Raw genomic sequence first — 71,841 nt, 5'->3', positions numbered from 1 at the left:
AAGAAAGTCATCCTTTAAATTGTACATTGTAAATATGACAACAGATTTTACAGTGGGCTTCACGGTGGCAGAGGGGTTAGTGCGTCTGCCTCACAATACGAAGGTCCTGCAGTCCTGGGTTCAAATCCAGGCTCGGGATCTTTCTGTGTGGAGTTTGCATGTTCTCCCCGTGAACGCGTGGGTTCCCTCCGGGTACTCCGGCTTCCTCCCACTTCCAAAGACATGCACCTGGGGATAGGTTGATTGGCAACACTAAATTGGCCCTAGTGTGTGAATGTGAGTGTGAATGTTGTCTGTCTATCTGTGTTGGCCCTGCGATGAGGTGGCGACTTGTCCAGGGTGTACCCCGCCTTCCGCCCGATTGTAGCTGAGATAGGCGCCAGCGCCCCCCGCGACCCCGAAAGGGAATAAGCGGTACAAATGGATGGATGGATTTTACAGTAAAAGAAAACCAACTGGCTGCTCATATGTCAGAAATTTTCCCAAAATGTTTTTCAAGTTATTGTTATAAGCTCTAAAAACACTGCAAATTCTAAGATACAATTCTGGGGACTGAGTTTTCCTCTACAATTGTTTTTTCCTACCGTCCCAAAAAAATATACATTGATCAAATGCATAGGGCAGTGGTTCTCAGAGAAAAAACTTAGCTCTCAAAGGACAACCATAATGACCAGCATTGACATACAGTAGCGTAATAGGCCTAAATATTAATTAAAACAAGGCACAGATTTTATTTACAAGTATATTTAAAATTCTGGCCACTGTATCATTACACACGATTTGAACTGCCACACTGTGTCTGAATATTTAATTAAGTGATTCTTTTGCATAGGAAATTTTCTAACAATATAGTGAGCTGAATCATTTTACATGTATATTGATTAATTGCAAGCGGCTGTAACCGCAATGTGGCCAACAGTGAAAAGAAGTTTGACACCCCTGGTCTCGAAGAACAGTTAAGTGCTAGTGATGCTTTTGCAGGCTCAAAAAACAAGATGGTGGATGGGCGGTCTCAACAAACCTAGTGCAGGAGTGTCTAAACTTTTTGACTTGGGCTAAAAAAGTTCATATATTTTATATATATATATATATATATATATATATATATATATATATATATTTATTTCATATATATACATATATATGAATATATATATATAATATATATACGAATACAGCTAAGATAGGCTCCAGCACTCCCCGCAACGCCGAATGGGAGAAGTAGTAGAAACTGAATGGATGGATGTACATACACGTGTACGTATAATAATTTGATAGATTAATAATTAACCTCTTAAGACCCAAGCTGTTTGTTTACATGTTTTTTTTTATTTCTCTTTGCTATTTGAGCTTATTGGACCCTAATTAGAATAAAAACTAAGAATCATCTTTTGTGTACTTAGTCCATAAGTACACAAACGTGTACTTCATGTGTAGTGACATGCTATTTTTTATTTTTACACTTTTTTTCCCCAAATTCCATTGTATGTTATACTCCTCTGACACCACCAGATAGCAGTATAAGTGTCCACATAAGCGGCCATAAGACCCCAATTCAGTAGTGTACACAATTTCGGAAATAAGAGCTAAAATGTGCTGTCCACGCATGTGGCCACTAAGGCCTTAATATAATTGGATATTAAGAGTATGTGAAAGTTTGACTCCTACCTTGTTTACTTCCCTGACAACCTTCTTAAAGTTTTGTAATAAATCCAAAATATCAAGCAGCTAAAATGCTTTAAACATGGATAAGTGTGGAAAAAGTGTTTTTCCTTTTCCCCCATCATGCATTGTAAAGGATTCAAACAGGTGTAATTTTATTTTTAATTTTTTTTATTGTGCGTTTTTTTTTTTTACAGTTCAGTGAGCAGGTTGTGTTATTGGGTTGACTTTTTGTGTTGGTTGCGTTTTTTGTTTTTTTTTGCCATGAGTAGGGAAGGTTGTTTGAGTTGTGTCATAGAAGTAAATGCTGTGTATGTGACTTCAATCCACAATTCATGGCCATTGAGCTGATTTACTCACATTCTTTGTCCATAAGATGGCCTCAAATTTCCAGCAATCAGGTCGTCAGACACTTCTGATCTAGTGTGACGTAGTCGTGTTCTTGAGCAGCTGACTGAGAACGCTCCTCTCCTTCGCACGTCTCAGCTCCATATCGTCCTCAGCGATGACAGGAACGCCGTCGTCCTGATTGTTTTCTTCACTTTGATCGCCGTCGCTGTCGCATAACGTGCACAGAAGGGCGTCGTTCTCGTAGGTGGGGAAGTAGTACCTGAGGAGGTTCAAGGTGAGGCACTTTCCAAAAGCATCAGCAAGCGCTGGACTCACTGTGGTTGGTTCCATGCCGACACGGGCGGCAGCTCCATCACGTGACCTTCGTCCACGATGTGGCGCAACACGTCGTCTCTGGACGGGAATTTGCCCTGACAGGCGTAGCAGCGGTTCTGGTGGATCTGGCGGCGGATGAAGTTGACTAGTTTGACCTGCTGGTAGAAGCCGAGGTCTGGGTAGATCGGAGGAAGACGCGGCGTTGGCGTGTGAGGAAGACAAGTGCATTGTGGGTACTTGCGTAAGTCTTACTTACTGAGCTGAGTCTTCAGCTGATGGAGATCAAAGCCGTGAACTTCCTGAGAAGAAAACAGCAGGTGAAGAACATTTTTACCAGTTCCTTGCGTTTTAGGACTTGTTGGACACGATGAATGTCCTGCTGGGTACCTTCATGTGGGCGCAGATCTGCTGCATGGTCTCCGACTGATGGGCGCAGAACAAACACACGGCCGAGACCGGATGAGACCGCCAGTCGGACCAGTCGCTGCCAGTACACGTGGACGCCGTGAGACACCGTGAAAAAACGTCAAATGAGCTCTTGGGGACTTACTCGTCTTCGTCATCCACAAGCTCACGGTCGTCCTCGCTCTGCACTTGCTCCCAGGTCTTCCCGAGTTCCTGATGGGAGGTCACATGGTTAGTGGGGATCCAGGTGTTAGTTACGTACTAACATTTAAATGTTTTCCAATCAGCATAAAGGGTTGGTCATTTCCTATAGTTTACACAAGGTAAATAAACATCTTTTAGGCGAGTTGAAGCTGGCAGCTACACAACAGCTAAGCTCACAATAGCACACAAGCCCGACATACGTAAAAAGTATCCTTTATTGAACAATACTGCAGTCTAAAAAGTAAATGTATCAATATAAACAAGTATCAAATCATTATAGGGGTTGTTCAGCATACCGGTACTAATTAAGTACCGCAATACTAATTGATTGAAATCGGTACTATACTGCCTTTGAAAAATACCGGTACCGTTCTTTCATCTGAGTGCAGCTGTGTGGCGGTGACTACAGAGCCGAGGAGCATGAGTGTGCGGTGTGTCAAAACGCACACACGCTGATTTTGTGTCAGTTCAATATCAGTGTCGGGCAATAATCAAGGCTCCACACCTGATCTCTACTTGTATGCACCATTGGTGCAGGAAGAAACCGACAATGAAACATGACACCAGCTTCCCATGTGTGGGGGGAAAAAAGGTTTGCCATCAATTCGCCGGAGATTTGGTTGTCGAGGGAAAAGGGGAAGGTAAGCCAACAGTGCCATTCAGTGGCCAACTGACACAGACAATCACATTATGGCTTTGAAATAACTGTTCTTTAGTGATGTGCGGATTGATACTGAAATATCGATACCGCCAATACCAGATCTTTATGCTCTAATATCGATTCTCAAATCAAAATATCGATACTTTTGATGCTTTAGTTCAGGAGTGTCCAAACTTTTTCCACCAAGGGCCGAGACTGAGAAGTCAAAGTATGCAGGGGCCACATTAATATTTTCATAATTTTCATATGTAAATAAAAACAGCTATTAACAGATATTGTGTTAGCTTTGTATTATTGGTGACTAAGTATGTTATTATTAATTATTACCTTTTCGTCACTACAAACCGATTTGATTTTACTTTTTTATAACATTTTTACAGTTTTTTCCCCATGTAAAAATAGAATAAAAATAATAACAATTCTATGATTACATAGCTGCATAACCTAATGTCAGAAATTCTGCCTCTATAAAAATAATATTATAGTTACATATTAGTGTTTATTTTGGTTGTTGTAATTATTCTTAATTGAATAATTCCTAAGTTGTTTTTTTTATTAACTATCTTAAATTAGTTTATATTTTAAGTATATTTAATTTTTATTTTAAGAGCTTTTAAAAATTTTAGATCAGGGGTGTCTCAACTTTTTCCACCAAGAGGCGCACACTGAAAAGTCAAGTGTGAGGGAGCCATTCTGATATTTTTTATAAAAACTAAATGTAAATGCTAAGATATAAAGTATGTATATATTTATATTGAATATATTTAAAGAAAAAACTCTGTGTTATAGGTCAGTGGTACCCAACCACCGGGCCGCAGAATAATTTTTTATTCATTTTTATAATAAAAAATAAAAAATTTTTTTATTAAATCAACATAAATAACACAATATACACTTACAATTAGTGCACCAACCACAAAAACCTCCCCTTTTTCATGACAAAAACGTCCCTTTTTCATGACAAAGAAAAAAAAAAAATTGACCCCCACACCCCCAGCCCCCGGGCCGCGGGACAAATTATTAAGCGTTGACCGGTCCGCGGATACAAAAAGGTTGGGGACCACTGTTATAGGTGATTAAGAGTATTATTTTTAATTGTTAGTTTAAAGTTTTCAGCTTTTTCTCATTACATTTAGACTTTTTGCTATTTTTAAAAAAATGTCCTCCCACTTCCAAAGACATGAACCTGGGGATAGGTTGATTGGCAACACTAAATTGGCCCTAGTGTGTGAATGTTGTCTGTCTATCTGTGTTGGCCCTGCGATTAGGTGGCGACTTGTCCAGGGTGTACCCTGCCTTCCGCCCGATTGTAGCTGAGATAGGCGCCAGCGCCCCCCGCGACCCCGAAAGGGAATAAGCGGTAGAAAATGGATGGATGGATGGGTTTACAGTTGTTGTTTTTAGATAGATATGTTATTTAAAAATACACAACTTTGTAAATTTTTGCAGACACATTAGGTACATTTGCACAAAGTACTGGATCGGTATTGCCGATACTAGCCTAAATTTTACAATGTATCGGATCAGAAAGAAAGTCAGAGGTATAGCAGATTACTACTGTTGACATTCAGGAATCGATCGCCTGCCTCCAATGACCTCATATTTCCAAAAATAATAAAGATGTAGATGTTCCTACCAGATAGTCTAAGTATGCAGGGGCCATATTGATATTTTTATATTTAAATAAAAAAGCTAAAAACAGATATTATGTCAGCTTAGTATTATTGGTGACGAAGTGTATTACTATTAATTATTAGTTGGAATATTTTAGCTTTTTCTCATTACATACTGATTTGTTGGTACTTTTATTAACATTTTTACTGTTGTTTATCCCATGTAAGAATAGAATTAAAATAATAATAAATGATAATGAACTCCATAACCTAGTGTGTCAGAAAGTCTGCCAGTTTGAAAATATTAATATACAGTTACACAGTGTTTATTTTGGTTGTTGTAATTTTTTTAATTGATTAACTCATAGGTTAGTATTATTTTTTTCGGATAAGCAGAAGAAGATGGATGGATGGTATTCTTTTTTATTAGGTATCTAAGCATTGTCTATATTTTAAGTGTGTGTGTATATATATATATATATATATATATATATATATATATATATATATACATATATATACACACACACATATATATATATATACACACACACACACATATATATATATATACACACACACACACATATATATATATATTTATATATATATATATATATATATAGAGATGTGTGTATATATATATATATATATATATATATATATATATATATATATATATATACACACACACACACACACACACACATATACATATATGTATATACACACACACACACACACACACACACACACACACACACACACATACATTTTGTTATTTTTTTTCTTTAAAATGATAAAAACAGAAAATAAATATATCTAAAGACCAAACTCTGTGTTATAGGTGACTAAGTATATTATTTATAATTTTTAGTTTAAATCTTTCAGCTTTTTCTCATTACATTTAGATGTTTTGCTCTTATTTCTTACATTTTCATTGTTGTTTTTTCTAGATAGATATGTTATTATTTAAAAATACATAACTGTTTTAACTTTACCAGACACAAGGCATATTCGCACAAAATATTGCCGATACCAGGCTCAATTTTACTCGGTATCGGATCAGAAAGAAAATCAGGAGTATCTTACATCACTAAAGCTGACATTAAGGAATCGATCCCCTGCTTCTAATTACCTCATATTTTTATTTAGAATAAAGATGTAGATGTTCCTACCAGATAGTTGATGACATAGAAACGGTCATACTGCTGGTTGTTGCAGTTGATGCGGCGATGAGCTTTTTTCCTCATGTGGTCCTTCAGCGTGACTTTGTCTCGGAAGGTTTTCTCACAGTACAAACACTGCAGGCTTGGCACACAATTGAGATGATTCCAGTGAACAAAAAGCCATGAAAGAAAGAAGCCGACGTGGTGAAAACCCACTTGTCCACTTTGCTTTGCAATGTGTCAAGCAGCTCGTCGCAGTACACGATGTTGTCGGGCAGCCCGATGCTGAAGGCGTGTTCTCTGGCCATGTGGTTGAGCAGCGTTGACCTGAGGAACATCCTGCCGCGTCAGTCCGCCCTTGCCATTTAAACACATTCCTGTGGCACCCACCTGTTTCCGGTGAACTCGTCATTGCAGAACATGCAGACGCGACGGAAGCTGCAGTCTTCTCGCTCCTTCTGCTGCTGCTCCAGTACCTCCACCTGTGGACCAGTCGCACCTTCATACGAGCAGCCCCCAAAAAATGCACCCTCCCAGTTCTTACCAGTCGTTTCTGCTGCAGCTTCTCTCGCAGGTTTCGGTCTTCCGGAAGGACGTCACACAGCAGGAAGTAATGCTCCTGTAATTCTGAAGGTCAGGCACATACACGTGGGTATTAATGAACAAACTGGAGAAGGCTTAATAAAACATCAAGCAGGCCCTAACAGCAATAATATATATACATACATAGGTGAAATTTGTGAACCAATGACCTCAATCAACTTACCAATGGGCCCGGTGGAGTTGGTCTTTATCACGCTGCAGAAATCAGTGACGGGCTGCTCCACAAATCTACCTTTCCAGTACAGCAGGTACCTGCAAGACATTTAACCAGAACTGTCAAACATGCGGCCTGCGGGCATAAACAGGTTGAATCCGACCCGCCAGATAACTAAGCTAAGTATAAGATTGAACTGCATTTTTAAATTAAAAAAATGTTGTTCTAAATGTGTCTACTGCCTGTAGCAATAGCATTTCTAGTATGGTTATGCCGGGGCGAGCAAGTATACCAAGCAAGAGGTACACGATAAAGCGGGGCTGCGACTTCTCCCCCTCAACCTAACGTAAAACAAACTGGAATACAATAAACAATTGGTAATCCCATTTAAAATGCTGCATGACACACTGCACATTGATACAGTTAGGTGAAAAATATTGTCTTGTTTGCAAATTTCAAGAAATTGAACAGTGGAAATCACAATTGAGGTAGTTCATACGTAGAATCGTTTTTTATTTTTGCTCAATTTTTTTTTTTATTCAATCTTAGATGGGTGGGCTGTGACTTAAAGTTTAATTGCTTTGTAGATACACTGATATTAAGGCCATGTCCTTTAACCCTTTAAACAAATAATTATTTAGCATAAGCCCCGTTTCAGCCACACTAAACCATCGTTTAAATGATAAATGGGTTGTACTTGTATAGCGCTTTTCTACCTTCAAGGTACTCAAAGCGCTTTGACACTACTTCCACATTTACCCATTCACTCACTGATGGAGGGAGCTGCCATGCAAGTCGCTAACCAGCACCCATCAGGAGCAAGGGTGAAGTGTCTTTCTCAGGACACAACGGACGTGACGAGGTTGGTACTAGGTGGGGATTGAACCAGGGACCCTTGGGTTGCGCACGGACACTCTTCCACTGCGCCACGCCGTCCGACATGTGCCTTTTAATGTCCCCCTCCTCGGACAAATTTTTACACGGGTAAGTCAGTCATGCATTTCTTGAATCTCTGGCACTTTGCTTTGTACGGACTCATTGATGTGATAAAAATGGTAGCGTGTGCTTTGTATTCCCTGGCTGTCGAGGAAAACGGCGAATATATTTGGACTTTCAAAGTAGACTATCAGTTATTGTCCGCCATGTTTGATTGATTGAAACTTTTATTAGTAGATTGCACAGTTCGGTACATATTCCGTAGAATTGACCACTAAATTGTAACACCCGAATAAGTTTTTCAACTTGTTTAAGTCGGGGTCCACGTTAATCAATTCATGGTAAGTATGTATGTCGCTGACTCAACGTCTTGGTTCAGAGTATATAAAGTCCCCAAAAACGAATGGACAATGAAGGTGAAGGCAAAAGAGTTAGGAGTGTCCTGACAAGATATCTTGATTCCTATATTGATTGATTGATGTAAAATGTTCTTTATCACATTGTTTACATGTCTAATAAAGATTTGGTTCATTTACGATGGCTCAGGTGTGGTTCAATACAATAGGGCCCCACAGCGCACTGGATTCCAGTTAATTGAAATACCACAACACTAGATATTGTTCAGATAAGTTAAATTTAAGAACTTGCACACAAAGCAACACTGGAGATGACTATGACGTGTGCATTTTCCCTGAATGCGTACTAGGTCGCGTTGCGCTGGAGGACGCAGGGGTGCTGGGGTCCTAAACGGTGGCATTTTTGTGTGTGGACACGAATAAGGCTAGGTGTGATTTACCCTGAATAACCTTATCCTGCTTAGTGTAAGTGGAGCCTAAGTCTAAGTTGATTGTGTTCTTCATGGTGTTTTTGAAACTGCACCAATTTTATTGTCAGAATTTTCAACTAACTTCAAAGATTTATTGTGATATTTACATTTTCAGAATGTGCTTGTTCTATTTTGGGCCAAAGTAAAACGTAGAAAACAATTTTAAGTTGTCGTAGTTGTATTTTTAAGTTATCATGCTATGATTTTCTCCGTCCGGCCCACCTAGGGATAGATTTTCCACCATGCTGGCCCCTGAACTAAAATGACTTTGACACCCCCGCATTAAACGATGGAGCAACTAAAATATGGTAGGTTAAAGGCCTACTGAAACCCACTACTACCGACCACGCAGTCTGATGGTTTATATATCAATGATGAAATATTAACATTGCAACACATGCCAATACGGCTGGTTTAGTTTACTAAATTGCAATTTTAAATTTCCCGTGAAGTATACTGTTGAAAACGTCGCGGAATTATGACGCGTATGATGACGTCACCGGTGGTAGCGGATATGTTCTTCCAGCACCATCCATCCATCCATTTTCTACCGCTTATTCCCTTTTTGGGGTTGCGGGGGGCGCTGGCGCCTATCTCAGCTACAATCGGGCGGAAGGCGGGGTACACCCTGGACCACCAATCACAGCTAAAAGTAGTCTGTTTTTATCGCATAATTACACAGTATTCTGGACATCTGTGTTGCTGAATCTTTTGCAATTTGTTCAAATAGTAATGGAGACTACAGAGAAGAAAGATGTTGGTGGAAAGCGGTGTATTGCAGCCGGCTGTAGCAACACAAACACAGCCGGTGTTTCTTTGTTTGTTGTGAAGCTTTAATATTGAACAGAGGGGTCAAGCGAACATGGTTCTCTACCACATGTCAACCGGCAGGTTTCGGTGAGAAAATGGTGGTAATAAGTCGGCTCTTACCGTAAACATGAGCAGAGCTTGTGTCGTTCCTCCTACAGCTGTCTAAGAGGCAGCTGCGACTTTCTTGGCTCCTCCGTGGCTTCCATTAGAGACACTGGCGGTCACCACACCCCTCCGACTTTCAGGTATGACTATATAATCTCACTTAAACACTAGTAACACAATAAGCAGATAAGGGATTTTCCTGAATTATCCTAGTAAATGTGTCTAATAACATCTGAATCGCTCCCACTGCACTCATCTTTTTTCTTCTAGTCCTTCACTCTCACTATCCTCATCCACGAATCGTTCATCCTCGCTCAAATTAATGGGGGAATTGTCGCTTTCTCGGTCCAAATCGCTCTAGCTGCTGGTGGCCATGATTGTAAACAATGTGAAGATGTGAGGAGCCATACAACCAGTGATGTCACGCGCACATCGTCTGCTACTTCCGGTACAGGCAAGGGTTTTTTATTAGCGACCAAAAGTTGCGAACTTTATCGTTGATGTTCTCTACTAAGTCCTTTCAGCAAAAATATGGCAATATCACGAAATGATCAAGTATGACACATAGAATGGACCTGCTATCCCGGTTCAAATAAGAAAATCTCATTTCAGTAGGCCTTTCAATATGATATGTCAGACTTCCAGACGTTACTTTGGGAGGTCGGCGATGAGTTTCACATCAGCAATGACCAACTTGTGCTCCAGCACCAGGTGTTTGAGAAGGCTGTCCTTCTGCGTCCCAGGAAGCAATTCTGAGCAGAAGAGACATGCCAGCAACTGTGGACAATGTGGACGTGGTGCATCAGAACATGAATCTGCTGCTGGCTCCGGTAAACACAACGGCTCCAGGATGTGATCTCGACCTGAGAAAGCAATAATAAAAGAATGATTACAAGTAGTTGTACACTAACTCTTATGTATCCGTAAGTCCATATTTGGTCTGATGGGGACAAGTCTCCTTTTACACACGTTACACAGTTAGCTTGGCATCATTAGCATTAACAGATATCCCTAACAAAAGCAGCCCGGGCAGGGGTCTCTTAAATGTTTTATACACAGCCCGTAGAAAAGTTCACATTATTGGTAATAAGTAAAACTAATTTTCAAAAAACATTTAAAACTTCAACATACTATCTTCGCTTCTTTCTCTGGCAGCCATCTTTCTGCATCACATGATCACAACAGCTGTGAATTGACCAATCATTAGCTGACACTTCATGACGTCACTGCGTAGTTCACGTTCACCCGGTGTGTGGGGTAATCCATTTTTATACACACGCTCACACTCACTCACACACACACACACACACACACACACACACACACACACACACACACACGCGCGCACACACGCTCACGCTCACGCTCACTCTCACACACACAGTAAATGTAGTTATATAATCTAATTCTGGTTGTATGACTATGAACAATAGTACAGTGATATATTCTGGTTGTATGACTATGAACATAGTACAGTGATATATCCCAATTAAAGGTAGAAATTCCGAATTATAGCCGCGATCCGCTGCACTTTTTGTCATCGGCTGTCAAAGTTTCCCACTTCCATTTGGTGAAAACGCATCACAAAGACCCGGGAGTGACGTGGAAGAGCAACAGGAAGTGGGAGCACATATGCTGGTATGTAATGGCATGGCAGTTCTATGTCCAATTTTGTTTCAAGTTGACCTTCTTGGGTATTGGCAAATAATTTTGAATACAATAAAAAAAAAAGACTACTAAGGCGCGTTTCGCTGACGTATTTGGGGTTTCGTTTGTAATAGTCAGGCTTGGCGCCGAGGTTCGCCTTGTAGCTAGCAGTTAGCAATGAACGGGAGTGTTACTGCAAAATGTGTCCGGTGGGTTTTGACTGTACGCAAAATACTGTATTTCCTTGAATTGCCGCCTGGACGCTATTTAATTTAAAACCCTCTTGTCACTCCTGCGCTTTTCAAAGGCATGAGGTAAAAGTAAGCATGCGCTAATTATCTTAAAACCTCTTCTCACTCCGGCACTTACCAAAGGCATGCAGTAAAAATTTGAGTATGATGTAAGCTTGGACCTTAAATCTTACTCAATATCTCTTAATCTTCTTCCCTTTATGCGATTTCAACTAACCGGTATTAAAATCAGTCTCCTCCATTTTGAAAATGATGACAGGGGAAGTGTCACTTGTGACGTCACGAGTTTGACCAGGCGGTAATACTAAGCATGAGCTAATTATTCTGCGAAGCGAGTTTGACCCGGCAGTAATTCATGGCAGGCGCATACTATATCTCCGGCGGCAATTCAAGGAAATACGGTAGTTCGTGTGAAGATACAAAGTTACATTGAAATAAACAAGAGGACTTTATTATTGTTGTATTATTACATATTGTGAGAAGACGACTCAACATTTATTTTGTACTGTAAAAATAAAACATCTTCTAAGTATTTTGTCTACATGAAATAGGACAATTGAGTGCCTACGGGGGTTAATTTGTGTCTTTATTACAAAAGCATTGAATTTATGTCACTGAATTTTTTACTTCAAAACTATGCTGACAAATGTATTGAATAAAAATGTGTGAGATAGGCGCCAGCGCCCCCCGCAACCCCGAAAGGGAATAAGCGTTAGAAAATGGATGGATGGGTTTTAAAAATCCGGCATGTTAAAATAAAGCGTTTTATAATCCAATGTGTACAAATTGAGTGTGAAAAAAACTATAGAAAAATTGTGCAGAATTTTTTTTTCCTTCAAAATTCAAGACCCAATCTAGTTTGATGAATATTTATGAAAGATAGCGACCTAAAGATGATAGTCAATGTCATGTTGCGAGCTAAAAAATGTTTATACACAAAAGTCACTTATTTAAAGTAAAAGCTACATTTTTCACATTTGATTATTGATTTCAAATTATTAATAAAATATTGGAAAATGAATTTTAAAAATGTCCCCAAATTATTGTCATTATTGGAGAAATTTTAAATAGTTTTTTTGTATTTTTATTAATTAATTTTATTTTGGTGTTGTATTTCTTTTTGTCTTATCTGTTTATTTTGTCTCTAACCTGTTTTGTTTGTATATAAATAATTGTGAATGTTTGGAATTGATAGATAGTACTTTTTTGATTCCTTCAGGAAAATTTAAAATTCCAGCAGCAGTGTACAGAGTGGAGATCAATCAAACAGTAAAAAGTAAATAATGGGGTTATAATAGAAACAAATAGAAAAATATTACAATAAGAATAAAAATAAAAAGCAACAATGAGATTTAAAATATAACAGTAAAATATAATGTAAGTATGAATAATGTAAGTAAGTGGATGTGCCTTTATTTGTTTGTATATTGTTACTGCTTGTGTATTGTATTTTTAAAAATGTGTATATATATATATATATATATGTATATGTATATAACCGCAACATGTAAGTGTAAAAAAACCCAACAACATTATGATTTGTACATTTTCAGAATGTGCTTGTTCTACTTTTAAACGAAAAAAAACAATCTGAAGTTTATTTTTTAGTTATTGTGCCGTGATTTTACCAGTCCGGCCCACTTGGGAGTGGATTTTTCTCCATGTGGCCCTTGATCTAAAATTAGTTTGACACCTCTGCTCTAGGTGCTTTAGTGTTAATTTAACAGAAATGGGTCTTGAATTGTTTATATAAATATATATATATATATATATATATATATATATAATTGCTAATATTTAACGTTTTTCTTTGCATCCTCACCCATCAGGTTCCTTGCTACTTGCGGTCCAGGTGATCATGGCCCAGCAGGCGTCAGCGGGGCGCCGCTGCCTGCGCGCGTTTGTGAGCGGCTTCTTCGTGGCCGTGCCCGTCACCGTGACCGTCCTGGACCGCTTGGCCTACGTGGCCAGGGTGGAGGGGGCGTCCATGCAGGTGAGACCTTGAAACTGAGGGTGGCTGGGGGGTAAAAAAGAAACAACCCAACTCCAAACATGACGTTTACAACGTCCAGCCTTTCTTGAACCCGGACGCCACGTCGGAAGGCGACGTGGTCCTGCTGAACCGCTGGAGCGTGAGGAAACACGAGGTGCAGCGAGGCGACATCGTGTCAGTCATGTGAGTCACGGCGCTTGGCGGGCGGCGGGCCGGACGTGAAAATGTACCTCCTGTGTCGCCTCAGGTCACCCAGGAACCCTCAGCAGAAGATCATCAAGCGGGTCATCGGCCTGGAGGGGGACTTCATCAGGTGGTTGTCATGGAAACGCTTGGCCGCGCCAGTCGTCTGACGTCTCCCTGTCCCGCAGGACCCTGGGCTACAAGAAGCGGTACCTGCGCGTGCCCGACGGCCATCTCTGGATCGAGGGGGACCACCGCGGTCACAGCCTGGACAGCAACACGTTCGGCCCGGTAACAGCAACACCCTCCCTGAAGACAGAAACCGGAATCAGAGAATGAAATGACGTCTTCCCGCCAGGTGTCGTTGGGGCTGCTTCACGGCCGGGCGTCTCACATCATCTGGCCTCCTCACCGCTGGCAGCGCATCCGAGCCCACCTCCCGCCCAACAGAGCCCCGCTGTACACGGATGATGAAGAGGGGTGAAGAAATGGACAGATTTTTTTGTCTCAGTCCTGCTGGCGGGAGACAGCAAAAATGTTCTTTGGATGCCACAATTGACCATTCATGCGTTCATCCGATATGATCAGACTTTATTTGAATATTTGTCCTTTTCAAAACCAGTAGAATTCATAGTGTAACCATTAGGACTCCCCTCAATTTTGGTGAATTTTAAAGGTCCCGGGCACCAAAAAGGGTCCCAGTCAAAGTGTTACAAATAAGTAATATTGTTTTCACTTCAATATCTATATGAAATTGTGGAGGGAGGTGTGGCCAGCGCAGCCTGCAGGAGCAAAGGTCACAGCCTCTGTCTACGGTGCTGAAGGCAGAGCACCATCAGACGGGGGCGTGGCAAGTGCCGACGGCGGGACACAGCTGGACAGGTGATTAGATCTCCCAGGTGGTACGAGTTATCTAATCACCTGTAAGCGGCCAGGAACTGGAGAGGAGGAGACGCAGGACTGAAGAATTTTGCTAAAAGATATGATTATTAGAACCTTGTTAAAACCTGCACGCTTGGCTCCTGTGCCGTGTCAGACAGTGACACTGCGAGGATGCAACTTCCACAAACATTTTTTTTTTTTTTGCAATGACTTTTTAATCCCAATAAAATTATCCCCACTCATTAAAGTGTTAAAAATAACTAATCCATTATTTTTTAAAATTTATTTTACTTTCAACACTTACATCTCGATATCAACTTAAGATCTATTTGTTTATCATAATTTTTTTCAAGTTTTTTTGGGGGGGAATTGCAAGAACACAAATTATGCAACATTGTCGCGAAAACATTCTTTCAAAGTAAAAGGTTTGATGTGAAGTTATTGGAGCCTTAAATAGGTCAATAATTCTAAATGACATTTATTTTGATTATTTTTTTTTTTTTTTGCAATTACTTTTTTTTTTAAATCCCACTAAAATGATCAGGGAGCTAAAAGCGTCCCACTCATTAAAGTGTTAAAAATAAGTCATCCATTTTTTATTTATTTTTTTATTTTAACTTCAACACTTAAATCTAGAAATTAGCTTCAGATCTGTCCGTTTAGTATATATATTTTAAAAGTTTGTTCTATACCTTTTTGTCAAAGAAAACAGAGGTTTTTTTTTGTTATTGCAAAAAGACTAAATATGTATTATTGTCCCGAAAACGTTCCTTTAAAACAAAATGTTTGATGTGAAGTCATTGGACCGTTAATTAGGTCAATAATTTAAAATTACATTGATTTTGATTCATAATTTTTTTTTTCTATTTTTTTCAAACCCTTCCGTCAATTTTGGTGAATGTTAAAGGTCCTAGTGTTAGAAATAATTCATACTTTTTTTTTTTTTTTTTTAACTTTTAACACTTAAATATCTATATAACAACTAAAGATTTATCCAATGCATTGTAGTTATTTATTTAAAATTTTTCCCCCTTTTTATTTCAAACAAACCCCTGTTTTAATGGCAAAAACAAAAAATATATTTTTCCCAAAAAACTTTCTCATAATTGAATATTTGATGTGAAGTAATTGGAGCCTTAAATAGGTCAATAATTCACAACATTGATTTGGATTCATTATTTTATTGTTTGCAATTATTTTTTTTTTAATCCCATTAAAATTATCAGGGAGCCAAAAGGGTCCTACTCAATAAAGTGTTACAAGTTAGTCATACATTTATTTTTTTAATGTATTTTACTTTCAACACTTAAATCTCGAGATCAACTTCAGATCTATCCGTTTGTTATATATTTTTAAAAGTTTGCTTTATGCTTTTTTTGTCAAAGCAAACTGGGTTTTTGTTGTTGCAATAACACAGAATATGCAATATTGTCCCGAAAACATTCTTTCAAAATAAAATATTTAATGTGCATTCATTGGAGCCTTAAATAAGTCAATAATTCAAAATTACATTGATTTTGAATCATTATTAAGTATTTAAACAATGACAGTTAAAAAAAATAAAACTTAAGGTCTTCAGGATCCAAAAGGCCCTCACTTAAAGTCATATATCAATATATATACTATTTTTACTTATACACTTAAATTTCAATTGTATGTTTTTATCATTTTTAAACAATGACAGTTTTATAGTAAAAATGTGCTTGCCTGCCTAGTGGTGTGGGTGTCAGTGTTACAACATTTCCTCAGTACATTTTGCCTGTTTGCTGTTTTAGTCTACTTTTTATGTGGGGTTTTTTGCAATGATATTTTAAAATTCTGCTCTGACTGTTAAGAAAACAGCTGGGGGCCACAAATGACTCCCAGGTCGCACTTTGGACACACCTGACAAACAGTAAAAAAAAAAGTAAAGCGTAACGAAAAGCTAAAAAATGAAGAATAAATAAATATTGTGCACTAAACAGTATTATGTACGGATCAATTATATCAATTGGTTCTGGACATTACCTCAAAGTAGGAATTATTAACAATAAATCAAATATTTTCATAGCTAGAGCATTAAAAGGACCTTCCATACACATTTTAAACATGCTGAGAACCCTGTGGGGATAAAATAACACACTTGAGTCACATTTACACTCTAATCCAATATAGTCACGTATCTGAGGTTGAACCAATCAGTGGCCACGATACTGAAAACTATACTCTGGTTTGGTTTCTCTTTAGTGGCCAATACTGCTGTAGCTGTCATGTTTTTAGTTCATTGAGTCAGGTTTATGCCGAATTATTAAAGTAAATATGCTTAAATAAATCCACAATTTGGCGAGGCTGTCATATAAATAAATATATAGAATATACATAAATATGAATGCATATATGAATATATATATATATGTAAATGTATAAACACATCAATTATATATACATGTGTGTATATATACAGTATATGTATATATATATACATATATCTATACATATATACACATACTGTATATATATGTATATGCATATATATATACACACACATGTATATATACATATATACACATATACATACATATATATATACATATACATATATACACATAGATACATATACCTATACATATATACTGTACATACATATATCTACATATATACATACATATCTATACATATATATACCTATATATACACATATATACTGTACATACATATATATACATATATACACATATATATCTACACAAATATACATTTATACCTATATATATACAAATATATACATATATCTACATATATACATACATATCTATACATATTTATACCTATATATACACATATCTATACATATATACACATATATACTGTACATACATATATATACATATATACACATATATATCTACACATATATACCTATATATATACAAATGTATACTTATAGACATATATATACTTATATACATATATATACATATATACACATAGGTATATATGTATATATCAATCAATCAATCAATGTTTACTTATATTGCCCTAAATCACTAGTGTCTCAAAGGGCTGCACAAACACCACGACATCCTCGGTAGGCCCACATAAGGGCAAGGAAAACTCACACCCAGTGGGACATCGGTGACAATAATGACCCAGTGGGACGTCGGTGACAATAATGACTATGAGAACCTTAGAGAGGAGGAAAGCAATGGATGTCGAGCGGGTCTAACATGATACTGTGAAAGTTCAATCCACAATGGATCCAACACAGTCGCGAGAGTCCAGTCCAAAGCGGATCCAACACAGCAGCGAGAGTCCCGTTCCCAGCGGAGCCAGCAGGAAACCATCCCAAGCGGAGGCGGATCAGCAGCGCAGAGATGTCCCCAGCCGATACACAGGCAAGCAGTACATGGCCACCGGATTGGACCGGACCCCCTCCACAGGGGAGAGTGGGACATAGAAGAAAAAGAAAAGAAACAGCAGATCAACTGGTCTAAAAAGGGAGTCTATTTAAAGGCTAGAGTATACAAATGAGTTTTAAGGTGAGACTTAAATGCTTCTACTGAGGTGGCATCTCGAACTGTTACCGGGAGGGCATTCCAGAGTTCTGGAGCCCGAACGGAAAACGCTCTATAGCCCGCAGACTTTTTTTGGGCTTTGGGAATCACTAACAAGCCGGAGTCCTTTGAACGCAGATTTCTTGCCGGGACATATGGTACAATACAATCGGCAAGATAGGATGGAGCTAGACCGTGTAGTATTTTATACGTAAGTAGTAAAACCTTAAAGTCACATCTTAAGTGCACAGGAAGCCAGTGCAGGTGAGCCAGTACAGGCGTAATGTGATCAAACTTTCTTGTTCTTGTCAAAAGTCTAGCAGCCGCATTTTGTACCAACTGTAATCTTTTAATGCTAGACATGGGGAGACCCGAAAATAATACGTTACAGTAGTCGAGGCGAGACGTAACAAACGCATGGATAATGATCTCAGCGTCTTTAGTGGACAGAATGGAGCGAATTTTAGCGATATTACGGAGATGAAAGAAGGCCGTTTTAGTAACGCTTTTAATGTGTGCTTCAAAGGAGAGAGTTGGGTCAAAGATAATACCCAGATTCTTTACCGTGTCGCCTTGTTTAATTGTTTGGTTGTCAAATGTTAGAGTTGTATTATTAAATAGAGTTCGGTGTCTAGCAGGACCGATAATCAGCATTTCCGTTTTTTTGGCGTTGAGTTGCAAAAAGTTAGCGGACATCCATTGTTTAATTTCATTAAGACACGCCTCCAGCTGACTACAATCCGGCGTGTTGGTCAGCTTTAGGGGCATGTAGAGTTGGGTGTCATCAGCATAACAGTGAAAGCTAACACCGTATTTGCGTATGATGTCACCTAGCGGCAGCATGTAGATGCTGAAGAGTGCAGGGCCAAGGACCGAACCCTGGGGAACTCCACACGTTACCTTAACGTAGTCCGAGGTCACATTGTTATGGGAGACACACTGCATCCTATCAGTAAGATAAGAGTTAAACCAAGACAGGGCTAAGTCTGACATACCAATTCGTGTTTTGATACGTTCTAATAAAATATTATGATCGACGGTATCGAAAGCAGCGCTAAGATCGAGGAGCAGCAACATAGATGACTCATCAGAATCCATCGTTAGCAATAGATCATTAGTCATTTTTGCGAGGGCTGTCTCCGTGGAGTGATTTGCTCTGAAACCGGATTGAAAGGTTTCACATAGATTGTTAGACGCTAAGTGTTCATTTAACTGCTCCGCAACAATTTTTTCAAGGATTTTTGAAATAAAGGGAAGGTGAGACACCAGTCGGTAGTTTACCATGAGGTCAGGATCGAGGTTAGGTCTTTTAAGAAGAGGATGAATAACCGCTTTTTGAATGCTAGGGGAACAGTGCCCGAGGAGAGTGATAAGTTTATAATATTTAGCACTGATGGACCTAATAATACAAAGAGCTCCTTGATCAGTTTCCCAGGAAGAGGGTCAAGTAAGCATGTTGTCTGTTTTATTCCATTTACACGTTGTAACAATTCCTCTAATGTTATTTCCTCAAAACGAGAGAAACTATTTTGGAGGGCAGTATCCGCCATATATACCATCGTATCAGTGTTAATAGAACCCCGTTGTAGCTGGGACGCATTGTCTTTAATCTCCTTTCTAATGACTTCAATTTTCTTACTAAAGAATTGCATAAAGTCATCAGCTGAGTGGGTTGAGCTACTGGAAGGAGTCCCTTGTTGGGTTAGCGATGCTACCGTACTAAACAAAAATTTAGGATCGTTTTTATTACGGTGGATGAGATTTGAGTAATATTTAGCTTTAGCTGAGGTAAGCATGCGTTTATAAGTTATTAAACCATCACTCCATGCTTGATGGTGCACCTCAAGTTTAGTCGTGCGCCATTTGCGTTCCAGCTTTCTGCATAATAATTTCTGAGCTCTAGTTTCTTCTGTAAACCACGGGGTGCGCTTTTTTGGAGCCTTTTTTAACTTTAGCGGTGCTTTGTTATCAATGGTTTCGCGCAGGGTGTCGTTAAAGTTGTTAGTGAGGTTATCAATAGAGCCCACATACTTTGGGAATGGTGGCATAACCGAGGGCAGTAGGTCAGCAAGAGTTGTCGTTGTGGCCGTATTAATGTTGCGGCTGCTATAGCAGTTATTATTATTATTAGTTTGACGAACATGCGTCTGAACCTCGAATTTTATAAGGTAATGATCGGACAATACTTTAGTATACGGGAGTATCGTAACTTTGGAGACGGTGATACCCCTGACAAGCACTAGGTCTATCGTATTACCGTTGCGATGCGTGGGTTCATTTATTATTTGTGTGAGACCACAGCTATCAATTACAGTCTGGAGCGCTACGCACGGTGGGTCCGATGGGGTATTCATATGGATATTAAAGTCCCCCATTATGATTATATTATCGGCGTGTGTCACAAGATCAGCAACGAACTCTGAGAATTCATTGATAAAGTCCGAATAGGGCCCTGGGGGGCGGTAGATAACAGCCAGGTGTAGAGGCAGCGGTGTGACAGACTTCATAGTAAGCTCCTCAAACGATTTATATTTATTATTTATGTTAGGACTAAGGTTAAAGTTTTCGTTGTATATTAGTGCGACCCCCCCACCCCTTTTAAGCGGACGGGCAATATGCGCATGTGTAAAGTTAGGAGGACATGCCTCATTTAGCGCAAAAAAGTCGTTTGGTTTAAGCCAGGTTTCGCTGAGACCGATGACGTTAAGATTGTTGTCTCTGATAATATCATTAACTAATAACGTTTTGGGAGACAACGATCTTATGTTTAAAAAACCTATATTATAGGTAGTGGGCTGTTTTAGGGAGTTTTTGATCAAATTATCCGTAGTAGCAATATTAATAATGTTGTGTTTATTATGCCCAGTGCATTTAGTATAGTTACGACCATAACTAGGAATTGATACGACAGGAATTTTCCGATTGTTTGTTTGTTGCTTTGGTAAACTGCACGCATCATAGTTAGCCACCTCAGTAACGGGGATTTTCCGATTGTTTGTTTGTTGCTTTGATAAACTGCACGCATCATAGTTACATGTATATATATACATGTGTATAGGTATATATATATATATACATACATACACATACATGTGTGTGTATGTATATATATATATATATATATATATATATATATATATATATATATAATATATATATGTATGAAAGATAGCAACCTAGAAAGTATTTATTTCTTGGAAGCTAAATTTGGTATACACAACGTCAATTTTTATTTTTTGGGGGAAAGTGAAACCCAAATCATTCAATTGAATTGATGATTTCAATTTTTTTATTTCAATCTTGGAAAATTGCAAGAAAAAAGAACACCCCTTACATGATTGTCTTCGTTGTAGCATTTTATTTTATTTTTTAGTCTATTTGTATTTGTAAGGATGTTGATTACGTAACCTGGTGGACATTCATAAATATTGAAATGTATTGTAAGTGCCTGTGTTTGTACATTGTGAATTTATCTGTTTGTGATGACTTTTTCAACATTACATTGAAATTTTCTATATTTTAATTTTCATCCTGTAAAGCAGGGGTGTCAAACTCATTTTAGATCAGGGGCCACATGGTGAAAAATCCACTCCCAAGTGGGCTGAACTGGTAAAATCCCGGCACGATAACTTAAAAATAAAGACAACTTCAGATTGTTTTCTTTGTTTAAAAATAGAACAAATACATTCTGAAAAAGTACAAATAATAATGTTGTTGTTTTTTTTTTACACTTACTTGTTGCGGTTAGTAGTATTGATTGATTATTTGATTGAAACTTTTATTAGTAGATTGCACAGTACAGTATGTATTCCGTACAATTGACCACTAAATGGTAACACCCGAATACGTTTTTCAACTTGTTTAAGTCGGGGTCCACGTTACTCAAGTCATGATTTTCTATCTTTAGTTGTCGTTATTTATACTTTCTGAATAAATTACGTGATAATGTTCATCGTTAACCATTGGAGTTATTTTTCAATCTATCAAGCTAAAAAAATTATATCAAAACCAAATAAAATGATGTAATTTATGTAGTTTGCTCATTTTCCTTGACTGGTGCACTAACATCAAGTGATTTTTTTTTTTTTTTTTACATATGTAGCATCATCTACAAAGATACAAAGAATTGCTATTGTGACATCTAGTGGATACATTTAGAAAAGCAGTTTCTTTCATTGACAAATTTGGGCTCGATTTTATACTTAGCAAACTCATCCCGCGGGCCGGATAAAACCTGTTGGTGGGCCTGATCCGGCCCGCTGACCGCACGTTTGACACCCCTGCCGTAAAGCGTCTTTGAGTATCCTTAAAAGCGTTATACCAAGCAAAATGCATTATTATCATTATTATTGGAGAAAAAAAAAAGTTGCTTTTTTGCTGTTCCACTCCGGTCCTGTAGGTGGCGACATAACCCCCCCCCCCAAAAGCTCTTATTTTGGTAGGTCACTTCCGCAAATGGCCAATGGCTGTGTGCAGCGTGCACGATGGCTTCATCGCCTGAAGAGTCCACTCTTCTCGGCTTGTGCGATGGAGAGATAGACGAAAACAAGCACCAATCTTCCGTCTTCACCAACAAAATCGGAGGTCTTCCGGACTGGCTGCCCGGCCTTCCGTGCCAGTCTCCCCTATGTAGGCGCTGTTCATCCCCGCTAACCCATGTGGTGCAAGTGTACTGTCCTCTGGAGGAATCCTCCTACCACAGAGCCATCCACGTGTTCGCCTGCCCGGCTGTGGAGTGCAGAGGCCGGGCAGAGAGCTGGACGGCGGTGCGCTCTCAGAGCCTGGAGGCCGAGGTGAGAGCTCAGCGGACTAGCGGGAAGCATGAGCCCGTGGAGGAGGCTCCTATGTCGTCTAGCGACTGGTGTGACTCCGCTGAAGATTGGGGCATGGAAGAGGAGGATGGTGGCGCTTTGAAGATGGACAAGCGTGTCCTGGAGGAGGAACCAGGCAAGAAACATGTCGAGGAGGAACCAGGCAAGAAACATGTCTTCTAGTTAAACAAAAAAAGTGGAAGAGGAACACTTTCTTAGAACATTTAATTGAGTTATGATTTTTTAGTAACATTTGGCCATTGTTAACTGTCAGACTGTTGTCACGTGATCACAACAGCTGTGAAACCGACGTTCTCATGACGTCATCCCGTGTGCGTGGGGGCGGGGTCGGCCCCCCCATTTACTTACGAGGTCATGATTAATACAGACGTTTTATTAATGCTATATTATAAAAATATTACACTATATTATAAAAATACAGACGTTTTGTTAACGCTGTATTATAAAATTAAAAAAACAATTTACAAACACAAGCTATGGGATGACGCATTTACTTCCGGTGTTACGTTTCCTCCTAAGTCATCCCATAGCTTGTTTGTAAAAATTTTTTTTTATAAAATAACGTTAACAAAACGTCTGTATTTTTGTATTTTTATTGATTTTTATAATATAGCGTTAAAATAAAACGTGTGTATTAATCATGACCCCGGAAGTAAATGGGGAGGGGGGAAAGGTTTTTGTAGGGGGAAGAAATTTGGCGTGACAGCGCCTTAGTGGCTCTCTGGAGCTTTTTCAAAAATAAATGAAAAAACATGAGGGGGAAAAAACATATTTTTTGTTTTAATATGGTTTCTGTAGGAGGACAAACATGACACAAACCTCCCTAATTGTTATAAAGCTCACTGTTTATATTAAACATGCTTCACTGATTCGAGTATTTGGTGAGCGTCGTTTTGTCCTACTAATTTAGGCGGTCCCTAAACTTACCGTAGTTCGTTTACATGTATAACTTTCTCCGACTTTGTAAGACGTGTTTTATGAGACTTCTTTTTCTGTCTCATTTTGTCAACCCAACCTTTTAACGTTGTGCATGAATGCACAAAGAGGAGTTTTGATGTTATTGACTAATGTGGAGTGATAATAATTATAATAAATATAATAATATTTAATATTATATTTAATAATAATAAATATTACTCAGTGGCATAGTGGTTAGAGTGTCCGCCCTGAGATCGGTAGGTTGTGAGTTCAAACCCTGGCCGAGTCATACCAAAGACTATAAAAATGAGACCCATTACCTCCTTGCTTGGCACTCAGCATCAAGAGTTGGAATTGGGGGTTAAATCACCATAAAATGATTCCCGGGCGTGGCACCGCTGCTGCTTACTGCTCCCCTCACCTCCCAGGGGGTGATCAAATGCAGAGGACAAATTTCACCACACCTAATGTGTGTGTGACAATCACTGGTACTTTAACTTTAATTTGGTCACCGCATGACTGCAAGCTAATCGATGCGAACATGCTATTTAGGCTAGCTGTATGTACATATTGCATCATTACGTCTCATTTGTAGCTATATTTGAGCTCATTTAGTTTCCTTTAAGTCCTCATATTTCAATTTATAGCTCATGACACACTATCTGTATGTAATATGGCTTTTAATTTTTTGCCGCTTCAGACTGATTTTTTATTTATTTATTTTTCGGTCCAATACAGCTCTTTCAACATTTTGGGTTGCCGACTCCTGTGGGGTAATCTATGTATACATATTTGAACTTACTCTCCAAAAACTAATCATATAAGAGGCACATTTTCCTGAAAATTTAGTTGAACACTGAATTGTAAATGTTTAGTTTCATATGACCATTTTAATGGTCATATAAGGTTTTAAATATATCGCATACTTAATCGTAAAAATGCCTCTGAAAAATCACCGGTACAAATTTTTTATTAACATTTGGTTGAAGTCGGAATTTTATTTTTTTTAGTACAATGTAACCTGATGACCTTCGTATTAGTGTAAAAATATTTGGCACAAGTAATCGTAAAATCCAAAAAACAAAACACTCATTTTTTCTTAAAATTTGGTTGAGTTTTGGATTTCCAAGTACTATTTGGCCATTCTTAACTGTAAAACTAATGTAAAAATGTTAGTGCAAACTTTTGCTCCAAAAACAAATATTAAAGGCACATTTTTCCTCAAAATATGGTTGAACTCTGAATTCTGCATTTTTCGTACCAATTTACCTAAAACTGTCATACTAGTATAAAAATAAGTTGCACACTTAATTGTAAAATGTACACGTCTACACATTGTTTGGGTAGTACATCATGGCAACCACTAGGGGGTGCGAAAATGTCAAGTCTGGTGATGACTTAAATGAGTTAGGTGATACGTTTCATAATTTATACACGTCCGTCTTTACAGGTCCTTAAATCTGTCAATGTGTTTCGCATTTGCCACTATTAAAACATCATTTATCGCTATACCTGGCAAATTTATTTCCACAAAGTAGGAATTATTAATTATTAATCTAATTTTCAAAGCCAGAAAGTATGTCTGTCCCAGTACGGTTTAACATTCAGAGTCTTCTACACACCAATTAAAGGCCTACTGAAACCCACTACTACCGACCACACAGTCTGATAGTTTATATATCAATGATGAAGTCTTTACATTGCAACACATGCCAATACGGCCGGTTTAGTTTACTAAATTGCAATTTTAAATTTCCCACGGAGTTTCCTGTTGAAAATGTCGCGAAATGATGACGTGTGTTTGTGACGTTATTTCTTGGAGGGGACATAGCGCAGCACCGCTTGCGGCTAAAAGTAGTGTCTTTTCATCGCGCAATTACACAGTATTTTGGACATCTGTGTTGCAGGAATCTTTTGCAATTTGTTCAATTAATAATGGAGAAGTCAAAGTAGAAAGATGGTGGTGAGAAGCTTTAGCCTTTAGCCACACAAACAGCCGGTGTTTCCTTGTTTAAAATTCCCAGAGGTGAAGCTTTACTATGGATCAGAGCGGTCAAGCAAACATGGTTCCCGATCACTTGTCAACCAGCAGGTTTCGGTGAGAAAATTGTGGTAAAAAGTCGCCTCTTACCGGAGATCAGCGGAGCTTGCGGTGTCCATGCAGCTGCCGTGACTTCTCTCAGACACTGGCGTCAAGACACCCTTGGACACACCCCTCCGACTATCATGTACTATTTAACTCACTAAAACGCTAGCAACACAATAGAAAGATAAGGGATTTCCCAGAATTATCTTAGAAAATGTGTCTAAAAACATCCGAATTGCTCCCAATGTAATCGCCTTTTTTTTTTTTTACTTTATTTTATTTAATTTTTTTTCTAGTCCTTCACTATCAATATCCTCAAACACGAATCTTTCATCCTCGCTCAAATTAATGGGGAAATTGTCGCTTTCTTGGTCCGAATAGCTCTTGATGCTGGAGGCTCACATTATAAACAATGTGAGGACGTGAGGAGCCCTCGCACCGGTGACGTCATCGTCTGCTACTTCCGGTAAAGGCAAGACTTTTTTTATTAGGGACCAAAAGTTGTGAACTTTATCGTGGATGTTCTCTACTAAATCCTTTCAGCAAAAATATGGCAATATCACGAAATGATCAAGTATGACACAGAATGGACCTGCTATCCCCGTTTAAATAAGAACATTTCAGTTTCTCATTTCAGTAGGCCTTTAAGACCCTTTAGTCACCGAGTAATGCTTTCTGAGGCTGAGCCAACAATCAGAAGCCATGACACTGACTACCACGGTCTGAATGGTTTGGTGTCAATACTACTGTAGTATTGATATTTTGAGCTCATTTAGACATTTTTATGCTTAAATTTAGGCCAAAAAATTTAAATTTCTTATATGACAACTGTGTGTGTTTTACGTTGCAGAATTTTGCCAAGCGCCTGAAGGGGACGTTGTCAACGGACTCCGCCTCCTCCATCTTGCAGAGGGGCAGGTGGTCAGTCCCCTCCTGCGCGCCTTCTTCATCAGCGTGGTGGATGAGTCTGATGTGGCGGCGGGGGAGGAAGACGGGCTGGCGCACGCCGAGGATCTGCTGAGGGACTACGAGAGGAGAGAGCGCGTGGCCGTGGGGCACAAGGGCGGCGGGGACAAAGGCGGCGAGGAGAAGTACGAGAAGAGCCGAGCCCGTCACGGCGACGCCGTCTTCTCCAGGTTCACGAAGAGGATTTCGTCGTGTCCGCAGCAGATCCTGCGTTATTGTCGTGGAGGACCGCCTCTCTTCATCTCGGAGCCGCCAGCAGACGCTGGCCAGCTGGTGGCGCCGTGCGACTCTTGCGGAGGCCCGCGGACCTTGGAGCTGCAGCTGATGCCCGCACTGGTCAGCCTGCTGCGCTGGAGGGACGACGGGGCCGAGGCCGATCTGGAGTTCGGGACGGTTCTGGTCTACACGTGTACTCGGAGCTGCTGGACGTCGCCGCGGGCGGTGGAAGAGTTCTGCTTTGTTCAAATGGACCCGGACCAACAGCTTTTTAAATAAACCGCTGAAAGACGAAGAAGCGACTTCTTGTTGGACTTTTTCTAATTTAGGCTCACAGCACAGCAGCCACATGACTCGGCAAACAGGAAGTATCAAAAATAGATTTCTAACCGACCAATAAAAAGTTTTGTTGCTGAAGCATTGCCTGGCTCCTCCCAGTGTAAAAAGAGGCACTTGCGGCGCCGTACTACGGCAAGGCGACGTCACTGGACTTGTACTCCCAGTCGTACTGGCGAGGCTGGTCCAACGGGTCGGGGCGGGCGCCACTGAGGCTGCTGACGTCTCTGCCGATGATCTCGTTGACTGCAACACAAGCAAGCGAGAGACGCGGGTGAACCCGACTGAACCGGAAAGCGTTCGCTAAACAGAACCATGAAGTCGGTTTGCGAGTGCAGTGACACGTGACTCCAGCAGGGGGTGCACTCGCAGTGCTTTCCATTTGTACTGGAAAGTCAAGATTTCCGAGTTCACCCGCGGAATTTCAACCGGAATGCCAATCGAGGTCGGATTTCATTATCAGAAAGTCAGAGCATTCTCACCACCCCTGAGTTGGCTTCAAAGATGGCCGCTGTGAATGTAAACAGTATAAGCTTCTAGAACACAGGTGTCAAACTCAAGGCCCGGGGGCCAGATCTGGCACGCCACGTCAATTTGTGTGGCCCCCGAAAGCGTGGAAATGTGTAAATAATGTACTTTATCTTTTCTTAATAAATGTAGTACAAAAATACTTGTACTATGTACAATTACATATTTACACTTTAATCGTGTCTAATATTAAAACATTTTATATCATCATACATTTTAAAACAATGTTATTGTTCAATTACATATTTTACACTTTAATCATGTCTAATAATAAAACATATCATACATTTTAAAACTATTATTGTTCAAATAAATATACATTCTTAAATATCTGCTTGACTTTTGATTTTAAAGCAAGTAATCCAACAACTCTTCATGTAAAAATGTTACAATAATTTTTTTTACAGTAAAATCCACTTTCAGTATTAATACACTATAAAACCGTGGATTTTACAGTATAAAAAACTTGCATGAATTTTCACGTAAAAAAAACCCAATGGTACCATTTTTCCATTCCAGTTAATTCCATGTATTTTCTATGCCGTAAAAAAAATGCAAATATTACAGTAAAATTGTGGCAACTGAGCTGCCAGATTTATAGAGTACTATCTAAAGATTTGTATTTTTTTACGTACGCTGTACAAAACCAGACAATTATACAGCTGTTTTATGTATACACATTTATATTCATACTGTATTATAAACTGTTAAACGCGGCCCTCTGAGGGAACCACAACTGCGATGTGGCCCTCAATGAAAACGAGTTTGACACGACTGCTCTAGAACATCCGCTATTAGTGTTTGTTGCACTAAATCAGCAATACTCCATGTAATGTCGATCTATTTATATATAGTAACGTGTAAACTACATTTCATGCGGTTTACAAACTCTACATCGCTAGCAATGACGTCCGTGTTCGAAGGTAGCACTAAGAGTTCAAAGTATAACAAAAAAAAATAAAAAATAGAATATGCGCCTGGGGATAGGTTGATTGGCAACACTAAATTGGCCCTAATGTGTGAATAATGTTTGTCTATCTGTGTTGGCCCTGCGATGAGGTGGCGACTTGTCCAGGGTGTACTTCGCCTTCCGCCCGATTGTAGCTGAGATAGGCGGAAGCGCCCCCTGAAACCCCAAGAGGGAATAAGCGGTAGAAAATGGATGGATGGATAAAAAAATAAAATAGAAATGACAACACTACGCACACTAGACAAACACTAGATAAAACAGAAACATAGATAAAGATAGAAAAAAAAGCATGAAAGCACAGGATAAAACCTGTTTATGTTCCCATAAATTGTATCCAGACAAGGCAAGCGCAAGAATGTGGCCGTCTTGATTTCCCACCTCAGCAACTTGCCCAGGTAAATGGAAAGCACCTTAAGAGTGGGTTACCTTTAGCCCCGCCCAAAAAGTTTCTACTGGGTCACATATGGAGGTTATTTTGTATTTGTATTACAAAAGCATTTTTTGACACTATTTATGTAAATTAATTGTTTTCACATCAATTAAAACAATTCAGTGCAGGAATAGTCGATTGGTTCTGAAACAGGATCAATTGCTTGAGTCTTAATTTAACAGATGTGTGCATGGAGGTTAATTTGTGTCTTTGGTACAAATTTTGGGGTTTCTTGGCACTGTACTTATGTAACATCAAATTATGCTGACAATTTAACTGAATAAAATAAATGGTGGGCAAAATGTATGTTTAAAAAATTCAGTTTGTTCAAATGTTTCAGTGTTCAAAAAATTTGGTGCAAGAAAATTCAGTGGAGAAATATTAGTTGCTTCAAACCTCACTTGATTGGTTGGTTCTGAAACATGATTTAATTTATGGGAAGTTATTAGAGGTTTGTGTTTTTATTACAAAAGCTTTTTTCTGCACAGAATTTTTGTAAATAATTTTTTGCTTTGAAATTTTGTAAACTGAATTTTGACAATTTAATTAATTAAAAATTTGAGAGCAAAACTTGTTTGAAAATTCTGTTTTATCAAATAGTGTTTCACAATCCGGTGCAAAGAAATTAATTGTAAACAAATCTGTATAAAAAAATTCAGTGCAGAAATATTTGTTGCTTCAAACCTCACCTGATTAGTTTTTTTCTAGGATCTATTATTTCAGTTTTAATTTACTGAAACTTATATTTGAGGTAAATTTGTCTATTACAAAAGCTTTTTTTGCCACTGAATTTTGTGAACTGATTTTTTTACATCAAATTATACTGACAATTTAATTGACTAAACATTTGTTAGCAAAATGTATGTTTCAAAATTTAGTTTGTCAAAACACTGTGCGTAAAAATTCTGATTAAAAAAACTAGTGCAGAAGTATACTTTTTGAAGCTGAAAATACAGAGGATGAAATACTGGTTATAGAAGAGCGCACGAAGGAAGAGTGGGACGTAGGAGCAGACGGAGGGTGAAAGAGTGAGGTGAAAGCAACTGGAAGCTGCAAAACGTGGAAGTTGAAGCCGAGCTTTTGACATAAATGGAGTGCCTACCCAAATAAACTGGAAAAAAACTGTCCATCGAGTGAGTCATTTTAATATTGAACATGATACCACGCAGCACGCCATGCGTCTTATTACAACTACAGTACATACGCTGTCTGGCGAACTGTACAAATAAAACATGAAATAATACTTTACAGCTACTGTAATATGAATGTTCATGTGATTACTCAGTAAAAAGGGGGTCCTATCGCAGTGTTGTGCATTACTAACTCAAACATGTTTCGTGCTAACAAAGCGAGCTTATCGCTTTCTCTAGTTAGCTTTTACGGCTAATACTGAAGCACGGCGATGTGTTACTTCGCTAGCAAAAGAGTTCCTCATCGTTTGGGCTTACAATAATGTCGCTACAGCTTGGTTATTATTATACAGCCTATGGATGGATGGATGGATGATTGTTTTTGAATGCATTTTAATGTGATTTAGAGTTAGAATTGATTGCTCCGATTAGGTGCATTGCTAGTCACCAAGTACGAGACGATTTCTACATGTTTGAATGCAAAAAAACAAAAATGTTGTCTTCTTGTCTTTCATAATTAATGTTCCCTTTAATTTGTCATGTGTGTGAGCAAACGCACAAACTACCTGAACATTCAGTGGAGCACATGTGAGCAACATCAGACATGCACACTCTGGCCACACCTGACATCACAATTTAAATGTTTTATTCTAACAAAAAAATGACAGGAGTAATTTTCATGGGATTATTTTGTGATATAAGTGATTTGGCCCTCTTACAATGAAAATAACAACAACAACAAAATGTTTTTCATGAGCTATGTGTGCGTATTGTTGTCTGAGATCACATTTAGTTCCTGTAACTTTCTGTCTAACGTCTTTCTATTGGCATTCATGAAATCTGGTGACAACATTTCATGAATATTATCGTTACATTAATATTATTAATAAATTGCAGCAAAATATTGAGGAATCATAGCGTTACAATCTGGCATTTACACATTGTGTGTTGTTGGAGTTGTCCGACTTTTTGTGTGGCCATAAACGCAGCATTGGCTAAGTGCCACAAGTGCATGTTGCTGCAGGTGAGAGAGAGAGCGAGCAGCTTCTGTTGACATGACGGATGACGAAAAGTTGGTTGAAGCCTGGTTTATATGGCAGAAAATGACCAGTTTTTCTTGACATTTTTACTAATGTTTTTGGTGTAGTTAAAAACAGTTTTGCTCAATAAAGTGATTGGAGAAATTCCTGCCCTTAAAACATCTAGACAAACGTTTTTTTTTTTTACATTAGGACCACTCTTGCTATCACCGATCACTCAGAATTGCATTGCAAAATCTTACAAAATAAATTGTAATGCGTTAATTTTGTTTAGAGTTCAGATGGGATTTTGTGGAACACCAAAAATTCACTGTAGGACCCCATTTGTCTGACTTGATGGGGTCCCTAGGTTCCCCATTTTGAAAATTCCTATCACCAACACTGATGCACTATTGGTGCGTGCAAAACAGCAGCAGGTGGCTGTGGCCTGCGGGACGGTTCAAATACTATGTTGCTCATAATGATTGTGAATGATAGGAACGTTCCAAAAAAAGTGCAGTTCCACTTTAAGTTTTAAAGTAACAAATATTTCTGCACTAATATTTATACACTTAATTTTTTTTGCACAGTATATTTTTAATCACACACATTTTGATCACAATTTCTATTTAAATTGTCAGCATAATTTAATGAAAGAAACAAAAAAATTCCGTGCCCCCAAAAAAATTTGTAATAAAGACACAAATGAACCTTTAAAGTGATCATTTTTAAAGGAAGGAAGGCGTCAAAAGAGTTCGAGGTCAAATAGCAGGTGTGCATGTGAACCCCCCACACACACAGTTATTATTAACACACTGGGGGGTGGGGGTCACAGTTGTTTCTTACTCAAAGAGACCACTGGGGGGCGCACTGACTAACCATGCAGTAGATTGCCAACAATATTGAGTCTTACCGTCATCCAGCGTGATCTCTTGTAGGCCCAGTGAGGCTGCAGGGGGCGTGTTCTCAGGCTCCTGTTTAATGCTGAGCCCGCCGCCCGGCCCCCACAACCATGCGTCCTTGTGGGCGGTGACGTCAAGGGCGGCGTGCAGGGGGGGAGGAGGAGGAGGAGGATGGTGCAGCCGAGCGCCGCTATGAGGAGGCGGACCGCAATGCACCGCCAGCCCGCTGGGGGCGTAACGGACCGCCTCCCCTTCGTGAAGGCCGGGTGCATTGTGGGACACAGCGTTCTCCTCCCAGCGCTCTTGTTTGACCACCTGGCCGGCGGCGAAGGGGAGCAGCTTGGCGTCGGCCGGCAGGTACGTGAAGCTCTGAGCCGGGCTCCTCCTCCTCTTGCCGTTCGAGACGTAGAAGAGGACTTGGGCGGGTGTGCCGGTGGTCCGGCCGTACGCCGGGATTTCCACCGCGATGCCGGACTGGTCAGGACAAGACAAGAGCGGTCACGTGATCACGCCGTCCCTCGACATTGTCCATGACACTCGGACTTACGCCGCTGCTTTTGTCGGGCAAGACCATGGCGTCCGTCTCCCACAGGACTCGTCCATCTGAGAAGACATCAGGGTTGAAAGTGTGACGACGTGCTGCAGACAACTTGAACTCACCAGGACTTTTCTCCATGAAGACAACTCTGGACTGGGCGGACATGTTGGCGCCGATGATGCAAAGCTCTTCTCCCCCCCGCCACCCACAGCTGCGCGGGCTGAAGCTCTCCACGTGAGGAAGCTCCTGACCAGAGCGCTGGGCTGAAACATGCCAACACAGCCTGATGATGATGGTGGTGGTGGTGATGAACCTGCCGGGAAACGTTCTGGGTCGCACTCACAGCACTCGACGGGGATCGACGCCGTCTGCAGCCACAGCGTCCAGCCGTCCGACTGCTGAATGGCGACCCTGAACACGATGCGCACCCTGGTGTTCTTCCTGCCGATGTCCGTCTCGCCTTTCCTTAGCTCGATGTCGGCGTTGCGCAGCTTCAGGATTCCCGCGCAGTCGATGCTGACGCGGCAAAAAAGATGCAATTAGTAGTGTCGGCTCAAACCATACTGAAGCATCGACGCATTAGGAGACACAAGCAAAGATACTGTGTCCCCTCGTGTGTGTGTGTCACTTTAAGAAACTCAATAATGTATCACATTAAGTGTTTTATATCAGTCGATATTGATCATTCTTGATATTTTTCTGACTTATCGAAAATACGGACCGGGAAGGAATATACAGCGTTGTCTCGATACCAATATTTTAGTACCGGTACCAAAATTATTTCGATACTTTTGTAAAAAAAATTCATTATTGGCTTTATTTTAACAAAAAATCTGAGGGTACATTAAAAATATGTTTGTTATTGCAAGTTTGTCCGTAAATAAAATAGTGAACATACAAGACAACTAGTCTTTCATTAGTAAGTAAGTAAACAAAGGCTCCTATTTTGGCTGCTGATGTATGCAGTTCTATTATTTTGTCAGAATTATTAAGGACAAGAGGCAGAAAATGAATTATTAATCAATTTGTTCATTTACTTTCTCTTTTAACATGTTCTATCTACACTTCCTTTTAAAATGTAATAATCACTTATTCTTCTGTTTGATACTTTACATTAGTTTTGGATAATACCACAAATTTGGCTATCAATCCGATACCAAATAGTTAGAGGATCATACATTGGTCCTCATGTGTCCAGGGACATTTCTTCTGAGTTTATAAACATCATATAATTTTTTTAAAAACGAAAGATTTGTTGCCAAAAAATAGACGTAATCATAGTAGTATCGACTAGACACACAACTGTACTTGGTATCATTACAGTGGATGTTAGGTGCAGATCCACCAATGGCGTTTATTTACATTTTGACGTCGGTGAGCTACGGTGTGTAGTGAAACATGTTTAGCTATTCCTCATCCTGCAGGGATGATGATTGTGAGAAACTTACTTTATTTGTCGCCATGGAGGCGAGGATTAGTGATTTAGAAGTAGCTAAAACACTGCCGACTGGTACAGGCCAAAGTTTGGACACACCTTCTCATTCAATCCGCTTTCTTTATTTTCATGACTATTTACATCATAGATTGTTACAGAAGGCATCACAACTATGAATGAACACATGTGGAGTTATGTACTTCACAAAAAAAAGGTGAAATAACTGAAAACATGTTTTATATTCTAGTTTCTTCAAAATAGCCACCCTTTGCTCTGATTACTTCTTTGCACACTCCTGGCATTCTCTTGATGAGATGAGCTTTAAGCACACCTGTGAAGCGAAAACCATTTCAGGGGACTACCTCTTGAAGCTCATCGAGAGAATGCCAAGAGTGTGCGAAAAAGTAATCAGAGCAAAGGTTGGCTATTTTGAAGAAACTAGAATATAAAACATGTTTTCAGTTATTTCACCTTTTTTTGTTAAGAACATAACTCCACGTGTTCATTCATAGCTTTGATGCCTTCAGTGACAATCTACAATGTAAATAGTCATGAAAATAAAGAAAACACATTTAATGAGAAGATGTGTCCAAACTTTTGGCCTGTACTGTATATTATTATATACCTGTGATTATATTATAAAGGAAAGGAAATGTCAACACATGCATGGAAAACAACGCCAACAAAATTCTAAAACCACATTGAACACGTAACGATAACCTCTTAAAGGGGAAATGGACTTAAAAAAATAGGTATAACATTCACAATCCTTATGTATGGACATGTCAACACGAACACAGAGTTTAAAAAATGCATGTTTGGTACGTCTACACACAAACGCATACACCTGCTGTTATGCACATTTTGTCCAACCAGAAGCCTGGAAAAAGCAGCAATAGCTGACTTGGTGGCTTTATACCCTCTATTATTATAAGATTTATTTTGATATACTAGACAAAGTAGACATACAACGACATGTACATTATCTTTACAACCAGCCTGCACTTACACAAGAGCCCTGGGAACATTATGAATTTTTTTTTTTTTTTTTTACAGTTCAAAGCTAACATGCACACCTGTGCTGCTGAAACCCAAATTATAATATCATTAATCAGCAACATGGTGATATATTACATGTAGAGATGTCCGATAATGGCTTTTTTGCCTATATCCGACATTTTGATATTGTCCAACTCTTAATTACCGATTCCGATATCAACCGATACAGATATATACAGTAGTGGAATTAACACGTTATTATGCCTAATTTTGTTGTGATACCCCGCTGGATGCATTAAAAAATGTAACAAGGTTTTCCAAAACAAATCAACTCAAGTTATGGAAAAAAATGCCAACATGGCACTGCCATAATTATTATTGAAGTCAAAAAGTGCATTTTTTTTTAACAAGCCTCAAAACAGAAGCTTGGAATTTGGGACATGCTCTCCTGGTGAGAGCATGAGGAGGTTGAGGTGGACGGGGCTGAGGTGGAGGGGTTAGCGGGGGTGTATATTGTAGCGTCCCGGAAGAGTTAGTGCTGCAAGGGGTTCTGGGTATTGGTTCTGTTGTGTTTATGTTGTGTAACGGTGCGGATGTTCTCCCGAAATGTGTTTGTCATTCTTGTTTGGTGTGGGTTCACAGTGTGGTGCACATTTGTAACAGTGATAAAGTTGTTTATACGGCCACCCTCAGTGTGACCTGTATGGCTGTTGACCAAGTATGCCTTGCAGTCACTTGTGTGTTTGAAAATCCGGAGATATTATGTCACCGGGCCGGCATGCAAATTGGTGATCTGTACTTCTCCCTACGTCCGTGTAGTGGCGTTTTAAAAAGTCATAAATTTTACTTTTTGAAACTGACACTGATAATTTTGAAACCGATGCCGATAATTTCCGATATTACATTATAAAGCATTTATCGGCCGATAATATCGGCAGTCCAATATTATCGGACATCCCTAATTACATGTGCAGTGAAGTGTACATTATTTCTAAAATTAGCACGCAAAGGAAACCCTTTTGCATGTTTAAGTGTCAATAAGCGCACAGACTTGCGTGTGCCGCTGCAAAACTCTAGTGGAATCATAGCCCATTAAATGATCGATATAGAGATATATTTGCAATTAAACGTATATTGTCTTTAACATTAACAAGAAGGAAGGGGACGTCATGTTTTTGTTTTTTAAACGTTCGCGTGTGCTTGACTCTTACACAAATGGAAGCAACACAAGCAAATTAACTTAATGATCTGTCATTAAATAAGGATTAAAACATAAGCTAATGTTGCACCTTGCTTATGACACAAAGCAATAAGTTTTCCTTGTCAAAACAATAAGTTTTGCTTGTCAAAACAGCTCACTGTCATTATCGCTGGTGGGAGTGTCTTTTTGTAAACGTTGAGTGAAAATAGAAGCATATTTACGTTCAAACACACAGTTAATGTTCTTATAGTGTGTTTAAAGGCCATAAGGCAGTATTGTGCTCTTTTTTATTGGGTTTTATGGGAAGAGTTGAGGACCACCCAATGGCCCCGCTGTAAGCAGACTTTTATATACAAGTTACAATGCATTAAAAAAAAATACTTCAGTCTTGTCTTTCATAATGATTGTGAACGATAAGCAACATTTAAAAAAAAAAGAAGAAGTGCTGTTCCCCTTCAAAATGAAGGTGCAAAAATAAGGGATATGTAAGAAATGCTTAATAAAGTCTAACAAAATAGTTCAAAGTGTGAAAATGTAAACAGAGAGAAACCTGAGGAGATTTTTTTTCCCGCAGGTTTAGTGCCAGGAAGTTACAACCATTTACTACCGTGTCTCCCTTTCGGGGTCACGTGGGGTGCTGGAGGCTATCTCAGCTGCATTAGGGCGCTAGGCGGGGTACACCCTGGACAAGTCACCACCTCATCGCAGGGCCAACACAGATACAGCTGTGCTCTAAAGGGTGAGCGCAGCTAAGGTGGTGTGGTATTAGTAGTCTTGGTGGGGAAGAGCGCCTTGCATCATTTACATACCACATTGGTCTGACAACGGTCCCTTTAAAAGAGTCCAAAAAACTGTTAGTATCAAATGTAGTGACTTTTTCAATCCAGCTGATGGCGCCATTATGAAACAGCAACACAGTATCAGAGCAGTGTCAATATAGCCAGTGAGTGTGCCACACAATCACCAAGGGGTCATTTACCAGTCAATACTAATTACTGCAGAGTTTTGACCAAAAGAACGCAAAAGCTAGCATCGCTCATATTGACCGTAAACCCATATGTCGCCATGGTTACCTGGCGGACATGTTCTCCGGAAGCAGAGGAACCTCCAGGACGTTGGTGCCATTCACCAGCTTCTCCTGGCAGGCGGTGGTCACCGTCTTGCCCGTCACGCGGTGTACTTGATAGAAGGGGTGAGGACGGAGGTGGCGCTCGTCCGCCGTGCCGATGAAGAGTTGCAAGGTGGCGGGGCGCTCGCAGGGACCGCTCACCTGCGACATACACACACACACACACACACACACACACAGGTTTAAGGCAACAGGTATAAATATTTAATTTGGTGAGAACATACGCGAGCATGATGAGGAGTCGCATGACTGAACGAGAACAAAACGGCAGAAGACCAGGTAGCCTTATTTTCATGAACGCTCCAGTCTACTGATATCAAAAGCAAATAACTGCCACATTCTCTTATGAGCAACATCGGCCTCAACAACTGTGGTTGTAGGCCACCTCTTGATGTCGTTCTTTTTTTTAATTATTATTTACACAAAATAAAATCACCGGCAGTCAGCATCGAGTAGGCCTGAGCAATACGACTGAAAACTGTATCACAATATAAGTGTTTTATGTCGGTCGATATTGATATTTTTATGACCTATAAAAAATAAGGACCATAATAAAAATACATATCAAATGTTAACATTTTTACTTCAAATGTAACCTTCCTCTGATTATAATCCCCTCAACTATAAAGTCAGAAATGAAATGTCAACACAAGCATGAAAAACACTCAAACAATGTGAACTAAATTGTAAAATCACACTGAACACTTAACATGAAGGTGTAAAAATAAGAAATATGTCATTAATGTTAATATAAGGGGTAACAGAATAGTGCAAAGTGTGACAATGTAAACATAAAGAAACCTGAGTAGAACTATTTTCTGCAGGTTTAGTGCCAGGGAGTTACAGCTGTGCTCTAAAAGGTGAGCACGGATAAAGTGGTGTGGTATTACCGGTTTTGTTGGGTACGATCGCCTTGTAGCATTGGTCTGACTACGGTCCCTTTAAAAATAAAAAAAAAACTGCCATACTGTCGAGGAGACTTTTCCTGTTTTTATCCACAATTCCTTATTTTTTACTTTCTCTTCTCACTCCATGCAAGGAATCTACTACCGGACAACAAGATGGAGAAACCAAACTTGATAGTTGATACTAGGATTGCACGGAATGGCAAAAAAAAATGTAGCGATTATTTTTTTCATATTATCTGATCCCGTTTAAAAAATATATATTTTTTAATTAAAGCGGATTGTCCCTTGCAGGATTACAGCAAGTACCACATCTCTACTGTTTACTACAGCGGTATCTTGTATCAGACATTTCCACCATGTTTGATTGAGGTAATAAATACATACAGAGTATGCAGTGTGTATATTTACATAAATACTGTATGATAATGTGTAAATACATAGAGAGTATGCGGCGTGTATATTTACATAAAGACTGTCTGATAATGTGCAAATACATACAGAGTATGGGGCGTGTATATTTACATAAATACTGTATGATAATGTGTAAATACATAGAGTATTCAGTGTATATATTTATATAAATACTGTATGATAATGTGTAAATACATACAGAGTATGGATCGTGTATATTTACGTAAATACTGTATGATAAAGTGTAAATACATACAGAGTATGGGGCATGTATATTTACATAAATACTGTATGATAATGTGTAAATACATAGAGTATTCAGTGTGTATATTTATATAAATACTGTATGATAACGTGTAAATACAGTGGGGCAAAAAGTATTTAGTCAGCCATCGATTGTGCAAGTTCTCCCACTTAAAAAGTGTATGGTGTTCTTGAGATGCAACTCATTATTCTTCTTCCTCCAAACACGACGAGTTGAGTTTATACCAAAATGGATACATGGATGATACAGCAGAGGATTGGGAGAATGGCATGTGGTCAGATGAAACCAAAATATAACTTTTTGGTATAAACTCAACTCGTTGTGTTTGGAGGAAGAAGAATACTGAGTTGCATCCCAAGAGCACCACACCTACTGTGAAGCATGGGGGTGGAAACATCATGCTTTGGGGCTGTTTTTCTGCTAAGGGGACAGGACGATTGATGCGTGTTAAGGAAAGAATGAATGGGGCCATGTATCGTGAGATTTTGAGCCAAAACCTCTTTCCATCAGTGAGAGCTTTGAATGGTTGACCAAATACTTATTTTCCACCATAATTTACAAATAAATTATTTAAAACTCCTACAATGTGAATTCCTGGATTTTTTTCCCCACATTCTGTCTTTCACAATTTAAGTGTACCTATGATGAAAATTACAGACCTCTGTCATCATTTTAAGTGGGAGAACTTGCACAATCGGTGGCTGACTAAATACTTTTTTGCCCCACTGTGCATACAGAGTATGGGCCGTGTATATTTACACAAATACTGTATGATAATGTGTAAATACATAGAGTATTCAGTGTGTATATTTATATAAATACTGTATGATTATGTGTAAATACATACAGAGTATGCAGTGCGTATATTTACATAAATACTGTATGATAATGTGTAAATACATACAGAGTATGGGGCGTGTATATTTACATAAATACTGTATGATGTGTAAATACATACACAGTATGGGGCGTGTATATTTACAGGAATACTGTTTGATAATGTGTAAATACATACAGAGTATGCAGTGTGTATATTTATACGACGTGTGTGCGTACAGCTGTTGTGCAAATATTGTCCACGTGTCCTTGTGTGCTCGCCACACGTGTTGCAACAAAGTCACGCCCAGAATAGAGCAGTCGGTATCAGTTACACGTTGACCATCAAGCCCCCCCCCCCTCGACCCTCCAGAGGTGAGCGCGAGTGTGGGCAATGTGTGACACCGTGGACAGGAAGTGGGGTTATTACAGGATGTTTGACGCAGACGTGCACTCGCCTTGACGAAGGGGTGTCCTCCGTTCGCCGCCTTGATGGCGCCCCGGCTGCCCTCCGTCCCGTAGTGCGCCCTGTGGTAGGGGCGGGGCTGCACCTCCAGCCTCAGCTCGTTGTGCTCAAAGTGGCTCTGCAGCGGCGAGTCCAGAGGCGGTGGCGATGCGTTTCTGGTGGAAGGCCGGTTCAGAACAAACCAGAGCAGATATCGTCGATGTTTTGGTACCTGAAAAGGGGAGGGGCCCCGGGTTTGGGCGTGGTCCAGCTGAAGTGCGACGGCACCTGCAGGAAAAGGTCTGCCAGGCCGTCGCGGTCACCTGACTTCTCCCCTGGGGACGCCACGCCCCTCAGCTCCTCCAGAACCGTATCGCCTGGACCCGCCAGGAGGGTCAGCTGAGTACCGGATGTCCGTCTGGTCTTGGACGGGACGTCCAGCTCCTGGAATCCACACGCCAGCGAGGGTGCGAGGGCGGGGAGCCAGATGTCGTCTGTCACGCTGCCATGCGGGGAGGCGCCCGACGTGACGCTGGGAGAGTGCTGAGGAGAAGGCGAGCGAGTAAAGGGTTCGGCGTTGGCATGACGCCTCTTCCCACAGGGGGACGTTGGTCTCGATGAGGGCCTGCAGAGGAAGCACGGAAGGGGCCAGGTTAGTACTTTATTTTTCGGATTATAAGTCGCTCCGGAGTATACGTCGCACCAGCCGAAAATGCATAATAAAGAAGGAAAAAAACATATATACGTCGCACTGGGGTATAAGTCGCATTTTTGGGGAAAATTTATTTGATAAAATCCAACACCAAAAATAGACATTTGAAAGGCAATTTAAAATAAATAAAGAATAGTGAACAACAGGCTGAATAAGTGTACGTTACATGACGCATAAATAACCAACGGAGAACGTGCCTGGTATGTTAACGTAACATATTATGGTAAGAGTCATTCAAATAACTATAACATATAGAACATGCTATATGTTTACCAAACAATCTGTCACTCCTAATCGATAAATCCGATGAAATCTTCTTCCTCGATGTCGCTTCTAAACAACTCTGCCAACTCTAAAGGTATGCGCCGCTTCCTCTTGTCGTTTTATGCTGCATATTTCACTACGTCCAGATTGTAATCTGCAGTACATGATTTCCTTTTCGGTGACATTTTTGTTCAGCCCTTCTCAGTTTTTATAAGTTACCGCCAACGTTGAAATTAACCATTTTAATAGCTACGGCAGTAGCATATAGCAGTTAGCATCCCATCCATCCATCCATCCATCCCTCTTCTTCCGCTTATCCAAGGTCGGGTCGCGGGTGCAACACCCTAAGCAGGGAAACCCAGACTTCCCTCTCCCCAGCCACTTCGTCTACCTCTTCCCGGGGGATCCCGAGACGTTCCCAGGCCAGCCGGGAGACAGAGTCTTCCCAACGTGTCCTGGGTCTTCCCCGTTGCCACCTACCGGTTAGCATCCCATGACCCACAATTCACTTCTGCCATAACCTTCCTTTGCCGAATTCTTATTGGTCGACGTGTGTGTGACGATTGCTGACGTGTGTATAACGATTGCTGACATTTTCTTCGTCACTTCCGCGAATGAGATAAATAATATTATTTAATATTTTATGGTAATGTGTTAATAATTTCACACATAGATCGCTCCGGAGTATATGTCGCACCCATGGCCAAACTGTGAAAAACACTGCGACTTATAGTCCGAAAAATACGGTACTGCACTCCTCAATGTGATTTCATTGGTTTAGCGGCTGTTAAACAGTAACCATGGCAACCTGGAGGTGGGGCGGCGACTCAGCCAGTTGTCCTCTGTGACGCTGGCGCGCGGCGAATGACTCGGCGACTGGTGAGGCGACAGTGCCGGGCTGAAGGCGGTTGCGTTTTGGTACTTCTGCTGCCATAGCTCCACGCCAAAGGCTCCGCCCCCGCAGCCCGGTGAGCCCAGGGCCAGTAGCGCCGCGTCCCGCAGCTCGCCATCCACGTCGTCGGACAGGTCCGACACCCAGCTCCGTGAGGACAGGCTGCTGCAGGGGCTCGGGCAGAATGCCGGGTCGCGGTAACACGGGTCCAGGGGGAGGTACAGCTGGTCCCTGGACCAGGACGCTTCCAGGTAGCCGCCCTCGACCCCGCCCACGGCCCCTGCGTGCTGGGTGACGTGGTTGTTGGCTGCGATGGCGGTGATCTGGATGCTGGGGCAATCAAAGGGCCTGTGGTTCCCCTGGACCCTGTACGCAGGCACCTGCGAGGAGCAGCTGCCATGTTGGTAGACGGGTGGGGCGAGCGGCTGATGGATGTCAGCCGGCTGCTGCGTCCTCACACGGACGTCGGCTGTGAGGAGACCATGCAAAACATAACTTTGTCAGCATTTGCAATGCAAACTGTTGGGTTAGCGAGTAGTGACATTTACATACGTATTTACATATCGCTGAGGTGACATCAGCAGGTGGTGATGACCCTAACAACACAAATAATAGCTGCACTAGCGCTCTTTTTTTAACTGTTCCTGTCTGCTTGAGTGACTCAAACTTCCTGTTTTGTCAAAGTAAGCAAGTTCAACTGAACTTGCATTTCATTCGGACAATATCTACGTGGACTTATAAAGTACATGCATTTTCCCCCACCTATAGAATAGTTGCTTTTAATAAAACAGATTTAGGGCTTCACGGTGGCAGAGGGGTTAGTGCGTCTGCCTCACAATACGAAGGTCCTGCAGTCCTGGGTTTAATACCAGGCTCAGGATCTTTCTGTGTGGAGTTTGCATGTTCTCCCCGTGAATGCGTGGGTTGATTGGCAACACTAAATTGGCCCTAGTGTGTGAATGTGAGTGTGAATGTTGTCTATCTGTGTTGGCCCTGTGATGAAGTGGCGACTTGTCCAGGGTGTACCCCGCCTTCCGCCAAGTTGTAGCTGAGATAGGCGCCAGCGACCCCAAAAGGGAATAAGCAGTAGAAAATGAATGGATGGATAGATTTAGTAAGGCTGCAGTATGTTAAAAGGCAGAATACTTTCCACGATGAAATACATAATTAAACCGAATTACAAGACGGTCAAAAAATGGACTTCATTCCGTTTGTAAAGTCCACATTCAAAAAAATGGAGCTGAATTACAACAGCTGACAGCTGGACGTGTCACATCCACAGCACCGTACAAGCACTTCCTGTTCGGGATTTCAAAGTAAGGTAAACGAACATTATCTGAACGTGATGTGACATACTTATAAAACAACCAGGAAATACACGGGAAAAAATACATTACTGAAATTACTGAAATAGCTGAGACAAAAATGACGCAAACTTATTGCTAATCAATTTACTGGTTAAAATATATATATGACAGTAAATGTTTAACAAAACTAAGCTTAGCTTTACAAATGTGCGCTAATATTTCTGAATGCAGTCATTTACTTCTTAAATGTATTCGTTACACATCCTGTGTAACTTGCGTACAAAGGATCTACAAACCGCTAACTATCGTCACCAAAAAAAAAGCTCCACCAACCTGCATTTTGTCTCCCCTCCTCCTCGAAGATGAGTCCAAAGTCCAGCTCCTCCGCGAACTTTGCGGTGGACATCGGAACCTCAAAGTCGCCGCTCTTACGAAAAAAAAAAAAAAAAAATGTTCTCTGAAGTGCGACCTGTCTGTCTTCAAAGTCGACCTGTCTCACTCACTTCCATCCGACTGACAACTCTCAACAATGGCGGCAGACCGTCGAGCGGCTCCCCGCCTAACTAAAAGTCGCCCACACGCACGCAGCTTCGGCGAATAAACATGAGCCGGCGCTAAAGTGTCATTGTTGTGCTAACTTGCTACTAGTTTGTGTTCGTCCGCCGCGAGTGGGACTCCTCACAGGTTGATCCTTTGCTGCTGCGTTCACTGACACCTCGGCGATGCCAACTTCCTCGGTGTGGTTGTTGCTAAATACACAAAATGGCGACGGCCACGTTTAAAAAGTTGAAAGGAATTTGTTAAAAAAAAAAAAGTTATTTCAATTCTCACCATTGATATTTACAACTTTATTTACTTATTGTCGGTGCCAACATTCTCCTCACATTTATCCCACCACAAACTAAAATTAATAACTTATATCGGATACGTTTGTACCAACTGCTGTATTGAACAAATATTACATTGCATTTAGTCCATGTTTATGCCACATATCCCATTTCTTCCACGATTCACGATGTGTTTGAAGCACCGCAAAACAGCCAGGCTGTGACGTCATCAAGTGGGCGTGCCCCTGTCAACACTTGGGCAAACTTTCATAGTTAATTTAGATTAGATTAGATAGTATTTTATTTATTCCGCCAGGAAAATTGAAATTTTCAGCACAATCCCTTTCAAGATAAGACAAACATTACAGAGAGACAGAACAGGATGGCTGACGGGTCTGCCCCTTACAAAAAAGGTGAGATAAAGGTAAACAAGTGGGGGGGTGTGGGGGGGAGAAAAAATAGAAGATTAAAATAAAATGAAAAAAAAGGTCTAAGCCTGGGCACTGGAGAGGGGATCCAGACTGAGGCCAAGGGAAAAAAAACAACTCATAGCCATAGTACACATCCCTCTTACATGTGTATAAGAGGGAAACATCAAACATCAAAGACCACAAAGAACATTAAAGACATTAAAGTAACGGAGCTCATGCAACCAGCAACTTCTACATACAGCTATGAATAAAAAGTAAAAGAAACATACAGACTGTGGTGTATATACGTATAAGGGGTAAACAAATAATTTTCAACCAGAAATTATTAACATGTTACTTAACTCGTCAAATATTCTCTATTAAACAGGAGTGCTTTGCAGTGAAAACTTTTATAGTTACCGTATTTCCTTGAATTGCCGCCGGGGCGCTAATTAATTTAAAACATGGGTGTCAAACTCTGGCCCGCGGGCCAAATTTGGCCCTTGAGGCAGTATGAAATTAACATTAGAGCTGGCCCGCCGGTTTTATACAGCGGCAGTGCCGCTGTAACACCGCATTCACCACTAATACCCATACTTGCCAACCCTCCCGATTTTCCCGGACTCGCAAATTTCAGTGCCCATCCCGAAAATCTCCCGGGGTAAACATTCTCCCGAATTTTTCCCCATTTCTACCCGGACGACAATATTGGGGGTGTGCATTAACGGCACTGTCTTTAGCGTCCTCTACAACCTGTCGTCACGTCCACTTTTCCTACATAGAAATAGCGTGCCAACCCAGTCACATAATATATGCGGCTTTTACACACACACGCACACAAGTAAATGCAACGCGTACTTGTTCAACAGCCATACAGGTCACACTGAGGGTGGCCGTATAAACAACTCTATCAATCTTACAAATATGCACCACCCTGTGAACCCACACCAAACAAGAATAACAAAAACATTTCGGGAGAACATCTGCACCTTAACACAACATAAACACAACAGAACAAATACCCAGAACCCCTTGCAGCACTAACTCTTCCGGGATGCTACAATATAGCCCCCCCAAGCAATAATTAATGTTTTACTCATGCACTTTCTCTTCCTACTTCATAGCTTGAATGTTTGATTAATTTGTTATTTTATCTGCAAATATATTATTAGCCTGTGGAAAAAGTTTATTTTGATATTTACCTCAGAGGGCTGCAAATAGAAAAGAGGCATTCAATTTGTATTTAAGCTTTATTTGAATGCCATTGATATTTTTTTATTATTAATATTATTATTTAAAACTCGATTTTACATGTCACTATAAAGTTGTATAAGCCTTGCTTGTTCAATATTCAATGCAAAATTTGTTTGGGTCCTTATTAAAAGGTTAATTTCTTCAACCTTGGCCCGTGGCTTTGTTCAGTTTTAAATTTTGAGTTTGACACCCCTGATTTAAAACCTCTTCTCACTCCTGCGCTTACCAAAGGCATGCAGTAAAAGTAAGCATGCGCTAATTATTTTAAAACCTCTTCTCACTACAGCACTTACCAAAGGCATGCAGTAAAAATTGAGTGTGATGTAAGCTTGGATCTTAAATCTTACTGAATAGCTCTTAATCTTCTTCCCTTTATGCGATTTCAAATAACCGGTATTGAAATCAGCCTCCTCCATTTTGAAAATGATGACAAGGGAAGTGTCACTCGTGACGTCACGAGTTTGGTGGTAATACTAAGCATGCGCTAATTATTTTGGGAAGCGAGTTTGACCCAGCAGTAATTCAAGGCAGGCGCATACTATATGCCCTGCGGCAATTCAAGGAAATATGTTAATTTATCCATCCATCATCTTCCGCTTATCCGAGGTCGGGTCGCGGGGGCAGCAGCCTAAGCAGGGAAGCCCAGACTTCCCTATCTCCAGCCACTTCGTCTAGCTCTTCCCGGGGGATCCCGAGGCGTTCCCAGGCCAGCCGGGAGACATAGTCTTCCCAACGTGTCCTGGGTCTTCCCCGTGGCCTGCTACCAGCTGGACGTGCCCTAAACACCTCCCTAGGGAGGCGTTCGGGTGGCATCCTGACCAGATGCCCGAACCACCTCATCTGGCTCCTCTCGATGTGAAGGAGCAGCGGCTTTACTTTGAGTTCCTCCCAGATGGCAGAGCTTCTCACCCTATCTCTAAGGGAGAGCCCCGCCACACGGCGGAGGAAACTCATTTCGGCCGCTTGTACCCGTGATCTTATCCTTATCCATAGGTGAGGATGGGAACGTGGATCGACTGGTAAATTGAAAGTTTTGCCTTCCGGCTCAGCTCCTTCTTCACCACAACAGATCGATACAACGTCCGCATTACTGAAGACGCCGCACCGATCCACCTGTCGATCTCACGATCCACTCTTCCCCCGCTCGTGAACAAGACTCGTAGGTACTTGAACTCCTCCACTTGGGGCAGGGTCTCCTCCCCAACCCGGAGATGGCACTCCACCCTTTTCCGGGCGAAAACCACGGACTCAAGCAGAATGTATTAACATGTCACTTAACTCGTCAAATATCCTCTATTACACAGGAGTGTTTTGCAGAGTTTAAGCACCTACTGGGGAAAACATACAAAATATTGCCAAATATACACACATTATTGCCACAAATTAACACAACGTATTGCGTATTCATGCAGTGGAGTGTCGACTTTGTTATTCAGAATAATTATCAACAAGTAACATAAAACGGATCCACGGCGCCCCCTAGTGGAATCAGCAGTGTGGTTGATCGGTTCCTTCCAGTCTCAGTTGATGCAAATATGAAAATATCACTGCCATTCGTTTGAGCTATATTTGTGCCGTAATGTTTGTCTGTGCTGTAAAGGTTTTTTAAGTACAGTCATTCTAGAAATGCATTTTCTCACCAGTGATGTCACTTAGCACCCCCAACTTTGTCCAAATATCTCCCCCGTGTGACTCATAATAAAACGTTAGTTTGACAGCACAAATGTAGCACAAATGTTTGGATTAAGTTTGAAGGGAAGTTGGGGTGCGGGGGTTTGCATGTGAATAAATAAACATAAAAAACAAAACCATAACAGTATAATGGTTGCAAACACGCTTGGAAAAGGTGGGGAGGCTGCATGTGAATAATAAAATAACAGTAAAACCAAAGTAGCACGAATTAGTGATGTGCGATACCACTGATTTTGCTTCCGATGTATAAAACCAAGTAAAATTCAGACTGGTCGCTGTCTGCTAAAATTGGAAAAATTGGGTATTTTTAAATAACATCCATCCGTTTCTACCGCTTGTCCCTTTAGGGGTCGTGGGGGATCACTGGAGCCACAATGTAAAAAGAAAAGAACCAAATAATAATTATGATAATAATAATATACTTTGTCAACTATAACACAAACTTTTGTCTTAAAATGTAAATATCCGTTTTTAGAAATGTTTATTAAAAAAATTAATAGAATAAAAACAATCAGAATTAGACTTAGACAAACTTTAATGATCCACAAGTGAAATTGTTCCACACAGTAACTCAGTTACAATGGAAAGTGTAAGGATGGAAAGGACAATGCAGGTATAAATTAACTAAATATAGCGATGTAAAATATAACATGTGTACACTATATTTATATAATATTAGTACAGTATATTATATATACTGATATACAATATTATGTCTATATCATACATACTATTTATAACAATTAAAATGTACAATATTACAGTATATGTGACAGATCTCCCGTCCAAAGGCAAAACCCAGTAACTCAATTTTGGTCAAAACTGAGCTGATAATAATTTTGGAGTTCCTAGGTGATATGCTTTACATTAGTGTATGCGATATTGTAATTTGTTCCGTAAGTAAGCTGTTACGCGCATGGCAGGACCTAGCAACTACCACATAAACGCATAGATACAACAGAAAAACCTAGTATCTCAAGGGACCAATTGGAGCTTCTTTGTCAGTCGCCTTGTCTTTAATGAGACATTTGCACGAATGGGGGCCGACGGTCAACCTGATTATGTGATATTATGGCACGAGGGGATATTTGGAAGATTGGCCTAGGACGTTGCAAGCACCTTCATTAAATATATTGCTCTTGATTCTTCCCCTTGCATACTCTTTTGGGCAGATAACTGTGGAGGTCAAAATAAAAACTGGACGCTGTACACGGCTCATGCCCAATGTTCAAAAGCAGAATGGGGCCCATCCGAGATTGTGATAAAATATCTGGAGAAAGGGCACACGTTCATGAGAACAGATTCAATCGGCAAGAAAATGAAAGCTCAAGAAAACATCTATACGTTTGATGACTTTGTAAGACAGCATCAAGATAGATTGGTTTTCCTTTGTTTTCTCAAAATCAGCTAGAAGTGAGTTACTAGGTTTTGCCTTTGGACGGGAGAGCTGTGTGTGTGACAGGTGTCAGGTAGTAGATGTCATCCATTGCTGTATGGGGAGTGATTATACGGCTGGATGGAGTGCGGAATGAAGGAGTTATTGGGAACACTGTGGGAACGAAGCTGAAGGAGCCTGTTGGAGTATAAACTCCGCTGTCCCTCAATTGTCTGGTGGAGTGGGTGGGCAGGATTATCCATGATGGCCAGCAGTTTGTCCAGTGTCCATCCTCCTGTCCCTCACCGACACAAAAGCCTCCAACTGCGTGCCAATAGTTTGGCTGGCTTTTACGGATCAGTTTGTCAATCAGGTTTGAGTCCCTTTTGCTGGCTTCCATGCCCCCTGGTAGGGAACAAGATGCCATCTCATCGCAGTGCCAACACAGATAGACAACATTCACACTCACATTCACACACTAGGGCCAATTTAGTGTTGCCAATCAACCTATCCCCAGGTGCATGTCTTTGGAAGTGGGAGGGAACCCACGCAATCACGGGGAGAACATGCAAACTCCACACAGAAAGATCCCGAGCCTGGATTTGAACCCAGGACTGCAGGAACTTCGTATTGTGAGGCAGACGCACTAACCGCCCGAGATTTGGACAATAAAACTAATACTAAAACTATAAAAACACAACTGTAGCACATATGTTTAACACGTTTGGACAATAAAACTGTAATAACATTAAAACTATAAAAGCAATAATTTAGCACAACTGTTTATAACACGTTTAGAGAGATGTGATCAATAAAACTAATTGTAAAACTACAAAAGGAAGAAAGTAGCACACATTTATACAGAGTTTAGAGCGATTTGGACACGAGAACTAATAATATTAAAACTATAAAAATACAAATGTAGTACAAACGTTTATAACACATTTAAACAGATTTGGACTATAAAAGTGTAAAAATACAACTATAAAAGCACAAATGTGGCACACATTTATACTACGTTTAGAGAGATTTTGACAATAAACTAATAATATTAAAACTATAAAAACGCAAATATAGCACAAATGTTTATAACACTTAAGACAGATTTGGACAATAAGTTCTAATAATATTACAACTATAACAGCACAAATGTCTAACATTTAGACAGATTGGAACAATATAACTGTAATAATATTAAAACTAACAGCACAAATGGTAAAAACAACTGTACATATATTTGGACAATACAATTGTAGCATTATTACAACTATAAAAGCACAAATGTTTATAACAAGTTTAGACAGATTTGTACAATACAACAGTAATAATATTACAACTGTAAAAGCACAAATGTAGAACTAATGTTCATAATAAGTTTAGAGGGATTTGGACAATAACACTATTAAAACTATAAAAGCACAAATGTTTTTTAACACTTATAGACAGATATATACAATAAACCTGTAATATTAAAACAATAAAACCACAAATGTTTTTTTAACATGTTTAGACAGATATGTACAATAAACCTGTAATATTATTAAAACCATAAGCACAATTGTAGATCACATGTTTATAGCAAGATTAGAGAGATTTGGACAATAAAACTAATATTAAAACTTTAAAAACACAAATGCAGCAGAGATGTTTATAACAAGTTTAGAGAGATTTGGATAATAAAACAAATAATATTAAAACTATAAAAGGCACAAATGTTTATAACAAGTTGAGAGATTTGGAGAATACAACTGTGTCATGATCCGCTGCTAGGATCATGTCATATTCGGGTTTTGGTTCCGTTTTGTATCTCATCTTGCTAGTATTTGACTTCCTTAGTTCCTGGTGGCACTTCCTGTTTTGTTCTGTTGTCATAGTTACGTATTAGTGTCATCTGCTTCTTGTTTTTTACGCGCACCCGCTTTGTAATTACTCCCCTTATTTAAGCTTGCCTTTTCTGTTACTCATCCTCTCATCCTAGTTTTTGTTCCGTGCAACAGGTGACGATGCTGTTTCCCAATTGTGGTAATAAAAACTATTTCTTGTACTTGCTAGCTTCCGCGCAAAGCTTCTTTTGTTTTTTCCCCTAGCTCACCTGCTAGCGCTTTTAGTTCTTCTAGCTGCCATGCTAGTTCTGTTCGTTTTGCCTTTAGTGCCTTGTGCAAGTGTTTCTGTTCTTAGTCTGTTTTGTTAGTGTAAATAAATCTTAATTTCCTCCCTTCACGCTGTGTCCTAATCCGACTGCATCCCTGAGAGAATGAACCCGCACAACGATGTCAGCTAACCGTTACAACTCTAATGATATTAAAACTATAAAAGCACAAATGTAGCACAACTGTTTATAACAAGTTTAGACAGATTGACAATAAAACTGTAATAGTATTAAAACTATAAAAGCACAAATGTATAGAACAAGTTTAGAGATATTTGGAAAATACATAGATTATTATTAAAACTATAAAGGCACAAATGTTTATAACAAGTTAAGAGAGATTTGGACAATAAAACTGTAAAAACACGACTGTAGCACAAATGTTTATAACACGTTTAGACAGATTTGGACAATGAAACTGTAATAATATTACAACTATAAAAGCATAAATGTAGCAAAATTGTTTATAACAAGTTTTGACACCTTTGGACGATAAAACTGTAATAATATTAAAACTATAAAAGCACAAATGTTTAAAACAAGTTAGGAGCGATTTGGACAATTAAACTAATAAAACTATAAATCCACAAATGTTTATAACAAGTTTAGATAGATTTGGACAATCAAACTAATATTAAAACTATAAAAGGGACAGATGTTTATAACAAGTTAAGGAAGATTTGGACAATAAAACTAATATTAAAACCATAAAAGCACAGATGTAGCACAAATGTTTTAAAACAAGTTTAGAGAGATTTGGAGTGGTTGGGTGGGGGGGGGGGGGGGGCTTCATGTCAATAATAAAAGGGTAATAACATTAAAATCATAATAGCATAAATCTTCCTTTGACATTACAAAAACAGCACAAATATTTAAAGTATGTTTGGGGAGATTTGGAAGTACAATTAAGAAGAAGAGTCATAAGACTGATGCTTTTTGTATTTATTTTTTTCATAGTGGATCACATAGAAAACACCTCAAATGAAAGATGCAGCGAAAAAACAACAACCAAACAAGACAGCCATGTGACCACAAACACGTACTGTATCTAAACTAATGTACAGTTTTCCCCCTCAGTAACTCTTGAATCAAAGCAGAATGAAGGGATTTTTATTTATATAGCTGTTTTCTCTAGTGACTCAAGGCGCTTTACATAGTGAACCCCATAATCTAAGTTACACCAAAGCCAGTGTGGGTGGCCACTGGGAGCACGTGGGTTAAGTGTCTTGGCCAAGGATACAACAAAAGTGACAAGGAAAACTGAATCGGGGATCGAACCTGGAACCCTTAAGTTGCTGGCACGGCCGCTCTACCAACTGAGCCAAGCCTCCCCAGAGTGAGTGACATGAACACAAATCACAAGGAAAAGTATTGAATTTGAACATAATTGCCTGCCAAAGATTAAGCAACAAATAAAGAGTGAATAAATGCCCTTGCAAATACAGTCCAGTATTTATTTAAGAGGGAGAATGACAAAGTAATAAAAGAATGATACATTGGGAGAAATAAGTATTTGATTGGGAACCTGACAAGAGCGGTTGTGTGGCCATAAAACCCAACACAAATCGATAGTCATTCCAATTAGCAAATTTCTGGCTTTAGCAACACTAAATTAAATCGAGAAACTAAATAACAGATTGTTGTTGTTTTTTTTAAATCAAGCAGCGTGAAAAAATGACCGAACCACACCTTGGAGAGCTGTTGATTGACATGAATCATGGCTACAACATGATTACTGTCAATTGAAACAAAGGAGAGGATTACCAAACTTCTTTGAGAATGTAGAACGTTGCAAAAGATGTAAATTGTTCACAGTCAGCTTTGTGTAAAATGTCAACCAAGGGCAAACCACGTGGGAAGGTAAAGGGCAATCATACTGGTAGACCAAGGAAAACCTCAAAGCATCAAGACAGAACGCTCTATCAGGTTAGGATGGGATGTGTTGGTTTTCATCCAGGATGTCTCTGTGCATTGCTGCATTCATCTTAGTCTAGACAGGAAGGTGACTAAGCACCCGATGGTCAGAGCTCCAGCATTCCTCTGTGGAGAGGCGAACCTTCATTTTTGTAGCAATCCACCGATCACGCCTGTATAGTAGAGTGGCCAGACCGAAGCCATTTCTTGGTGAAACGTTTGCCAAAATGCACCTGAAAGACTCTGACCATGAGAAACAAAATTCTGTGGTCTGATGAGACAAAGATTGCAGTCTTGGGCGTGAATGCCAGGCGTCATGTTTGGAGGAAACCAGGCACCGCTCATTACCCGGCAAATACTGTTCCTACAGTGAAGCATAGTGGTGGCAGCATCATGCTGTGGGGATGGTTTTCAGCACCAATAACTGGGAAACTAGCCAAGATAGAGGGAAAGATGAATGCAGCAACCACCTAACTTGATGGAGCTTGAGAGGTGCCACAGTGAGGAATGAGCGAAACTGCCCAAAGATAGGTGTGCCAAGCTTGTAGCGTCGTATTCAAAAAGACTTGAGGCTGAAATGGCCGCCAAAAGTGCACCAACAAAGTATTGAGCAAAGGCTTTATATACTTATGTACAAAACCAGTGAAGTTGGCATGTTGTGTAAATCGTGAATAAAAACAAGATACAATGATTTGCAAATCCTTTTCAACTTATATTCAATTGAATAAACGGCAAAGACAAGATACTTAATGTTAAAACTGAGAATTGTAATTTTTTTTGCAAATAATAATCAACTTAGAATTTAATGGCAGCAACATGTTGCAAAAAAGTCGTCACAGGGGCATTTTTACCACTGTGTTACATGGCCTTTCCTTTTAACAGGGGTAGAAAAGCGCTATACAAGTACAACCCATTTACCATTTAACAACACTCAGTAAACGTTTGGGAACTGAGGAGACCAATCTTTGAAGCTTTTCAGGTGGAATTCTTTCCCATTCTTGCTTGATGTACAGTTTAAGTTGTTCAACAGTCTGGGGTCCCCGCTGTCGTATTTCACGCTTCACATTGCGCCACACATTTTCAATGGGAGACCAGTCTGGACTACAGGCAGGCCAGTCTAGTACCTGCACTCTTTTACTACGAAGCCACGCTGTTGTAACACATGGCTTTGCATTGTCTTGCTGAAATAAGCAGGGGCGTCCATGATAACGTTGCTTGGATGGCAACAAATCATTGTATTATGTTTTTATTTACAAAGTGTGCCAACTTTACTGGTTTTGTTCACGTGATTTTTTTAATTTCTAATAAATTAGCAAACTTAAAAAAAAAAAAAAACTTTCACGTTGTCATTATGAGGTATTGTGTGTAAAATTTTGAGGACATGTTTCCCATTTTGGAATAAGGCTGTAATGTGGAAAAAGAGAAACACTGAATACTTTCCAGATGTACTGTAAATGGTGCAAATGAAAACGGTTCATGAGAAGACTCCAACCTGCAAAGCTGATCTGACAAAAGCAATGAGAGAAAGTTGGAGCAAGACTGATGAAGAGTTCTGTTTGTCACTCGTTAAGTCCGTGCCTCAGAGAATACAAGCTGTTATAAGTGTGAAGTGAATTATATTTATATAGCGCTTTTTCTCTAGTGACTCAAAGCGCTTTACATAGTGAAACCCAATATCTAATTTTTACATTTAAACCAGTGTGGGTGGTACTGGGAGCAGGTGGGTAAAGTGTCTTGCCCAAGGACACAACGGCAGTGACTAGAATGGCGGAAGCGGGGATCGAAACGGCAACCCTCAAGTTGCTGGCACGGCCGCTCTACCAACCGAGCTATACCGCCCCCCAAAATATACGTATAAATATATAAAAGCCAAAGGTGGTGCAACAATGTAGTAGTGGTGTGTTGTAGGGGTTTATTCCGTATGTTTTTCAGGATTCTATAATTAATCTTCAGAATTGAGTTAATCCATAATTGTTTCACTTTGCTTGATCTAAAAATGTAACTACTTTCAACTAACAATTTATTTTCTTGATTCATTTCAGTGTTTGTTACAGCCAGAAAGTTACCATTTGAGAATCAGCTTTTTTTTTTCTACAAAATGAAAAAATGAATAAGCATCCTCCAAGTCTGCAGATTCTATCTTTTTTTTTTATTCCAGGGGTTGCAAGAACTAAGAAATTGTCTGTCTAGTTTGTTGAGTCAGGATAAGACAGAAACTAAATCACGTCCAACACAGCATCTGCAGCTTCTCAATGTTTATGGATAAATGGGCGCTTGGACGTTTGTAGCTAACTGCACAGCCTTTGCAAATCCAACTGATGCTTTGGCAGGGGTGACTTGCCGGGTACTCTGCTAACCGTAGGGGAATTTTTTGGGGGGTCGGTTTCTCTGATTTGGTAGTCAGCTTCCTCTCCTTCGCACTAATTTTCTTAGTTCCGATGGTTGCATCGATCTGTGAGTGGCGCTCAAAAGTACTTCTCAACTGTTCAATCAAAAACGTATGTACACAAAGCATGAACATCGGCGTGTAAATACATCAATCCATCCATCTTCTACCACTTGTCCATCTCAGTGTCGCGTTGGGGCTGGAGCCTATCCCAGCTGCATTTGGGCAGAAGGTGGGGTACACCCTGGACCACTCACCACCTCATCGCAGGGCCGTATACCTATATATAAACTATTTTTTGCTTAAACAGCACAACCCTGTTACAAATTTACAGACGATTAAAATCAGAATCAGCTTCATTGGCCAAGTATGTGCCCGTACCTAAGTACGCTTGCAACTTAAAGCATAACAAAAAGCAGCTTGTATCACAAATTACTCGTAAATTGATGTACCACTGTTTTGTACATTCTGTCTCCCTTGTTTGCAATAAACCTGCTATAAAACTGGAGTGTTTATATATTTCTGTGGCGGTAAACATCAAATACTTATTTCCCCAACTGTATATACTATATATTTAAATTTACTACCAAATAAATCTGGACTGTCAGGTATATGTGAGGTGTTGAAATTTACAAAATCAACAGTGGATTAAATAACAATTTGTACCTGCCATGAGCAAGTCACAATGTGTGTGTGTGCACATGTATGTATGTAAGGGTATGAACAGTATTATATGCTGTCCAGTCAATCGTGACAGAGCATAGGTTCAGTTGCTGTCTGTGCTGCTGTCCGAGTCGACACAGCAGGCATCTTCTCCTGTTTCCCCCAAAAAGAATTCACCTGACAGACAAAGTGGCCAAATGGTTAGTACTAGTACTGCGGACATTGCAATCACAGATAAGGACTCAAACAGTGGTACCTTGGCTTACGACATTAATTGGTTCTGTAACGGCGCTCGTAAAACAAAATATTCCAATCTCAAATCAATGTTGTCAATTTAAATAAATGGAATTTAATTTAATTCAGACCACTATTTTAACATGCTTTAAGACAAGAAAAATAAACTTCTCGATAAGAAATATTGCATGAAATACAATAGAAAATACTACAAACAGCTACAGTATTTTTATGAAGTAATGTAATAATAATGTGGAGCATTTACTTTGGAGAGTGGACTAAGGTACCTCCTTCCAGGTGCTTCGCCATCAATCACAGCATCAGCCGCTTAGCCATATTTTCATTGACAAATGTCCACAGTTTAGACATTATTTTAACGTCCTGAGTTGACGTCATCGACTCTTTCTGCTTCAGTGCGGTGCAGACTAGCAGTGCTATGCTCGTTCTTTCTTTAATCCAATGAAGACACACCCATGCACTACCAGACAGATACGCACACATACCCAAAACCCCCACCACACGCCGATTCAACCCCTGATGGCTTACGGAGCAGCGCCCTGATGACAGCAGCTTCGAATCGGAAATCCCCCCTTGAAAGTCTTGAGTTTTTTTGTGTGCCGTTAACATGTACTCATTGTTGCTTGACGGTTTTTTCTGGTCTCTAACTCCATAGGAGCTTAGTTTGGAGCTGCTTTTTTTTCTTCTTCTACCCCATGTTTACTTTTTACTACATTTTTTTTTAGGTGGAGCTGCTAGGGACGGGAATTGAAAACATTTTTCTGGTTTCGATTTCACTTTTGATTCTGCTTAACGATTCGGTTCCCTAATGGTTCTCTTATCGATTGTCATTCGGAAAGAAAGAAAAATACAAAGGGTGGATGAGCCACAATTTTGTTTGGTTTAGAGGTAACAGGACCTCACAAAGCCTACAGTGAGGTCAAATACATTGCATAGAAGAAAAAAAAAAGGTACTTTAAAAACATAAATCCAATTATTCAGTAGAATTTAACAAAATAAAGCATGTGAAAAATTACACATTAATTTAACATTTACTAACATGTGATATTAACTTATTACATGCCAAGTGGGATATGGCAAGCCTTTATTGGTTATAAAGGAAGGAGCTCTGTGCTCTTGTGTCATCCTTTTGTGTTTCCCTCTTGTTTTCATGTGTTATTATATTTTTTTGCCTTTTGGTCCAGGACCCTTTGGGACTGTGTGACAAGGGGTGACACTTTCGTGACCTCTGCGGTGCTTTTTGTGGATATCTGGATCTGCCTCCTGGGAGCCTTTTGGCAATGGAGACCAACTGCTGGGTCTCTGCCACACCGGAGTCGGTTTGGAGAGACTGGAGGAGATGCGGATGAGGGGACAGAGCTGTGGAGGTGGCACTGAGCGCCGGGACGGAGAGGCTTCGCGATGTCTCGGCTGGGTGAGCAGGTGTCGGACACCTCAGTCTCCTTGGACGTATCTTTGCTCATTCATGCGGACTGGACACTGTCCGAGAGTTGGTTGGCGGCCGAGAGTGGAGTTGGCTCTCTTGGTTGCTTTGTTGGGTCTGCTCCTGTCTCTGGCCATTGTCCCCCCACCCCAGCGGACGATGGCGTGGAACACCGCAGAGGCCACCACAGTATATGTTTGTTTTAATTTTTCTTCATAGCTGTATGTAGAAGTGTCTGGTTGTATCCGCTGCTTTAATGTCCTTTGTCTTCTTTGATGTTTCCCTCTTACACACATGTGAGAGGCATGTGCACTATGGCTATGAGTTGTTGTTGTTTTTTACCCTTGGCCTCTGACTGGACCCCCTCTCCAGGGGCCCAGGCTTAGACAGATTTTCATTTTATTTTATTCTTCTATTTTTTTCTCTCATTCCCCCCCACTTGTTTACCTGTATCTCACCTTTTTTTGTAAGGGGCGCTGGAAGCCGGCAGACTCATCAGCGATCCTGTTCTGTCTCCCTGTAATGTTTGTCTAATCTTGAATGGGATTGTGCTGAAAATTTAAATTTTCCTGAAGGAACTCTCCTGAAGGAATAAATAAAGTACTATCTAATCTAATTTATTTTAATGAATGTGGTTTACAGTTTCTGAAAACCTTGAATTGAAAATCAATTGGGGTTTTAAAATGTGTAAGCCAAGATCCTCAAAATGATAAAGGCTTGACATATCTCACTTTGCATGTAATGTGTTAATATCACGTAGTTTCACATTTAAAGTTGCTGACATGAATAAACTTTTACACATTCTATTTTTTGAGTTCCACCTATATAGTATAATGGAGAGACGGAGTATAATCTGGTGGTGGGGAAAAATACAACTTTTGTGTGACTACAATTAAACATACACCCACCGAAAATTAGGAGTGTCACTGTGGCAAACAGATGAAAGCTTTTGACCCCAAACTTAGTCGTTGCTCAATGACATCCGTCTCGCGGCAGACGTGAACTGGGGCGACTACCGCCCGGCTCGGACCCAGTCAGAATCTGTTTCTCGTCATGCTCATCTAAATAAGAAGGCTTTCATTTCAATTTATCAAATAATAGCGCAAACATTATAGGCGGTGAGTTAATACCTGTTGTATTCAGATGATGTGCTAGCGTTACTGCTGGTGGGATAAGATCGGCGCGGTTCAAAACCACAACACTCATTAATAATTATTGAATGCTTTGTGTTCAAATGTTTCAGCATATACAGTAGCTAAAAGGTTGTCTTCTTGATGAAATTGTAGCCTTATAATTATTACAAGTAGTGCTATTGCAATCTTTTCTTGTAAAATGTTAGTCCTTGTTCCGACCGAGCGTGCTATATTGCGATTTGACGTCCTTATGCATGTTGCGTAATGACGTCATCCCCGCCTGGATGAACCATTTAGAGAACCGCTAGACAAAATAGCAAGCGATCCCAAGGAACTGATACACTGGGAATTGGTTCTGAAAAAGAACCGTTTTTTAATTCCCATCCTAAGACGCCACCCTTGTTTTGTACACCCCTATAACTGTATATTGCGTGTCTGCACTTGGACGGTTGTACTCAAAATTAATCATATTTTTCTAAGTGTAATGCCAATAAAGCTAATCTATTGTTTTCTAATATCATCTGCTGCTTCTTCTCAGTACTGTCCATTAAACTCACGTTCTTCCTTGCCATGGTTTGAAAGACAAAGATATGTTTTGCTATGGCTATTAGCTAAGGGGCTATCGAGTGAGACACTGCATGTTTTGGGAGAATCTTACGGGGTTGACAGTGGCCTTCAACAACTAGTGGAAAGAATGCCAATAAACTGGAATTTTTGATCGCAAAAATTAGCATAAATAACCAAGAGAGAGAGAGAGAGAGAGAGAGAGAGTTGTTTCCCAAGAACTTGTGAGCTGGGGAAATTGTAAGCTGAAGTAACACTGTACTTCTTGTCACCTTAAGACATTAACATTGTGCAGACCTTAGCAATGTGACTTCATGCTGAAAACAGTATTACTCATGTGCAAAGTTATTAAAAAAAAGGGAGCAAACCCCAAAAAAAGCCTGGTACTAACAGAACTGTATGGTGTGGTCTTACTTAGCTAAACACTATAAATGTTATTTGCTAAAACTTTCTGGTTCTTACCTTGTGGGGACTCGTCATTTTCTTCCTCCAGGTGCTCCATGTCGTAACTCACAAAAATGTTCTGTGGAGAAATAAAACAAATCAAAAAAATGTCACGCTAACGGTGCTTGGAAAGCATTGACACCAGAATAAACGGGCACCTTGCTTTTGAGCAGTGTTGGCCAGGAGTGCCGCTCCTGTTTGGCCAGTCTGAGGACAGGCTCATTGGACTTGAGCTCCCAGCGGCAACGCTCAGGCACCACGTTGGCGTGAAGGTCCAGATGGGCTCTGTAGCGACGCTCGTTCACACTGCCACTGAAAACACACAATTTTCAAACATTTCTACTACAATCACATCTTGTGTCTGTTTGGACTGAACAAGGTTGTCACTGTAGTGCACATCTTTTAATAAAATTGTTTTTACACGGGGAATGCAAAGCTTGTCGGGACATCAGCCACATGGCTCGCCATGTCACCACGGGCCCTGGGCGGCCGTATTCTGTGGTGCGCACCTGTGGCACTCGCCAGAAAATGGACATGGACCGCCTCGCTCCAGGAATGTAACTCTCCTCTGGCAAATGTAATGATCCTTTTTGCAGGTTCATATACTGAAACTTTGTTCAAACTTTTACTTCCAACTATTTAGTCCAGTGGTTTTCAACCTTTTTTCAGTGATGTACCCCATGTGAACATTTTTTTAATTCAAGTACCCCCTAATCAGAGCAAAGCATTTTTAGTTGAAAAAAATAGATAAGGAAGTAAAATACAGCACTGTGTAATCAGTTTTTGATTTATTAAATTGTATAACAGTAAAAAAAAATATTGCTCATTTGTAGTGGTCTTTCCTGAACTATTTGGAAAAAAATATATAAAATCAACTAAAAACTTGTTGTAAAATAAACAAGTGATTAAATTATAAAGATTTCTACACATAGAAGTAATCATCAACTTAAAGTGACCTCTTTGGGGATCGTAATAGAGATCCATCTGGATTCATGAACTTAATTCTAAACATTTTTTCACAAAAAAATAAATCTTTAACATCAATATTTATGGAACATGTCCACAAAAAATCTAGCTGTCAACACTGAATATTGCTTTATTGCATTTCTTTTCATAGTTTATGAACTTACGTTCATATTTTGTTGAGGTATTATTCAAAGGATTTTTGAATTGTTGCAATTTTTGGAATATTTTGTAAAAATCTCACGTACCCCTTGGCATACCTTCAAGTACCCCCAGGGGTACGCGTACCCCCATTTGAGAACCACTGATTTAGTAAATTTTGACATTTACTCGGCGCTGCACCAGAGCGGTGGACCTCACTTAACTATCCAATCTCTACTTTGTTCAGTGGTTTGGCATTTTTCTAGGTGGGAAATTTAAAATATTTTGTTCACTTCATTGCAGGACTGTATCCTGTTATAAGTATCTTTCTGCTAAACTTTGTAAGATTCACCCTATTGGTGCTAAAACAACATCCATGTCATTTTACAGACATCTAGTGACCAGTCAATATACAGTACAATGAAACCTCGATTTATCAACCCCTCTAAGAACGTTTTGATTTACGAACTATTTGATCGAGCTAAGTAAGCCTCTGTGTGCGAACCAAATGTCTGTGTACAAAATCTTCATTCATTCAATTTATGTCCACCTGCCAGCCATTTTGTGCTTGCTGTATTGACAAGATTGAAGAAAGAAGACTTTGTACCAAATTTTTAACATTTTAATGAGACTAGTTTTCTGGAAATAGGTGCCAAAGCGGATTTATATCACAGCGGTGGAGAATAAGCGGCATCTCTTTCAAGAGCACACACATAAACACGGCTCCTCCCCCCAACTTGCTCTTATCGCCCCTTTTGTCTGCTCCTTTGTCTCTCTCCGCTCATCAGCTGCTCATTTGCCAATAACATTAAAAGTGGATTTAAATTTTCTAAATGTTTATTATTGCAGCAGTATGATTGTTAAAGTAATGGATTTTTGTGATTTCTGATCGTTTGCAGCTAAGGTACAGAGGAGCACATGCAGAACGGTTAAGCTTGTAGTTGTGGCTGGTTACTAAAGAGATAGTTGATCAATACCCCCTTGTTTGTTTGCTATGCAGTACTGTATAGCATGTAATGTGTTGAAAGTGTATAAACATTCACTAAAATACAGACTTTTGTCAGGGCCGGATCCCATCATTCATATTTACATTATTTCTTATGGAGACATTTGCTTCACTATAAACTTTTCAAATTAGGAACCCTGGTGAAGAATAATCTCTGAAAAAAGAACAAAAAAACCCAACAACAAAACAATAGAGATGACATCTGTAAGTAATTAACTATAATTATTTGCTACTTGTTACAATTGACGTGTTTAGACTGCAATATCGTTCAATTAAAGACAATTATTACATATGTCTGGCTTGTGTTTTTAACATTTGCAAAGCTGCCAGCTCCTGGAAGCCTATAGCCTACCATATTTACTTTTTGTAAATGACTTGACTAAAACACAACAAAAAACAATATGTGTGCTCATTGGAAGACAAGCAGTTAACTAGCTGTACAGCTTTGCACAAGTAAACACGCAGCAAGACTGCTCGCATCTAAGACCGACATATAATCTCAATATCGGAACGATACACCCCAAATTGAATTATTGCGATAGTTTTATTTGTCAAATGCCTCTTGGCTTCACATTTTGTCAAAACTTACACAGAAAACCACAGGACATACATACAGCATACAAGGTATTTGCTTAAAGACGTCATTATCTCATTCTACAAGCCAGCAACACAGTCCATCAGCTGAGATGTGATTCAAATGGTAGCATGCAGTCTGTGTAATAATCATTTGATGCTAACAAATGCTTGAATAAACATTTATTACACGCTTGAGATATGGAGAGGGCAAAACAGATAGAAAAAAGAACACATCTGGTGGTAAAACCTTTGCAAATGTTAGCTGAAACATGAATTCTAAAAAAAAAAAAAAGGCAGAAAAACAAGGTTTGATTTGTTATGAATTTTAAGTAATCCAAAATGCGCCGCTTTGGACGACCGCCAAGTATTCACCAATTGATTATGTAGCACGAATGCTGTTCACATGCCAATATTGCTCAAAGAAGACTTAACTGTGTTTTGAATGTCCTTAAATAACAAATAACAATACATTCTCCAGTGAAGGGGTGTCCAAAGTGTGGTCTAAGAACCATTTGAAGACTGCAGCTCTTTTTTTAATGGCCCGCGTCATATTTTCAGGATAAATTAGAATCAGGGCTATGCTGAAAATAAAAAATTAAAGACTCCAAGAAATAAAGTTGTAATGTTACAAGACATCTAAGCAATATGATTTTTTTTTTTTTTAAAGGCAAAGTTTTAAGTGTTTGCGCATCTTAAAAAATTAAAGTATGTTGCAAAATGTATTTTATTTAAAGAGTTCTAAATAAGACAAAGATACCAATTAAAGGCTAAGGAAGTTTTGCAGTATTTTTTTAAATAGGGAACCAGTAAGTTATGATAATATTTTTGACAATTTAAAAATTTTACGACATACTGAATTTAGCTGTAATGCATTCTTGAAATATTTTTTTCCGTGCGTGTAGTGATTCTATACAATATAAGTTTCACTTTTTCAATTTCCTGAAATCAATTAGCTTTCAAACAAACTCAGATTTATTGAGAGGTGCGAGCATTTTTAACTTAAAAAATAAACTTTATGTAAAACATACTTGACCAATAAAGCTGATTGTGATTCTGATGCTTGCAGTCCTCTTTGTAGATGCAAAACTCCATTTACAAAATCAGTCTGTCCACGGTTTTATTCGGAAACTAAACTACACTGGATTGGTTTTAGCAAGTAAAAGGGAAAAAATAGCAATGTGGCCTCTACATTTCTTCTACATGTGGCTTTTTGTAAAAACAGTTTGGACACCCCTATTCCCGTAATTACTATTTTTAGTGAAGAGAAGCATGTTTACCAAGTGCTGGTGACACTGGCTTCTGTGTGAGCTCTCCCTTCATACAAAGGTTAGCCCTGTTAAACATGTAGCCGCTGCCTCCTGTGTAAAGCGCTCTGCCTAAAAAGCCCCACTGACTGCCGAGTGATGCGTGAACTAAGCCGGCAAAGATTGACGACGTCATCCTGACAGACCTGTACACGACATGGTCGGCATGAAAGTCACAGCGCTGACTCTGCGGGTTCCTCATCTTCAGCGTGACGGTTACCAAGTCAGACGTCTGGTACCACAGAACCTGAGGGTGCAGACTGAGAAGCGACATGGAAGCGTCAAATCTCTTACAAGTGTGAAAGAGGTAAGTGTGGGTGAAGTCACTGCACCTTTTTGTAGTAGACTTGTCGTCTCCAGGACAACTGAGGATCTGCTGATTGTTTCTTTTGTCATCATAATCAGGAACGCCTGAAGATGTTAACACCACACATCTTTCTCCGACAGAAAATAAACTTGTTTGACTTGAACATTAAAATTGCAAAGTTACTAACGATTAATGTTACAATTCACTTGACAGCGATGAGATTCAGTGATAGCTCGGTTTTCCTCCACCACCAAATTTTGTAGGGTTGAACCAGGGGACTCAATTGCATTTCAGCTTTGGGGCCTCATGGAGGAAAATCTATTCCCAAGTGAGCAGGATTGGTGAAATCATGGTATAACAACTTAAAAAGAGACTTTAAGATTGTTTTTTGTTTTACTTTGGCCAAAAATACAACAACTACATTTTCAAAATGTACATATCACAAATAATATTTTTCACAAAACACTTCAAAATTGGTGTAGTTTCAAAAACACAACCAAGGTCATTACGAAGTTTCAGGGCATCTAAAAGCCATTAAACTAAGTCACAGTCTGTCTGGGATTGAACCAAATACTAAATAAATAGATACTAGAAAAATAAAAACTCTTCTAGGTATCGCATACGATCCCCTTGGATGGAAGACATCCCTTTTTTGTTTGGAATAAAAAAAATATTTCACATAAAAATCAAGTTTCCCCGTTTGTCATTTCTCAATATCATCACAGGCACTCATCGAAGGCGGACGTTCCGTTTTCCCTCTCCCTTATCTCTCTCCTGTTTGCTTCTTTGTTTTGCCTTGTCCTAACTTTCTTGTTGCCACATTTAACACCGCTCTCTAAAATTTAAACAATGGAATTGATCAACTGGCCGCCTCTTGAAGAAATTATTTGTTGACATTTATTGGACTGACTTGCTTAGCAATTGCATTTGCGAGAGCACCAAGGTCACAGAACAGAGACAAACTGCAGGCTTACGCACACGTATGCATCCACAAAAAAATACAGCCCACACACACACATAACCCACCAAGTATCCCACGCCTATGACGCTTAATCCCAAGTGGAATGACAAAAACGGAGAAACCTCCCTAGTGTTTGGCAGCTTTGGCCTGGACGCCCGCCCCTTCATCCCTCGTTGCAAGTCTCTAATTTTATGTCGTAATATGTATATGTGCTTTGCTATCAAGTTTTTTTTCCTCACTCCAGACTGGACCCCCCCCCAATAGGAGACCAGTCTGAGAGACTTTATTTTCTCATCCTACCCCAGCTGCAACCTTTTTCCCACATTTTACGGGGCGCCATAGGCCGCGACCCATTACCGTTACTGTTCTGTTCCCTGTACACTTTGTTTAATTTTGAACGGGTTTGTGCTTGAAATTAAATTTAGTTGTACTTGTGCAACGACAATAAAAAGATCCATCATCAGTCCACCCAACCATTGACCTGTGGAAGCCCTGAGTAGCTCCTATAGCATTACACTGTTACATCCACAGTGCAAGGAGCACAAGCTCAGGTCCTTTCTACTCACAGTCATAAGACTTTACGACGCAATTCAGTGATTACTGTGATCTTTTTTCTTGGTGTGCAATACCGACGTTGGTGTTTTTAGTTTTATTTGATCTTATACATATTGAGTGATAGTATTTTTGTTTTGTTTTTAATTAGGTTTTAATTCTGTTACTGTATGTAAATCAGCATATTTTTTTTTACATTCTATTTATAATTTTTGTAGGTTACTTGTTTGAGAGAAAAATAACATTTGACGTGCTTAATTGTATTTCTGAACTGTATATGTCAAAAATTCAATAAAACAAATGATTAAATGAAAAAAATATTGGCATTGTCAGCCATAGTCTAAAAGCTAACAACATTAAAGAGACATACCATCTCTGCTGTGGTTAAGATGAAAAGCTTGGTGTGTTCTGGTGTCAGTTCCAATTTCTGTTCCACTGGACGGTCAAAACCAAAACTTGTCATTATAGCTTACATGAATTAATGTGCATTGTAATAATGTGGGAAAAAAATTTGTCAAAGCAACCTCAGATCAGTGGTGGTCTTCTTGTCTGCATCGTCAATATCACAAACTGAAGGCTGCGGGGAAGACTCGGGAGGATCTGGGGATGCGGCACCATCAAGGTTCTTCACCACCAGAACTCGTTCTTCAGGTTTGTTCCTAATGTGATTTGTAAAACATTAATGGCCGTCCAGTAACACTCCTGGATCCTGACACTCAGTATTAGGTCCCTTACCCGGATGAGTGATCCGCCTGACTGCAGTGGGTACTTTTGTCCTGACCCAGCCCCTTTAACAGGTCGAGATGATCCGGGTTTCGTTCTCCCATGCCCGTGTTTAAAATCAGGGTGGTAACGTTGTACTCACTAATGACTGTTTTCATTCCAGGCACGTGAGTCTCCCGAACCTCAAGCCAACAAGATTTTAAATGCATCTCCCTATTTTTAAATGAGGTTCCATCAGTCGGTGAGGACGTGTGGCAAACATACCATTAAATCAAAAAAGATGGTGTTTCCAAGACGTAAGACCGCTCTGGCTCGGTGCTGAACACCTTGGATCTTCTGGCTGATGGCTCTAGTCACCTAAAGATGTTAAACATCAATTAAGATAGCTTTACTTAAGTTGGAAGTGTCACACACAGTGTTTTGTGGTACTTTAAGACATGTTTATTAATACACTAAACCAGGGGTCGGGAACCTTTTTGGCTGAGAGAGCCATGAAAGCCAAATATTTCAAAATGTATTTTCGTGAGAGCCATATCATATTTTTTAACACTGAATACAATTAAATGTGTGCATTTTTAAGTAAGACCAACATTTTTTGAGTATAATAAGTATCTTATTTTTAATAACATTGTTATTCTGAAGCTAATCAATAATAAATCAAATGTCATGTCTGTTGATCATGTTTTTGTTTGGCCATGTGCTGTTTGTCTTTTAAACTCTTTAAGTTCATGTTTTTTTCCACTCCCTTGTCTGGTTTCCTTGGTTACTCATTTTGTCCACCCGAGTAGTCTGTCTGCCTTCCTGGGAGAACGACCCCGCAGCAAGCTGCGACCCCCCCCCCCCATCATGACATAAAATACTTCTTACCATTAATGGGACTTCTTGAACAGGTGCGGTAGGAAACGGATGGATGGATTTAAATGCATGAGAATGTTTTATATTTTGAACGTTATTTTTAGCACTGTGAATTCCAGCGGAATTATTCATAATTATCGTGTTAAGCAATGTCAGCTAAGATTTATCTGAGAGCCAGATACAGTCATCAAAAGAGCCACATCTGGCTCTAGAGCCATAGGTTCCCTAGCCCTGCACTAAACAGTACATTTGACGTGAACTTTACCTCAAACAAGTATTTGTGCGTGTTCATTTCAAACTTTTAGTAAGTTCTACTGTGATGAACACTCCACAGCAAGTGCTAGAGTAATGGTGATCAAACTGCGATCAGCGGGCATTTGCTAATAAAATACATTTCTTACCAATGAGATATGCAGGGTTTCCCCTAATGTGTTTGATTATGGTGGTGCGCCACAGCAACATATAAGCCAACACATCGTAAAAATTAGGTTTTACTACATGAAAACAAAATTAAGTATCCATCCATCCATCTTCTTCTGCTTATCTGAGGTCGGGTCACGGGGGCAGCAGCCAAAGCAGGGAAGCCCAGACTTCCCTCTCCCCAGCCACTTCGTCTAGCTCCTCCCGGGGGATCCCGAGGCGTTCCCAGGCCAGCCAGGAGACATAGTCTTCCCAACGTGTCTTGGATCTTCCCCGTGGCCTCCTACCGGTTGGACGTACCCTAAACACCTCCCTCAGGAGGCGTTCGGGTGGTATCCTGACCAGATGCCTGAACCACCTCATCTGGTTCTTCTCGATGTGGAGGAGCAGCGGATTTACTTTGAGTTCCTGCCGACAGAGCTTCTCACCCTATCTCTAAGTGAGATCCCCGCCACACGGCGGAGGAAACTCATTTCAGCCGCTTGTACCTCGTGATCTTATCCTTTCGGTCATGACCCAAAGCTAATGACCATAGGTGAGGATGGGAACGTAAATTGACCGGTAAATTGAAAGCTTTGCGTTCCGGCTCAGCTCCTTCCTCACCACAACGGTTTGATACAACGTCCGCATTACTGAAGACGCCGCACCAATTTGCCTGTCCATCTCACGATCCACTCTTTCCCCACTCGTGAACAAGACTCCTAGGTACTTGAACTCCTCCACTTGGGGTAGGGTCTCCTTCCCAACCCGGAGATGGCACTCCACCCTTTTCCGGTCGCTTCACACTCGGCTGCGAACCGATCTAGTGAGAGCTAAAGATCCCGGCCAGATGAAGAAAACAGGACGAAATCATCTGCAAAAAGCAGAGACCTAATCCCACGGCCACCAAACCGGACTGTCTTAACGCATGGGTGTCAAAATCTGGCCCGCCGTGTAATTTAATTTGGCCCTTGAGGCAATATTAACAACTTTAGGGATGACCTATTAAAACAAGAGTGGAAAGAGGTGTACACAGACGATATAAATACTGCCTATGATTCTTTTCTTAAACATTATATTACTCTGTATAACAAGCATTGTCCTGAGGTTCCATGCAGATCTAAACAAAGGCAAAATAATGCACCTTGGATGACAAACAGTCTGAAAAATGCATGTAAAAAGAAAAATAGACTTTATAAGGAGTTTATCAAATCAAGAACAGAGAATGCTGAAAAACGATATAAAAACTACAAAAACAAGTTGACCAATATATTGAGACAAGCAAAAAGGGAATATTACAAAAGAATGTTGCATGAAAATAAAAATAACATAAAGGCTACATGGAATATTTTAAATAAAGCAATAGGGAATAGGACAAGGCGAACAGAACTACCTAGATGTTTTAAAAAAAGATAATATGTTAATTGAAAACAAAGATGAAATTGTCAATGAATTGAATCAATTCTTTGTAAATGTAGGACCTAGCTTAGCAAACAAAATACCTAGAGCTAATGATCAATCAGGGGATGTCTGGAAAAGGGAAAATAGGGTTATGCAGTCAATGTTTCTTAGTGAAGTGACTGAGAATGAAATATTATCTGTGGTTTACAAACTAAAAAACAAGACCTCAATAGACAATGAGGGCATTGACATGAGTATAATAAAAAACACAATTGATTGCATCATTAAACCATTGCATTATATAATTAATTGTTCTTTTAAAGTAGGGGTTTTCCCAGACAGTATGAAAACTGCTAAGGTTATACCTATATTTAAAACCGGAGATAAACATACATTTGGTAATTATAGACCAGTATCTCTCTTATCCCAATTTTCAAAAGTGCTTGAAAAACTGTTTGTTAATAAATTAGACTGTTTTATTGAAAAACATAAATTATTAAATGAAAATCAGTATGGATTTCGATCAAACAGGTCTACGAGCTTGGCCATCATGAACATTATTGAAGAGATTACAACTGCAGTTGATCAAAATAAATACACAATAGGAATGTTCATTGATTTAAAGAAGGCATTTGACACTGTAGATCGTCAAATTCTCATTTCTAAATTATATACTTATGGAGTCAGAGGAGTTGCACTGGACTGGTTAACCAGTTATTTACATCAACGACAGCAATATGTTGAGATCGATGATCATAGGTCAGAATGTATGAATATTGAATGTGGAATTCCACAAGGTTCGATTTTAGGACCCAAACTTTTTACTTTATATATAAATGATATTTGTGAGGTTTCGAAAATTTTACAGTGCGTATTATTCGCAGACGATACAAATTTATACTGTTCAGGAGATGACTTGAACATTTTAGCCAATAATATTAAAGAGGAAATGGTTAAACTAAAATTGTGGTTTGATATAAATAAATTATCTTTAAATTTTGAAAAGACTAAGTATATGGTATTCGGTAATAAAAGAAAGATGGAAGTTAGTTTATCCATAAACAATGTGAAAATTGAGAAGGTGTCTGAAATCAGATTTCTTGGGGTCATCCTAGATGAAAAGTTGACATGGAAAGCTCATATAATGCATGTGAAAAATAAGGTATGTAAAAGCTTATTTATTTTGAACAAGGTTAAATACAGTTTTCCATACAACACAATGAGAATATTATATTGCTCAATTATTCTACCTTATTTCAATTATTGTGCAGAAATATGGGGAAATACATATCATAGCAACATAATGCCTTTATTTCTTTCACAGAAAAGAGCAATTCGAATCATTTTTAAAGTAGGATATAGAGACCACACAAATCCACTCTTCATTAGGTCAGGATTACTAAAACTAAAAGACATTGTAGAATTGAATACACTATTAATGATGTTCAAAGCGAGAAATAAAGTTCTTCCGAAGGACATACAAAAGTTATTTGTGTTCACATCTGAAGATGAGAACCACAGAAGGCTGTATGACTTTAAACATCCAAGAGTGCGAACAAATTTGAAACAAATGCGCTTGTCTGTTGTTGGTGTGAAAGCATGGAATTCTCTAAACAAAGACTTAAAAAGCTGTAAGAATATATTTGTATTTAAAAAAAGTTATAAAAAGAGAAAACTGAAATTATATCAAACTGAGTTTTGATTTAGATTGGACGTGTCATTGTGAAAGTGCTTAAAGGAAAATGGAAAAGTATGTTGGAGTTTGGGTGTTGGTGGAGGGAACAGTTATAATTCATCTAAAATACTGTAATTTGTGTTAAAAAAAGGGGCAGATAAATATAAGAATATAATTCTTCCATCTGCTCCTTTCTGATCATGGAAATGTATAAGAAAGAAAAACAAAAAAAACAATGACAGTGTCAATTGTACGTGGCTTGTAAATATGCATTTTCATGAAAGGAATAAAAATAAATGATGATGATGAATATCAATTTAGCATTAGAGCTGGCCCACCGGTGTTATACAGAGTCGGTGCCGCTGTAACACCGCATTCACCACTAATACTCAAACTTGCCAACCCTCCTATGTTTCCCGGTAGACTCCCGAAGTTCAGTGGCCCTCCCGAAAATCTCCCGGGGCAACCATTCTCCCGAATTTCTACCGATTTCCACCTGGACAACTATATTGGGTGCGTGCATTTAAGGCACTG

At 39.7% G+C, this 71,841-nt stretch overlaps 5 protein-coding genes across 6 annotated transcripts in view; 2 read left to right on the top strand and 3 right to left on the bottom strand.

The window, feature by feature from the left end:
• Nucleotides 1-1,815: 1,815 nt before the first annotated feature.
• Nucleotides 1,816-11,104, bottom strand: znf277 (zinc finger protein 277). Its single transcript, XM_061894555.1, has 12 exons — nt 10,946-11,104; nt 10,467-10,677; nt 7,147-7,235; nt 6,925-7,007; nt 6,771-6,862; nt 6,597-6,707; nt 6,390-6,522; nt 2,879-2,946; nt 2,716-2,812; nt 2,585-2,627; nt 2,329-2,503; nt 1,816-2,272 (listed from the first exon to the last, which is right to left on the bottom strand). The coding sequence occupies exons 1-12, from the start codon at nt 10,971-10,973 to the stop codon at nt 2,083-2,085; spliced, it is 1,320 nt and encodes a 439-aa protein (XP_061750539.1). The 5' UTR covers nt 10,974-11,104; the 3' UTR covers nt 1,816-2,082.
• A 51-nt stretch (nt 11,105-11,155) lies between these two features.
• immp2l (inner mitochondrial membrane peptidase subunit 2) lies at nt 11,156-15,030 on the top strand. Its single transcript, XM_061894556.1, has 6 exons — nt 11,156-11,452; nt 13,542-13,705; nt 13,785-13,888; nt 13,953-14,018; nt 14,077-14,179; nt 14,247-15,030. Exons 2-6 carry the CDS (start codon nt 13,571-13,573, stop codon nt 14,370-14,372), a joined length of 534 nt encoding a protein of 177 aa, XP_061750540.1. The 5' UTR covers nt 11,156-11,452; nt 13,542-13,570; the 3' UTR covers nt 14,373-15,030.
• Nucleotides 15,031-22,729: 7,699 nt separating this feature from the next.
• Nucleotides 22,730-30,566, top strand: pdcd2l (programmed cell death 2-like). Of its 2 annotated transcripts, none has more exons than XM_061894554.1 (2): nt 22,730-23,250; nt 26,990-30,566. In XM_061894554.1, exons 1-2 carry the CDS (start codon nt 22,788-22,790, stop codon nt 27,598-27,600), a joined length of 1,074 nt encoding a protein of 357 aa, XP_061750538.1. In that variant the 5' UTR covers nt 22,730-22,787; the 3' UTR covers nt 27,601-30,566. The 2 variants fall into 2 exon arrangements, with proteins under 2 accessions (XP_061750538.1, XP_061750537.1); XM_061894553.1 differs by having other exon boundaries at nt 22,732-23,277.
• Nucleotides 27,625-44,712, bottom strand: nfatc3b (nuclear factor of activated T cells 3b). Its single transcript, XM_061894552.1, has 10 exons — nt 44,292-44,712; nt 42,568-43,120; nt 41,016-41,408; nt 40,797-40,959; nt 37,883-38,079; nt 33,518-33,690; nt 33,297-33,437; nt 33,184-33,239; nt 32,648-33,110; nt 27,625-27,903 (listed from the first exon to the last, which is right to left on the bottom strand). Exons 1-10 carry the CDS (start codon nt 44,362-44,364, stop codon nt 27,788-27,790), a joined length of 2,328 nt encoding a protein of 775 aa, XP_061750536.1. The 5' UTR covers nt 44,365-44,712; the 3' UTR covers nt 27,625-27,787.
• A 7,879-nt stretch (nt 44,713-52,591) lies between these two features.
• The window catches only part of tdrd12 (tudor domain containing 12), a 53,286-nt gene continuing 34,036 nt past the window's right edge, over nt 52,592-71,841 (bottom strand). Inside the window, exons 27-35 of the mRNA XM_061893664.1 lie at nt 67,242-67,334; nt 66,990-67,159; nt 66,779-66,913; nt 66,625-66,689; nt 64,767-64,845; nt 64,581-64,694; nt 60,603-60,756; nt 60,463-60,523; nt 52,592-56,805 (exon numbers count right to left, since the gene is read on the bottom strand). Coding sequence (XP_061749648.1) covers nt 56,732-56,805; nt 60,463-60,523; nt 60,603-60,756; nt 64,581-64,694; nt 64,767-64,845; nt 66,625-66,689; nt 66,779-66,913; nt 66,990-67,159; nt 67,242-67,334 — 945 coding nt within the window. The 3' untranslated portion in view covers nt 52,592-56,731. The remainder of the gene's footprint in view (nt 56,806-60,462; nt 60,524-60,602; nt 60,757-64,580; nt 64,695-64,766; nt 64,846-66,624; nt 66,690-66,778; nt 66,914-66,989; nt 67,160-67,241; nt 67,335-71,841) is intronic.

The sequence above is a fragment of the Nerophis ophidion genome, linkage group LG03 (assembly GCF_033978795.1).
Source record: "Nerophis ophidion isolate RoL-2023_Sa linkage group LG03, RoL_Noph_v1.0, whole genome shotgun sequence".
NCBI lineage: Eukaryota > Metazoa > Chordata > Actinopteri > Syngnathiformes > Syngnathidae > Nerophis > Nerophis ophidion.
Note: the sequence above shows the minus strand (reverse complement) of the source record. Positions and strands in the feature narration are given on the sequence as shown.

What these genes read in the sequence shown, in the direction of transcription:
- znf277 (XM_061894555.1), bottom strand. Translation starts at nt 10,973, where the DNA reads ATGGCTGCCAGAGAAAGAAGCGAAGATA. An exon ending in GACGAGTTCACCGGAAACAG is followed by an intron (nt 6,708 to 6,770) that starts GTGGGTGCCACA and finishes GATGTTCCTCAG; the next exon opens with GTCAACGCTGCTCAACCACA. An exon ending in TCTATGTCATCAACTATCTG is followed by an intron (nt 2,947 to 6,389) that starts GTAGGAACATCT and finishes ACCTCCCATCAG; the next exon opens with GAACTCGGGAAGACCTGGGA.
- immp2l (XM_061894556.1), top strand. Translation starts at nt 13,571, where the DNA reads ATGGCCCAGCAGGCGTCAGCGGGGCGCCGCTGCCTGCGCGCGTTTGTG. An exon ending in GGCGACATCGTGTCAGTCAT is followed by an intron (nt 13,889 to 13,952) that starts GTGAGTCACGGC and finishes GTGTCGCCTCAG; the next exon opens with GTCACCCAGGAACCCTCAGC. An exon ending in CTGGAGGGGGACTTCATCAG is followed by an intron (nt 14,019 to 14,076) that starts GTGGTTGTCATG and finishes CCTGTCCCGCAG; the next exon opens with GACCCTGGGCTACAAGAAGC.
- pdcd2l (XM_061894553.1), top strand. Translation starts at nt 22,788, where the DNA reads ATGGCTTCATCGCCTGAAGAGTCCACTCTTCTCGGCTTGTGCGATGGA. An exon ending in ACATGTCGAGGAGGAACCAG is followed by an intron (nt 23,278 to 26,989) that starts GCAAGAAACATG and finishes TTTACGTTGCAG; the next exon opens with AATTTTGCCAAGCGCCTGAA.
- nfatc3b (XM_061894552.1), bottom strand. Translation starts at nt 44,364, where the DNA reads ATGTCCACCGCAAAGTTCGCGGAGGAGCTGGACTTTGGACTCATCTTC. An exon ending in CCGGAGAACATGTCCGCCAG is followed by an intron (nt 33,691 to 37,882) that starts GTAACCATGGCG and finishes TTGCCGCGTCAG; the next exon opens with CATCGACTGCGCGGGAATCC. An exon ending in TGCCCGACAAAAGCAGCGGC is followed by an intron (nt 33,111 to 33,183) that starts GTAAGTCCGAGT and finishes TGTCCTGACCAG; the next exon opens with TCCGGCATCGCGGTGGAAAT.